Source organism: Triticum urartu, chromosome 1A (genome assembly GCF_056163025.1).
Source record: "Triticum urartu cultivar PI428250 chromosome 1A, HENAU_Tu73, whole genome shotgun sequence".
In the NCBI taxonomy this organism is placed as follows: Eukaryota; Viridiplantae; Streptophyta; class Magnoliopsida; order Poales; family Poaceae; genus Triticum; species Triticum urartu.
This window is the reverse complement of record NC_141873.1, coordinates 468,281,487-468,353,575: the sequence shown is the minus strand read 5'-3', so window position 1 is coordinate 468,353,575 and position 72,089 is coordinate 468,281,487. Positions and strand designations below refer to the sequence as shown.

Sequence of the window (72,089 nt, the reverse complement as noted above, 5' to 3'; positions counted from 1 at the left end):
CCTCGTTGGTGTGAGACTTTCTCCTTTTTGTATTCTCCACATAACCCCCATCATCATATTCTATTCCACCCATAGTGCTATATCCATGGCTCACGCTCATGTATTGCGTGAAGGTTTATAAGTTTGAGATTACTAATGTATGAAACAATTGCTTGGCTTGTCATCGAGGTTGTGCATGACGAGAGCATTCTTGTGTGACGAAAATGGAGCATGACTAAACTATATGATTTTGTAGGGATGAACTTTCTTTGGCCATGTTATTTTGAGAAGACATAATTGCTTAGTTAGTATGCTTGAAGTATTATTATTTTTATGTCAATATGAACTTTTATCTCGAATCTTATGGATCTGAATATTCATATCACAAGTAAGAAGAATTACATTGAAATTATGCCAACTAGCATTCCACATCAAAAATTATCTTTTTTATCATTTACCTACTCGAGGACGAGCAGGAATTAAGCTTGGGGATGCTTGATATGTCTCCAACGTATCTATAATTTTTGATTGCTCCATGCTATATTATCTACTATTTTGGGCAATATTGGGCTTTATTATCCACTTTTATATTAGGAAAAAGTGCAAAATAAACCTTGAACTCGTAGGCACTAGCTAAATCGAACCCCCAACTCACAATCCCCGAAATTGGCACTCCGAACTCATTAATCCTGGTCTAAATCGAACCCTGAGAGCGTTTTAGTGGGAAAAACGCTGATGTGGCATTAGTCAACCAGGATTGACCTGACTTGTGGGCCAGCCAGTGGTTTACCCTTGACTTAAGTGGTGAGCTCGATTGGGGAATTTGGGGAGGGAGAAGCTAGGGTTAGCGGCGGCAGGGGCGACGGGGCGCAGAGCACGACGGTGGCAGGGGCGCAGAGCAGTGGCGCCGCGATGTCGTGGACTTCCGGGGCTTCTTCTGCCCCCAGCTTCCGTTGCGCCAGTGGAAGGAGGGACACGGATTCGAGGTCTCCGGTCGCTTACAGGGAGAATCCAATGGCGTACGAGCCGCCGAAGTTGTGCCACTGCAGACAGCCGCGGAAGGCGCCGAGATGGATCTCATGGAGCCGTCAAAATCCTAGCAGGAGGTACTATGTGTGCATAGATGCAATGGTGAGCCAAGATTTGAGTGCTCATATCCTTTTTTCTGCTCATTTGTTGGTTTGTCTGAAATTGATTGATTTCTTGTTCTTGCCTCATTTTTGTTGAATAGCAAGGTGGATGTGGCTATGTGGAATGGCATGATGATCCTGTGCCCCGGTATTTTAGTGACTTGATTGGAGATTTGAGAGATGAGGTGTGGAGGTTCAAGGGTCAAAGATGTGTGGTTCAGACTGAAGATGAGTGCCCAAATGTGCCTATGCCTGGACATGAAGCATCAAGGGTTATGGCTCTTGAGCTTGAGTTAAAGGAGAGGAATGTAGAACTGGAAGCAATGAAGGGGAAATATATGAATGTGGTGATGGTTTTCATTGTCTTTGTGGTAGGTGTAGTTGTTGGGAAAATGCTAGTGTACTGAATGTCAGTTTGGCAAGTGAAGTTAGTATGTACTATAGTCATTTTGAAGTTAGTATGCAATGGATTGTAATGGAATTTGTGATCTGGGTTGTTATGTATGAACATGTGTTCTGGCAGTCAATGAAAATCAAGCCATATAATTCTGTCAATTTGACTGGTATATTTTCTGCCATTTGGAATGTATGCAATTTCTGTCAATTGGAACTGAAATTTTGCTGGCATTGTAAATAGATAACTAAATGAAATAGATAGCATCATAGGTACATAGCAGCTGACATCAAGAATTAAAGCAAATATCTCTGGCTTCATAAGTAGATAGCATGTGCAACATCAAATCCATGTTTGCAAAGGTTACAAAAGTTGGTGCACTTTCAGGTTTGCAACAGTACACTGGATTATAACAAAAGATTCCAGTTGCAACACAGCCTTAATGTTTGCAACACTAGAAAGTAGGCAAGATTACACATTGCCACTAGCAGTAAAGTACTTAAAGCTTGGTATTGAAGATGCAGGGGCTCTCTTCCTCTTCTTTGTGGAACCACCATGTGTCCCAGTAGATGGCCCAGCTTGTGAACTTGTAGATGACTTTCTTGGAGGCTTAAATGTGGATGTTCTTGCTGGGCCAGTAGCTACTGCACTTGATCTTGCTTGGGCACCAGCTGCACTACCTCTTGCTGTTGCAAATGATGTAGCTTCGGGGGCAGGAGGTGCACTTGATCTTGCTTGGGCACCAGCTGCACTTGCACTTGCTGTTGCACTTGCTCCAGGATGCTACAAGTCAGTAGAAATCATCTTAAATTGCAAGAACTAAATTAAAATCAATATAAATCATCTTAAATTGCAAGAACTGAATTAAAATCAATAGAAATCATATTAAATTGCAAGAACTGAATTAAAATCAATAGAAATCATCTTAAATTGCAAGAACTGAATTTATGTCAGTACAAGTCATCTTAAATTGCAATAACTGAATTTATGTCAGTACAACTCATCTTAAATTGCAATAACTGAATTTATATCAGTACAAATCATGCTAAGTTGCATGAACTAAATTAAAATCCCTAGAAATCATGTTGAATTACCTATGATGCCTTGCTTTTTTGGTAGTCCTTACAAGATGTGCATTCCTCTTCTTGCCTCTCTCTGGGTTTTTCTTGCAACCTCCCTTGTTGTGGCCAGGAGTATTGTAGAGTGAGCAAGTAATTACAGTGCCATGCTTGCTCATTTTGTTGGTAGGCTTAGGTTTCTCAGTCTCTTCCCTACTCCTGTCATTCTTCTTTGGCCTGCCTGGCATTCTTACATTGACATAGTCTGGAGCTTCAGGCCTAGGCTTCTCAGAAATTGGCCACATTTCTTCACCTTCTACTGGCTCTAAACAATGCTCATATATTTTGTTGAAGGTATCAAAAAAGTAACAAGGAGCAATATAATCTTCCACTTTCTTTCCACACTTGTAGATAGCAGTGATTGCATGAGAGCATGGGAGACCAGATAACTGAAAATAACCACATGAGAAAGTCCTATTGTCAAGGCTGACTGTGTACTGCCTTTTTCTTCCAGTTAATAATTTCACTTCAAAGCCATCTTTGCCATTCCAGAGCACCTCCATGAACTGTGTCCTTGCTATGCTGCTCTTCAACTTCTTAAATATGCTTGGACATATTTTCCCATGAAACCTTGCTCCTTTCTCCCTTTGTCCTGAATTCTAGCTAGAATTTTATTTCTGATCTTCTATTGCATTGAGATTAAGGGATAGAACCTTGCTTCAATGATGGCATGATTGAAAGATTCACACAAGTTGTTGTCAACTGACTCACAGAAAGAACCAACTACAAAAAATGCTCTTGCCCGGTGTCCTGGCTCTGTGTTCATGATATCCTTTGCACCCTCTGGTGTTTCTTGTGCTAGCTTTGCTTTGTAGTAGTTGAAATCTTGTCTGTTAGATGCTTTGGCCACTGCCCAGAATTTTTTCTGCCATTCATGTGCCCTATGCTTCTTCCTCCAATTGGCATAGATATGTCTAGAACACTGCCTGTGCTCTGCATTTGGCAGATAATCCCTCATGGCATTAATCAAACCCTTTTGCTGTTCAGAAATGAAGACCCAGCCAGCTCCATTATTGTTAATGTCTAGATCCTTGATAAGCAAGACAACAAACCACTTCCAGCTCTCTTTTGTTTCCCGCTCAACAACTGCCCAAGCCACTGGATACATTTGGTTATTGGCATCTCTGGCAATGGCACACAACAGCTCTCCCTTCACTGCTCCTTTGAAAAAACAACCATCTAAACCTATTACTTTCCTGCAGCCAGCCTTGAATCCCAATTTCAAAGCATTGAAGCACACATAAAAGCTTTGAAAAACATTTTGCACTTTGTTGGTAGGATCCAAACACATTGCAACTGTGCTGCCAGGATTACTTCTAAGTAACTCCAGCTAGTAATCAAATACCCTTGTGTACTCATTTTTCATGCCTGCCTTTAACTTGTCCATCACAATCTTCTTTGCATGCTTGCACTTAGAAGTGGACACATCTGCAAACATGTCCTGAAGCACTGTTGCCTTCATGCTCTCAATCTTCCACATTGGATTTGCTACAATAAAATGCTCATACCTCTGGGCAATTACTTTTGCAGTCACTAATTTGTTTGTTCTATTCTGTGCACAATGGTGCTCATCATTGAAGGTAATGATCTGGAACCCGCTGGTTCTTGAGGTTTTGGCAGCATAAAGCAGCCAAGGGCAACCAGGCCATCCACACTTGGCCCTAACTCTATCTGACTCAGACTTGAAAAATTGAATGCTTCTTTTGGTTACAATGCCATATCTCTTTAGTGCTTTCACCAACTGGTTCTTGCTTCTGAACACCATTGTCAAGCTGAAGTGTGGAATCTCTGTGTCATTATTGTATCTAGGAAACTGACTCTTCCTCCTCACCACTTGTCCATCAGAATCTTCATCATATGAGTAATCCTCATCAGATGAGTCATAGCCCCAACCTTTCTCTTCTACTTCTAGTTGTTCCTCCATATTTCCAATGAGGTCAACTGGAACCGGGGCCGTGGAATCTCTCTGAATCCAACTCTTGGTGTCTCTCATCTTCTTCTTAAATTTTCTAGCATGCCTTCTTAGCTCAACAACTTCTAAATTTTCCCCACTGTCCTCACTATGTGGCTGATATTCAGGGTCTGAATCAGACTCACTAACTGAATCTGCAGCAGCTGGTGCTTCACTTGAACCATTTCCTATTGCAGCAGTTGTTGCTTGACTTGGATTAAACACCTGGGAAACTGGAAGCTGGGAGGCTGCTACCACTTCCTCTACTAACATTTGCTCTGCTTCCACTTGCTCTACTTCCACTTGCTCTGCTTCCATTTGCCTTCTTCTTCCATGAACTTGCTTAACTGGACTGAGTGATCACACCAGTATCATCAGGAACCATAACATGATGCACAAGTTCCACCTCATCATCTGAACCTTCACTTGGCTCTGCAGTGATGACAATGTCAGGTTCATCATCATCATCAATTACATCCATTATCTCATCATTTTCAAAATCACTCCCACTGCTGCTATGCTCACTGTCCTCCTCTCCATGGTACTCAACATATATGTCAGCTACTCCTCCCACATCAGTGTACTCTCCCATCTGGACACATTTACTGTCATCATTCAGAAACATCAAGCCCTCTGCCATTGATTTCCCAGGAATCTGAAAATAAAATTTCATTGATTCTTTCAACTGCATATGATCTTTCAGAAACCCTTTCACCTCCTGCAGTGACAACTTATCCCTCTCAATCTCTGACATCTCATCATCCCCTCCAACATATTGCAAATTCGGGCCAATACTGATGAACTCGCCACCAAAATGGAATCTCATGTTCAGTATCTTCGTCGGATCCATGATGAAACTGAAATAGACAGAACATATGTCACTTGCCCGCACTACTACGAACCCCAACTCACAATTCAAATGCAAAAAACATAACCTACTCACATAAAAATCCTTACTTTCCCTCCACAAAATTCTGCAAATCCCGCACCTAAAACCCTAACCCTAATGTTGTGCGCAAAGGTAAAAAAACGGTGCCCAGAGGAGGAGAACGTCGCGCACATACCTTAGCCCATCGCTCGCCAGCTAGATCGTCGCCGCCGCCGTCGATCACCCGCCTGCCGCCATTGCCATCGCGGAAGCAGAGAAGAATACAGGGGGACACCTCCTCGACTGCTTCGTTGGATGGGCTCTCGAAGTGGGCCGGGCCACCTTTGTACGCACCGAACCGGCCATCTCTCTCAGTTTCCGCCAAAAAAATAGCAATCCCGGCTGCGAGTAGCCACGTCAGCAATCCCTGTTTGGGAAGGGCTCTCAGGGTTCGATTTAGACCAGGATTAATGAGTTCAGAGTGCCAATTTCGGGGATTGTGAGTTGGGGGTTCGATTTAGCTAGCGCCTACGAGTTCAGGGTTTATTTTGGACTTTTTCCTTTATATTATTTTTGGGACTAACCTATTAACCGGAGGCCCAGCCCAGATTTGCTGTTTTTTTTTGCCTATTTCAGTGTTTCGAAGAAAAGGAATATCAAATGAAGTCGAAACGGAACGAAATCAACTAGAGAAGTTATTTTTGGAAGAAAACCTACCGGATGGACTTGGACCCCACGTCAGGAGCAAAGGGAGGTGCTCACGAGGGTGGGGGCGCGCCCACCCCCTAGGGCGCGCCCCCCTGCTTCATGGGGCCCCCGAAGCTCCACCGACGTACTTCCTGCACCCATATATACCCACGTACCCTAAAACTTCCAGAATAGAGAATAGATCGGGAGTTCCGCCACCGCAAGCCTCTGTAGCCACCAAAAACCAATCGGGACCCTGTTCCGGCACCCTGCCGGAGGGGGGAACCCTCACTGGTGGCCATCTTCATCATCCCGGCTCTCTCCGTGACGAGGAGGGAGTAGTTCACCCTCGGGGCTGAGGGTATGTACCAGTAGCTATGTGTTTGATCTCTCTCTCTCTCTCTCGTGTTCTTGATTTGACACAATCTTGATGTATCGCGAGCTTTGCTATTATAGTTGGATCTTATGTTTCTTCTCCCCCTCTTCTCTGTAATGGATTGAGTTTTCCCTTTGAATTAATCTTATCGGATTGAGTCTTTAAAGATTTGAGAACACTTGATGTATGTCTTGCCATGCGTATATATGGTGACAATGGGATATCACGTGATTCACTTGATGTATGTTTTGGTGATCAACTTGCGGGTTCCGCCCATGAACCTATGCATAGGGGTTGGCACACGTTTTCGTCGTGATTCTCCGTAGAAACTTTGGGTGCTCTTTGAGGTTCTATGTGTTGGTTTGAGTAGATGAATTGAGATTGTGCGATGCATATCGTATAATCATACCCACGGATACTTGAGGTGACATTGGAGTATCTAGGTGACATTAGGGTTTTGGTTGATTTGTGTCTTAAGGTGTTATTCTAGTACGAACTCTAGGGCTGTTTGTGACACTTATAGGAATAGCCCAACGGATTGATTGGAAAGAATAACTTTGAGGTGGTTTCATACCCTACCATAATCTCTTCGTTTGTTCTCCGTTATTAGTGACTTTGGAGTGACTCTTTGTTGCATGGTGAGGGATAGTTATATGATCCAATTATGTTATTATTGTTGAGAGAAGTTGCACTAGTGAAAGTATGAACCCTAGGCCTTGTTTCCTAGCATTGCAATACTGTTTACATTCACTTTTACCGCTTGTTACCTTGCTGTTTTTATATTTTCAGATTACAGAAACCTATATCTACCATCCATATTGCACTTGTATCACCATCTCTTCGCCGAACTACTGCACCTATACAATTACCATTGTATTGGGTGTGTTGGGGAGACAAGAGACTCTTTGTTATTTGGTTGCCGAGTTGTTTGAGAGAGACCATCTTCAACCTACGCCTCCCACGGATTGATAAAACTTAGGTCAACCACTTGAAGGAAATTTGCTACTGTCCTACAAACCTCTGCACTTGGAGGCCCAACAACGTCTACAAGAAGAAGGTTGCGTAGTAGACATCAAGGGGCCTGATGCTTCGTGGATCGTCGTCTTCGGACCCGCGGTTGGAGGCCAGTACTCGGCGGCATCATCGATGGCACACATCTCGATCGTCGTCGCGCACGATGCGCTCTGCCCGAAGCTCTGTCCTCCCCTAAGGCGAGCGCGGGGTCAGACCTGCTTATGCTCATGGTGTGCATAAGGACAAGAGAGATCCTGGCGTTGGTGGCCGAAGCTGTTGAAGAACGACGAAGGAGACGAGAGGCGCACTAGAGGTGAAGGCGGACGATGACGGGAACGTGACGGGGCTACTTCTCCGACTGAAGTTGGAATCACCAGTGCGCAACGGAGGCAGAGACGAGCGGGAGGCAGAGCACGCTCCGAACTTGAGACGGAGGCTGTGTGCGCTAGACGACGACCTTTGACGCGCTCCAGCCCGGGGCAGGTACCGCGTCAGAATCATCCAAGGCAGACGCGACTCCTTGAGCGGGTGCCCCTCCTAGCATGGCCCTCCATGGCGCACGGACGGAGGCCTCCGGCCAACAACGATCTCAGGATCAACCGTCGGCGCCAGGGGCGCTCAGCGCTAACCGACTTTCCACAACGAGTGGCAAAGGAGACGATGAAGCGCGCGAGCATGCCAGTACAACGTCGTCCCTAAGCAGCGCAACAGCAGTCACTCAACCCAGGAACTGCACGATGCATACAAATCAAGACAATTGTTTAAGCTTGTTGGGTTAGTGTACATGCATGATTTGCCTATTATTTTATTTGTACCATCACACCTCCTGTAAATCCTTATTGTTGTTGTATGTATGTCAGTTGCACCTTCATCATCTCCGTACTGGTGATAGAGTAGGGTTTTTTTATTGGTGATGTTGCTGGTGTTGGTAAAGGCCAATTAATCTGAGAAAACTGGCAATATAACCGTATAAGGCAATGTAAGACTTTTGGCAAAATTCCCATCAAGTCTCTGCTCCGCTGAATTTTTAAGAATTCTGCCATCATGTCTTCTTCTTCACTATTTACCTTTAACTAATTTGCAATTGCAATTTCCAGGTGGGTATCGGTTGATTCTGACCGAAAGTATCATGCTCGAAGAGATATAGATGGTGTTGGTGCAAAAGCGTACAAGGTATGAAATCTATTAAAATTGAATGATATTTTAACCTCAAGCCAATGCCATCTGTATTACACCAACTGTATGAGACCCTGCGGCTCCACATGATAGCGTCTTTAACTGTATGCATGTGGATTTTACAACACAACATTTATCTAGAAAGAGTGCTAACACTCAAACATATAAATGATTTTAATTACTGCCAATGTCGATATGGTCGCATTATTTATTGCAATGAAATTGGATCTGCTATTGTAGATTCGACTTGAGTCTCGACATATGTAGTCATGTAATTGATTTGCCTCTCCGTAGGTTTTTTAGGTCTTTGAGTTTCTCCTCCGTTGCCACAAAATACATAATTTTTCAGCAAATCAATGTATAGCAACCGTGTATGCTTCAATCCCATTTTTTCTTTGAATTTTTAGAGTATGTTACTTATGTTTTTATCGTTTGGGTAAATCACAACACCAACAATAACCTATTTTTTTACGACGGGGAGGAGGGCAAGCGGCAACACAGGTGAGGTAACATGTTGAATGGACGACATGTGCCTATGTGTGTGCGCCCGGGGCGGGTAGATGGAGTGTTCGAGTCGTGTGATGTTTTCTTTTTGGGAGAGAGTCTTGCGTCATACTTACGCGGTTAGGAGTGTGTGATGTTTTTTATTGTTGCAACACACATGCATGTTTCATATAGTTATTATGTTCTTGTCAATGGCTTGATTTGAAGACCACAGTTTTGTTACCCGTTGCAACGGACGGGCCCTTTTGCTAGTATTGTATCAAGAACAAAAGGAACTATATTCGTAGACTGTTGGATGACAATGGTGAATGGAAAGAGGACAATGAGTCGATGAAGAATCTGATTGGTAGCTATTTTCAACACTTGTTCACTTTAGAAGTTGCAGATCCGAATTGGAATGTTATTAACAGGGTGAAACCGAAAGTTACTCCCTACATGAATGAGGCTTTAATGGCCCCATATACCGAAGAGGAGGTAAAGAGAGCCTTATTCGGTACTCCCTCCGTTTCGAATTAGTCTACATCCTAACTACGTACATAATTTGTTCCAAATTAGTCTACATTCTACCAAGTGTTGTGCTTCCATCAGCGGCCATCAGTGCTACCTCCCGGAGTCAGCATGCTACCGGCAGTGCTACTTGCCGGTGCTACTGGCGATGTTGCCGGCATTGGTCGGCGAGGTCCCGTCGCACCTTTGTAGGTTGGGACGATGGTGCAGTGGGCGGCGATGCAGGCAGCACGGACGGTGATGCTCGGAGTTGGCTCGTTGCCGGCCATGCAAGAGGAAGGTCGGGGAGGCCCTCTTATAAGTCACAACCTCCTAAGCCTTGACCCTAGAAGGACCACAAGTGGTATACACGAATTGAATTTCTTCTATAAACCACAAGGCCATAGTCGGCATATGGGCATAGGTGTGTCCCGAAACCAACCTCGTTCGTTCGATTAAGTAAACAGTAAAATCTTTCCTCTCACTTTTCACCACAGCCGTCAGATATGGTAATTTTTTCCCCACTTCCTACTTGGTTGAATAGGTCCATGTCATGCCCCGGGAGGGATCAGGGCGGATTCGAACGGGAGGATCTCAGATCTCACGAGGAAGAAAGGGGAAAGTAGGAACCAAACTAGGGTTTTGTATTGATATAAGATATATGTTTGAGTAATGAAATGGTTCTCAGAATAAGCAATGGATTACAAGACGAGGGGTGCAAGCTTTATAGCTCAGCTGGCATGCGGTGACGACAATAGTGTCGTAAATGAAACGCTACAGGGAACGGCTGAAATGGTACAGTGAGACGGCGAGCAACGTGAGCCGTTCGATCATCAGTTCGGTGGCAAATCCTGGCCGGTCGTTAACTGAAGAAGGGAGACACTAGTTAACTGAAGATGCAGGCCTGACAATGCCCCCGTGCGAAATCGAGCTTGTCCTCAAGGAGTTGATCTGTTGAACCAGCGATCAATGGTTGCTTTGAAGAATGTAGGGAAGGTCTTCTTCATGAATGCCGCGTCTTCCCACGATGCTTCATCAGGTGGCAAGTTTGCCCATTGTACGAGCCATTGAACCACCAACAGGTTATTGCGCGGTACCTGGCGAGTCTCCAGTACCAGAACAGGCTCAATTAGAACCCATCTGCTCGAACCAGAGGGAGGTCAGCACAAGGAACAGCTGAGTGCCCGACGTGTTTTTTCAACTGGCTGACGTGGAACACTGGGTGGATGTTGGTGCTGTCAGGTAAGAGGAGCTTGTAAGCAACGTGCCCAACTTTGGGTATGACACGGAAAGGCCCATAGTACTTGCTTTGTAGCTTGATGTGAGAGCGTGCACCGAAAGCATTCAGGCGGTAGGATTGCATCTTGAGATATACCATATCCACCACTTCTTGTACTCTCTCAGTGCATTTACGATCCACATACTTCTTCATGAGGGCTTGAGCAGCTGTTAAGTTGGTTTTCAGGTGCTGGAGTAGTGTATCTCTGTCAGTGTAAAACTGCTAAGCCTCTGTTGACAGGTTATCAGGCAGAATGTTCTCGCAGATGTTGGGAGGTGGGATTCCATAAGCTGCTTCGAACGGTATTTTCTGTAGAGAGGAATGGTATGATGTGTTATAACAGTACTCTGCCATGGATAGATGTTGTGCCCACTTCTTGGGCTGAGTTGATGTCAGGCAACGAAGGTAGTTTTCAATACATTGGTTCACACGCTCCGTTTGGCCATCGGACTGCTGGTGGTATGCAGAACTGTAGCGCAGTTTGGTGCCCATTCCTTTGAAGATGTCTTGGTAGAGTTGACTAATGAAAATGCAATCTTTGTCAGAGACGATGGCTATTGGAGGGTCATGTAATTTCAGCACATTGTCTATGAATGCAGTGGCAACTGTATGGACAATATATGGATGAGAGAGAGGGATAAAGTGAGCAAACTTGGATAATGTGTCAACCGCTACAAAGATTACATCATTTCCCTTAGATTTAGGCAGGCCCTCGATAAAATCCATACTGATGTGTGTCCAGACCATATCAGGCAGTTGAAGGGGATCTAAATACCCCGGATAAAGGCAATTTTCTCCCTTATTTTTCTGACAAACAGGACATCCAGTCACAAAATTTTCCACCTCTTGCTTGAGACCTAGCCAGTAGAAGATCTGCTTAATTTTGTGATAGGTAGCTTTCCTGCCTGAGTGGCCTCCCAAAGCAGAAGCATGTAGTGCAGACAATAGTTTCTTTCTCAAAGATAAATCCTTGCTCACATATACTCTTCCTTTGTGTCTGATAATTCCAGAGTGCAAGGTCTTTTGGTTCACTGAATGGTCAGGGGACAGCAGGAGCTTTTCCAGGAGAGATTGGCATGTGCTGTCATTAGCATAGGACTCCTCTACTGCAGAAATCCACTGAGGAGTGACCCGTGAAATAGCCATGAGTGAGTTTTTTCTTGATAGGGCATCAGCTACAATGTTTTCCTTGCCCTTTTTGTACTGCAGGGTAAAGTTAAACTCTAGTAGCTTCAACATCAGCTTGTGTTGTATGCTGGTGTTGACCTTTTGGTCTGTCATGAACCGTAGACTCTAGTGGTCTGTTTTTATGATGAGATCATTTCCCAAGAAGTAATGCCTCCATTTTTTCAATGCAGCTAGAATTGCTAGTGCTTCCTTCTCATAGGTGGAAAGGGCAACATTCTTTGGACAGAGGGTGGAGCTGTAGTATGTTATGGGTCTCCCCTGCTGCATCATGACTGTTCCTACCCCAGTCCCAGAAGCATCTGTCTCTAGGACAAAGGGCTCAGTAAAGTTTGGTAGGGCCAGCACTGGGGCATTTGTCATAGCTTGTTTCAGTTGTTGGAAAGCACTGGTTTGTCTATCTGTCTAGGAGAAATTGTCTTTCTTGAGCAGATCATGCAAACGTCTTGCTATAGTGCCAAAAATTCCGACAAATCTTCTATAGTAGCCACAGAGGCCCAAGAATCCTCTGAGTTGTTTGGGTGTTTTGGGAGTTGGCCATTCAGCTACTGCTGCCACTTTAGAGGGGTCAGTAGAAACTCCTTCAACAGTAATAACATGGCCCAAGTAATCTACTTATGTAACTGCAAATACACACTTGGAGAGTTTGGCATATAACTGATGTTCCTTTAGTAACTGTAACACTATCTGCAGGTGTTCCAAGTGTTCCGACAAGGATTTACTGAATATGAGGATATCATCAAAGAAAACCAGCACAAGCTTCCTCAAGTATGAGCCAAAGATGATGTTCATGAGAGCTTGGAATGTTCCAGGTGCATTTGCGAGCCCAAAAGGCATAACTAGGAACTCATAGTGCCCAAAGTAAGTTCTAAATGCAGTTTTGGGTCTATCATTTTCATCCATTCTCACTTGATGATATCCAGACCTGAGATCCAACTTAGTGAAGTAAGTTGCTCCATGTAATTCATCCAGTAGATCTTCAATTACTGGGATTGGAAACTTGTTTTTTATTGTTGCTTCATTCAGCTTCCTGTAGTCAATGCACATCCTCCAAGTACCATCCTTTTTCACTACTAGGATTGCTGGAGAGGAATAGGGACTTTCACTAGCCCTGATGATTTTATCTCTGAGCATTGCATCAATTTGCCTTTCCAATTCATTCTTCTGCATGTGAGGTACTCTATAGGGCCTGGAGTTAGGGGGAGTTGCTTTTTCTTTTGGGGGTATTTTGTGATCATGTGATCTTTTAGGGGGCAGACCCTTTGGTTCTTGAAACACTTCAGGAAATTACTGCAGAACTTCTTCCACAGGTTGTGGTACTGAGTGTTTCTCTGGTTTTGTCATAGTAGTATCTCCGATAAGTTGTAACACATAACGAGGAGCTCCTGGCGAAAGTAATTTGTCCACTTCTGCAGCTTCAATTGGAGTAGCTTCAGACAGAGTGTCACAAGCTCTAATTGTGACATGAGTGTTCTTGTTCTCCATCACTGTGATCTATCTGGGGTTGTAGTGAAAAGCAACAGGGCTGTGCTTTGCCATCCAGTCACTGCCCAGCACCATGTCATGTCCAGGGAGATCTAGCACTCAGAATTGCTGTTCGAATTTGGTATGGCCAGCAGTGAATGTGGTTGAGGGTATATATGAACCAGACCACAATGTTCCTCCCCCAGCAACAGTAACAGCCCTGGTAGTGTCTTTGAGGATAGTGCAAGAAGTGGTCAGAGCAAATTTGAGGCTGATAAATGTGGAATTACTTCATGAGTCTACTAGAGCAATGCCCTATTTGCCCCCAATTTGCACTAATATGGATATGGTGTTGACATTATCTGATTGCATTGCTTGTGCAGACATTGTCATGCAATGTTCTTCTGTCTGTGGTTGTTCCTCTAATTCCTCTTGCTCTCTTTATTGTTCAGTGGGCTCCTCACCAGTCAGTACATTAAGTGCAGGGGCAAGTTTGCACTTATGGCCATGAAACCAAGCATCACCACACCTCCAGCACTTGCCAGGTTCTCGGGCTCTTTGGTTCACTACAGTTGGCTTGGGATCTGCAACTTTCTCTGTTACTGGGGTATAAGTTTTGTGAAAACCAGTATAGCTTTTGCTGGTGCTAGTGTGGGATTGAAGTGCTTTCTTTTCCGCTGTGCCCTTTTCCATGTCTACTGCCAACCAGTAAGCTTCTGTGAGAGATGTAGGTCTCAGTGATCTAAGGTGGAACTTGATCTATGAACGAAGTCCACTAACATAGCATTTGACAAACCACTGTTCATCCATGATTGGGTTGTCAGTCTGAATTTCTGCCATAAGCTCTTCAAATTGGTCAGTGTAGTCAGATACTGACGAAGTGCTCTACTTCAGATTGTTGAACTTTTCAGTTAGTTCATACGAGCTAGCAGATGAGAAGCAGCGCATGATTTCCTCAGTAAACTGTGCCCATGTGAGTTGCTTCTTGAGGATGCCCGAACGGCGTAGCCACACATCAGCTTTTCCACAATATATAATTGTGCCAAGTTGACTCTGTATTCAGTAGGGGCACCAACCATTTGGAAGTACTTTTCACACTACCATATCCAGCTGGCTGGGTTATCTCCGTCGAAGCGAGGGAAATCCATACGTGGTCCCTTGGTGATCCTTTCGAGGAACTGGGTGCGCATCTCCTGCTCGTACTGCTTCTGAAAATCGTCCCGACTCTGACCAACACCAGGTGGCTAAAAACCGTGAAATCCAGGTGTACGGGCAGTTTTATATGCTGCTGTGGGTGTTCCGTTGCCCGAGTGAATCTCCAGGACTGGGTTGGTTCCAAACCCTGGGGGAGCGGAGTGTCTGGGCACTTGAATGGGTGCCAAGTGGGGAGGGATTTGGGACGCTACCTGTCGGGTTTTCTCTTGTTCCAAGGCGAGTCTTTTTCTTAGTTCTTCTGTTAGTTGCCTGTCCTCTGGTGCATCGGTTTCCTTGTTCGCTTGCTGCTGTTCAAGAGCTGGTTGGCCCGAGTGTGACGATGTCGAGGCACCAGTAACCGTCAAGGATTTGAGCACATCTGCCATGGCTGCGAGCTGAGTATTCAAAGATGATACTACTTTTTGGACCCCATCCATTACTGAAACCATGGTATCTTGTTTGAGGCCGATGTCATGTACATCCTTGCACAGGTCATCAACTTCACCTCGAAGTTCTGCTGTCTCTTCACGATGTTGCAGAAATTCACCTTTCATGGCCAGAAGTTCAGCTACCTCAGCTTCCTCGAGGCTGGCCTTCACGCGCCCCATCTTGGTGAAGTCGTTCAGAGGGGAATTTTACCGCCAGGACTAGCCGAGAACCAGATCTGAACGCTTACCCTGCCGCCGCCGAACGAGATCGCCACCGGAACAACACCGCCCGTCGCATGATCTGGGATTTTACTGAGTGAGCGGTGTGCTCAAACAACCAATCAGGCTTGACGAGCTGCCGTCGAATAGGTCTACCGCCGCCTGCGCCGCCTACTCCGCCGCCAACGCCACCAACACTGCTGCCGCCGACGAGAAAAGGAAGGGAAGGGTGGGAATTCACCGTCGCAACTCCGATCTGTCGCGCTGCCGAGGAAAACCTACGCTCATGATACCAATTGTCACACCCCGGGAGGGGTTAGGGCGGATTCGAACGGGAGGATCTCAGATCTCACGAGGAAGAAAGGGGAAAGTAGGAACCAAACTAGGGTTTTGTATTGATATAAGATATATGTTTGAGTAATGAAATGGTTCTCAAAATAAGCAATGCATTACAAGACGAGCAAGTTTTATAGCTTAGCTGGCACGCGGTGACAGCAACAGTGCCGTAAACGAAACGCTACAGGAAACGGCTAAAACGGTACAGTGAGACGGCGAGCAACTTGAGCCGTCCGATCATCGGTTCGGTGGCAAATCCTGGCCGGTCGTTAACTGAAGAAGGGAGACACTAGTTAAGAAGATGCAGGCCTGAGAGCATCTCCAACAGGTGCTGAACGCGTCGCGTGCAAAAAACATCTTTGTCGCACGTCCATCGCCTGGTTTGGCACGGCGCGCAGTGCTGGCTCCAGCAGCGGTGCTAAAATGCAGCGCACGCGCCGCTCCGGCAGCGCACAAAAATGCAGCGCGCGCGACTCTCGCACAAACAACATATGCATTCCAAAACAGAAGCAAAAAGATCAAACACAAACAAAAATAAATCAAAATAAATAGTTCAATTTCGTTATTACAACTCAAACAAACAGTTTATCGTTCAATACAACAAATAGTGCAATAAACATAACAAATAGTTCAACAATACAATATCGAACGCACAAATCATGATGCTCTTTGTCGTCCATTCCATGCCCACCACTCCTCAATGAGATCCTTCTGAAGATCATTATGCGTTGCGGGACGTCGAATGGCATGATAGGAGGCAACAAAACGGGCCACCCTTTCAGCCCTCCGTCGCACTCGAACGGGATGTCCCAAGAGCTCATACTAAGAGTAGTCTACATACACTTGCACAATTCCGATTGCGAAGCGCTTGACACACATGATGGCTTGGCTCTCACCCATAGCCAAGTGATCATCAACTAGATCAGCCGGTATACCGTATGCCAACATACGCAAAGAGGCCGTCTCCTTCTGAAAAGTGCTATGCCTGAGCTCTCCGGCGGCATTCCTCCTTTGCTGAAAAAAGCGGTCATGGCTCGCTAGTTTCTCTGCAATGCGCCTGAATAACTCGGTGCTCATCCTAAACCGGCGAAGAAAATACGACTCGGGGTATGTGGGATTCTCCGCAAAATAATGCCTGATCAATCTGTTGTGGGCATCGATCCTATCCCTCCAAATTTTCTGCCGACCCATAACCGAACCACCGTGCTTTGGTTTTTTTATTGATATGCATAGCTAGGATCATTGCAAGATCCTCCTCCTCTTCCATATCAAATTCTTCTTCGGAAGAATCATACGACGAACTCATATACAATGTTCAATACTATGCTATAAAAACTATAAGCAACATGCACAAAATTCATGGCTTTTGAGCAATACATACCTTCTAGGCGTTTTTTCGAACACCTTGTGGGTGCTGTTCATCGGAGGACGGACGCGCGCGAGGGGCGGCGGGACTAGAGGGGGGGCGGAGAAGCCGCCGCGGGGCGGGGATAGGCCCGGGAAGCGCCGGAACGGTCGCCGGGTGGCGCGGTCGGCGGCGGCGGCGCGGCTGGAGGGGGGTGGGAGTTGCGAGCGAGCGCGCGAGAGTCCAGCGCGCGGGAGCGGGCACAGCAAATAAGCAGCGCGCAATTGAGTTTCGGCCCACACGCTGAACTATATATGCCGCGCGCGCTGTTTTTGCGCGCTCGCTGGAGCAACTATACCGGTTGCACGCGCGCTAAAATGGGCAATTTTGCGGTGCGGCGCTAGTTTGGCGCGGCTGTTGGAGATGCTCTGACAGTCCATGACATATGGGTCTAAGAAAGTACAGTGCCCAAATTTCAGCATGGAAACCTTCTCGTCAAGGTCGCCTTTCCATATGTGGGCACGAGGAGCGGTGAAAACCCTAGCCAATCCTCTCTCGTCCCCGCGCCTCCATTCTCCGCCCTCCACGCTATCCTCCCGCGCCTCCCTCATAGCCCCCCCGCCGCCTCCACCACCTCCTCCTCTCTCTGCTTGCCTCCTCTCTCGCTCAAGAAGGCGGACCGAGCGGCGGTGGCATATTGTCCGTAGATGGAGAAGGCGGACACGAGCGGCGGCACCATGTCACACCCCAACGGTGGATCTGATAGCGAGAGGAAGGGGATCGGGGGTGAGAGGGGAGAATGAGAGTAGGTGAGGAAAACGTGAGGGGAGGAGTCGACGGCAAGGAATGATTCAATTGGTTTTTCGATACCCTCATTGTCCAAACACAGGCATACAAGTAAGCAGCGCTAGCTGGCCACACACACATGCCTACTCCTGACTCTTGGGCCCGGCTCGGTCCGCTGACCAGGTCATGCCATTGCGGGTTGAGACTCTAAACCTGCACTCTTTCATCCGCTGTTGATCGATCAGCAGGCGTGACATTTGCCCCCGCTCGAGCAGCGGCATCTTCTTCCTCCCAGAGCTGCGCGTTGGGGTAGCATTGTCGTAGGACGGCGTAGTCTTCCCAAGTTGCTGCAGAGGGCGACATGGAGCTCCATTGTACTTGCACCTGCACCATGGGAGCGTTCCCCTTCTTCATCATGCGGCGGTCCAGGATGGCCACCGGATCACGGTCGTCAGAGGTGAGGTCTGGAACCTTGGGCAGCTCGAAGAAGACCGGAGTGTAGTCGGGGACGAACGGTTTGAGCTAGGAGACGTGGAAGACCGGATGGATGCGGCTGTCCGGGGGAAATTCCAGGCGAACAGCCAGGTTTCCCACGCGCTCCAAAACGGTGAACGGCCCGAAGAACTTGAACGCCAGTTTCTTGCAGGGGCGATTGGCGATGGAGGATTGCGCGTATGGCTGTAGCTTGAGGAGAACTTGCTCGCCCACATCAAAGGCACGCTCTGCGCGATGATGATCGGCCTGCTTCTTGAAACGAGCTTGGGCACGCTCCAGCTGGGCACGAAGCCGGCGCATCGGCGGGCATGGTGAAGCTCGCCTCCGGAAGGCCTCCCAGATTTGGTTCCCGCCCGTATAGAGCCTTGAAGGTGGAACCATTGAGCGAGGCGTGGTGGGAGGAATTGTACCAGAATTCCGTCGAGGAGAGCCACCGGCGCCATTGCTTGGGCGTGTCGTGGACGGCGCATCGAAGGTACATTTCGAGGCACTGATTCACGCGCTCCGTCTGGCCGTCGGTTTGGGGGTGGTACGCCGTGGAGTACAGCAGCTTGGTGCCCGCTGCGGTGAGAATCTCGCGCCACATTGCGCTGGTGAACACCTTGTCGCGGTCGGAGATGATGGTGTGCGGCACACCATGGAGCTTGATGATATTGTCCCAAAAGGCGCGCGCGACTTGGACCGCAGTGAAGGGGTGTCGGAGAGGGACGAAGTGCGCATGCTTGGTGAGACGATCAAAGACCACCATGATCGTGTCGTAGCCGTCAGACTTGGGCAGCCCTTCGACAAAATCCATGGTGATGTCGTGCCATGGTTGTTGCGGAATTGGAAGTGGGTGCAGCTTGCCCGCTGGATGGGTTTGCTCGTGCTTGGCATGCTGGCATATGCCGCATTGTTTGACGAAGTCCTCGACCACGCGCTTCAACCCCGTCCAGGCGAAGAGCTTGCGGACGCCCTGGTAAGTGGCGGTGGCTCCCGAGTGCCCTCCCACAGCACTGTGGTGGAGCGCGGCGATCAGCTTGGTTTGAAGCGCGGTGTTGGCGCTGATCCAGAGCCGCCCGCGCTGGCGGATCACCCCTTGCTGCAGAGTGCGGCCTTGTTTGTCGGTGTCGCAGAGAGCCAACTTGGCGAGCAGTTCTTGGGCGTCCACATCCGTCTCGTACGAGTTGGCCACTTCCTAGAGCCACTGGGGCTGGCACACGGAGAGCGCGTCGAGGGCCAGTAAGTGCCCCACTCGAGAGAGCGCGTTGGTCGCGCCGTTGTCCGTGCCCTTCTTGTAGCGGAACATGAACTGCAGTCCCACCATCTTGGACATCACCTTGCGCTGCAGATCCGTGACGAGCTGTTGATCGCCCAAGGAACACAGGCTCTTGTGATCGGTGACGATCTCGAACGGTGCACGCTGGAGGTATGGGCGCCACTTATCGATGGCCATCATCACCGCGAGAAATTCCTTCTCGTACGCCGAGAGCTTCTGATTCCGCACGCCCAGCGCCTTGCTCAGGTACGCGACGGGGTGGCCGTCCTACATCAGTACGGCGCCCACGCCGGTGTCGCACGCGTCGGTCTCGATGGCAAACGGACGCTTGAAGTCAGGAAGCGCCAGCACGGGCGTGCTCACCATCGCCTTCTTCAGCAGCTCGAACGCGGTTTGCGCCTTGTCGTCCCAGAGAAATCCTTTCTTGGTGAGGAGGCGTGTCAGCGGCTTCGCAATAATGCCATAGTGTGGCACGAACTTGCGGTAGTAGCCTGTGAGGCCGAGGAAGCCGCGGAGCTCGGTGGGCGTCATGGGCACCGGCCACGCACTCATGGCGCTGGTCTTGCTGGCATCAGTGGCGACACCGTTCTTGGAGATGACGTGCCCGAGATACTCGATCTCCTACTGCGCGAACGAACACTTGGAGGCCTTGGCGTAGAGCTGGTGCGTCCGAAGCAGGTCGAGGACCGTGCACAAGTGTTCTTCGTGTTCCTGCAAATCGATACTGAAGACCAGAATGTCATCGAGGAAGATAATGATGAACTTGCGGACATGGCGACCGAAAATTGAGTTCATGAGGCACTGGAAGGTTGCCGGCGCGTTGCAAAGGCCGAACGGCATCACTCTGAAGTGGTAGTGGCCGTGGTGCGTTTTGAAAGCCGTCTTTTCTTCATCCTCTTCCCTCATGCGTATCTGATGGTAGCCCGCTCGCAAGTCGATCTTGGAGAAGTAAGCTGCTCCACCCAGTTCATCGAGTAACTCGTCCACTACTGGCAATGGGAACTTGTTCTTGACAGTGGTTGTGTTCAATCGCCTGAAATCCACACAGAAGCGCCACGAGCCGTCCTTCTTCTTGACTAACAACACTGGTGCTGCATATGGACTCAGGCTATGGGCAATGACACCCGATTGCAGCATCTCCTAAACCTGCTTTTCGATCTCATCTTTCTGTGCTGGCGAGTAGCGGTAGGGCCTGGTGTTGATAGGTGTTGTTCCCGGCTCCAGATTGATTGCGTGATCATACTGTCGTTTGGGAGGCAGTACCTTAGGTTCAGCAAACACGTCTACATATTCAGACAGAAGTTTCTGAATTTGGGGAGGTGGAGGTGCAAGTTCAGGTTTGTCAGTCCATTCGACTATGACCAGTGCTACGGTCCAAATGTCGTTAGCTATCTCCATGCGATGCAGTTCATAAGCATCAAGTTCGGCGATGGGGGGTAAATCTGAAGTTCTTACGCCTTGTAGATGCACTTGTTTGCCCTCTGTTTCAAATGCGATTGTTTTCTCCTGCCAGTGACAGTTCATGGGGCTGTGAGCTGCCAGCCAGTCGATGCCCAGAACACCATCGTAGGTGCTGAGGGGCAACACGCGGAGATCGGTGTGGAAGGTGTGGCCAGGCACTTGCCATTCCAAACCTCTCTATTGGAAATATGCCCTAGAGGCAATAATAAAAGTATTATTATTATATTTCTTTGATCATGATAATTGTCTTTATTCATGCTATAACTGTATTATCCGGAAATCGTAATACACGTGTGAATACATAGACCATAATATGTCCCTAGTAAGCCTCTAGTTCACTAGCTCGTTGATCAACAGATAGTCATGGTTTCCGGGCTATGGACATTGGATGTCATTGATAACGGGATCACATCATTATGAGAATGATGTGATGGACAAGACCTAATCCTAAGCATAGCACAAGATCGTGTAGTTCGTTTGCTAGAGCTTTTTCCAATGTCAAGTATCTTTTCCTTTGACCATGAGATTGTGTAACTCCCGGATACCGTAAGAGTGCTTTGGGTGTATCAAACGTCACAACGTAACTGGGTGACTATAAAGGTGCACTACAGGTATTTCCCAAGGTGTCTGTTGGGTTGACACGGATCGAGACTGGGATTTGTCACTCCATATAACGGAGACGTATCACTGGGCCCACTCGGTAATGCATCATCATTATGAGCTCAAGGTGACCAAGTGGTTGATCACGGGATCATGCATTACGGTACGAGTAAAGTGACTTGCCAGTAACGAGACTGAACAAGGTATTGGGATACCAACGATCGAGTCTCGGGCAAGTAACATACCGATTGACAAAGGGAATTGTATACGGGGTTGATTAAATCCTCGACATCGTGGTTCATCCGATGAGATCATCGTGGAGCATGTGGGAGCCAACATGGGTATCCAGATCCCGCTGTTGGTTATTGACCGGAGAGTCGTCCCGGTCATGTCTGCATGTCTCCCGAACCCGTAGGGTCTACACACTTAAGGTTCGGTGACGCTAGGGTTATGAAGATATGTATATGCAGTAACCCGAATGTTGTTCGGAATCCCGGATGAGATCCCGGACGTCACGAGGAGTTCCGGAATGGTCCGGAGGTAAAGAATTATATATAGGAAGTGCAGTATCGGCCATCGGGACAAGTTTCGGGGTTATCGGTATTGTACCGGGACCACCGGAAGGGTCCCGGGGGTCCACCGGGTGGGGCCACCTGTCCCGGGGGGCCACATGGGCTGTAGGGGGTGCGCCTTGGCCTGCATGGGCCAAGGGCACCAGCCCCAAAAGCCCATGCGCCTAGGTTTCCACAAAAGGGAAGAGTCCCAATGGTGGAAGGCACCTCTAGATGCCTTGGGGGGAGGGAAACCTCCCCTTGGCCGCCGCACCTAGGAGATTGGATCTCCTAGGATGGCGCACCCCCCCCCTTGGCCCTCCTATATATAGTTGAGGAGAGGGAGGACTTCATACCTCAGCCTTTGGTGCTTCCCTCTCCCCTGTTACATCTCTCCCTCGTAGTACACGGCGAAGCCCTGCTACTGTGACGCCCTGCATCCACCACCACGCCGTCGTGCTGCTGGATCTTCATCAACCTCTCCCCCCCCTTGCTGGATCAATAAAGGAGGAGACGTCATCCGTTCCGTACGTGTGTTGAACGCGGAGGCACCGTCCGTTCGGTGCTAGGATCTCCGGTGATTTGATTCACGTCGTGTTCGACTACATCATCCCCGTTCTTTGAACGCTTCCGCTCGCGATCTACAAAGGTATGTAGATGCATCCGATCACTCATTGCTAGATGAACTCCTAGATGGATCTTGGTGAAACGAGTAGGAAATTTTTTGTTTTCTGCAACGTTCCCCAACAGTGGCATCATGAGCTAGGTCTATGCGTAGTTCTCTTGCACGAGTAGAACACAATTTGTTGTGGGCGTTGATGTTGTCAACTTTCTTGCCGCTACTAGTCTTATCTTGCTTCAACGGAATTGTGGGATGAAGCGGCCCGGACCAACCTTACACGTATGCTTACGTGAGACCGGTTCCACCGACAAACATGCACAAGTTGCATAAGGTGGCTGGCGGGTGTCTGTCTCTCCTACTTTAGTTGGAGCAGATTCGATGAACAGGGTCCTTATGAAGGGTAAATAGAAGTTGACAAATCACGTTGTGGCTTTCACGTAGGTAAGAAAACGTTCTTGTTAGAACCCTACTTCAGCCACGTAAAACCTGCAACAACAATTAGAGGACGTCTAACTTGTTTTTGCAGCAAGTGCTTTGTGATATGATATGGCCAAAGTTGTGATGAATGATGAATGATCGATATGTGATGTATGAGATGTTCATGCTATTATACAAGGAATCACAACTTACATGTCGATGAGTATGACGGTGACAGGATGATCATGGAGCCCCAAGATGGAGATCAAAGGAGCTATGTGATATTGGCCATATCATGTCACTATTATTATTTGATTGCATGTGATGTTTATCATGTTTTGCATCTTGTTTACTTAGAACGACGGTAGTAAATAAGATGATCCCTTACAACAATTTCAAGAAGTTTTCTCCCCTAACTGTGCACCGTTGCTACAGTTCGTCGTTTCGAAGCACCACGTGTTAATTGGGTGTGATAGATCCTTACGTTCACATACAACGGGTGTAAGACAGTTTTACACATGCAAAAACACTTAGGGTTAACTTGACGAGCCTAGCATGTACAGACATGGCCTCGGAACACAGAGACCGAAAGGTCGAACACGAGTCGTATGGAAGATACGATCAACATGAAGATGTTCACCGACGATGACTAGTCCGTCTCACGTGTTAATCGGACACGGCCTAGTCGACTCGGATCGTGTAACACTTAGATGACTAGAGGGATGTCTAATCTGAGTGGGAGTTCATTAATAATTTGATTAGATGAACTTAATTATCATGAACTTAGTCTAAAATCTTTACAATATGTCTTGTAGATCAAATGGCCAACGTTGTATTCAATTTCAACGCGTTCCTAGAGAAAACCAAGCTGAAAGACGATGGCAGCAACTATACGGACTGGGTCCGGAACCTGAGGATCATCCTCATAGCTGCCAAGAAAGATTATGTCCTACAAGCACCGCTAGGTGATCCACCCGTCCCACAGAACCAAGACGCTATGAACGCTTGGCAGACACGTACTGATGACTACTCCCTCGTTCAGTGCGGCATGCTTTACAGCTTAGAGCCGGGGCTCCAAAAGCGTTTTGAGAGACATGGAGCATATGAGATGTTCGAAGAGCTAAAAATGGTTTTTCAAGCTCATGCCCGGATCGAGAGATATGAAGTCTCCGATAAGTTCTTCAGCTGTAATATGGAGGAAAATAGTTCTGTCAGTGAGCACATACTCACTATGTCTGGGTTACATAACCGCTTGACTCAGCTGGGAGTTAATCTCCCGGATGACGTGGTCATTGACAGAATCCTCCAGTCGCTTCCACCAAGCTACAAGAGCTTTGTGATGAACTTCAATATGCAGGGGATGGTAAAGACCATTCCTGAAGTATTTGCTATGCTGAAATCAGCAGAGGTAGAAGTCAAGAAGGAACATCAAGTGTTGATGATGAATAAAACCACTAAGTTCAAGAAGGGCAAGGGTAAAAAGAACTTCAAGAAGGACGGCAAGGAAGTTGCTGCGCCCGGCAAGCAAGATGTCGGGAAGAAGTCAAAGAATGGACCCAAGCCTGAGACAGAGTGCTTTTATTGCAAAGGGAAGGGTCACTGGAAGCGGAACTGCCCCAAATACTTAGCGGACAAGAAGGCCGGCAACACCAAAGGTATATTTGATATACATGTAATTGATGTGTACCTTACCAGTACTCGTAGTAACTCCTGGGTATTTGATACCGGTGCCGTTGCTCATATTTGCAACTCACAGCAGGAGCTGCGGAATAAACAGAAACTGGCGAAGGACGAGGTGACGATGCGCGTCGGGAATGGTTCCAAGGTCGATGTGATCGCCGTCAGCACGCTGCCTCTACATTTACCTACGGGATTAGTTATAAACCTCAATAATTGTTATTTAGTGCCATGTTTGAGCATGAACATTGTATCAGGATCTCGTTTAATACGAGATGGCTACTCATTTAAATCCGAGAATAATGGTTGTTCTATTTATATGAGAGATATGTTTTATGGTCATGCTCCGATAGTCAATGGTTTATTCTTAATGAATCTCGAGCGTATTACTACACATGTTCATAGTGTGAGTACCAAAAGATGTAAGGTTGATAATGATAGTCCCACATACTTGTGGCACTACCGCCTTGGTCACATAGGTGTCAAACGCATGAAGAAGCTCCATGCAGATGGACTTTTAGAGTCTCTTGATTATGAATCATTTGACACGTGCGAACCATGCCTCATGGGAAAAATGACCAAGACTCCGTTCTCAGGAACAATGGAGCGAGCAACCAACTTATTGGAAATCATACATACTGATGTGTGCGGTCCAATGAGTGTTGAGGCTCGCGGTGGCTATCGTTATGTTCTCACCCTCACTGATGACTTGAGTAGATATGGGTATGTCTACTTAATGAAACACAAGTCTGAAACCTTTGAAAAGTTCAAGGAATTTCAGAGTGAGGTTGAAAATCAACGTGACAGGAAAATCAAGTTTCTACGATCAGATCGTGGAGGAGAATACTTGAGTCACGAATTTGGCACACACTTAAGAAAATGTGGAATAGTTTCACAACTCACGCCGCCTGGAACACCTTAGCGTAACGGTGTGTCCGAACGTCGTAATCGCACTCTATTAGATATGGTGCGATCTATGATGTCTCTTACCGATTTACCGCTATCTTTTTGGGGCTATGCTTTAGAGACTGCCGCATTCACTTTAAATAGGGCTCCGTCGAAATCCGTTGAGACGACACCGTATGAATTATGGTTTGGGAAGAAACCTAAGCTGTCGTTTCTAAAAGTTTGGGGATGCGATGCTTATGTCAAGAAACTTCAACCTGAAAAGCTCGAACCCAAGTCGGAAAAATGCGTCTTCATAGGATACCCTAAAGAAACTGCTGGGTATACCTTCTACCTCAGATCCGAAGGCAAGATCTTTGTTGCCAGGAATGGATACTTTCTAGAGAAAGAGTTTCTCTCGAAAGAAGTAAGTGGGAGGAAAGTAGAACTTGATGAAGTATTGCCTCTTGAACCGGTAAATGGCGCAACTCAAGAAAATGTTCCTGAGGTGCCTGCACCGACTAGAGAGGAAGTTATTCATGATGATCAAGATACTTCTGATCAAGCTCCTACTGAAATTCGAAGGTCCACAAGGACACGTTCCGCACCAGAGTGGTACGGCAACCCTGTCTTGGAAATCATGTTGTTAGACAACGGTGAACCTTCGAACTATGAAGAAGCGATGGCGGGCCCGGATTCCAACAAATGGCTAGAAGCCATGAAATCCAAGATAGGATCCATGTATTAAAACGAAGTATGGACTTTGACTGACTTGCCCGTTGAACGGCGAGCCATAGAAAATAAATGGATCTTTAAGAAGAAGACAGACGCGGATGGTAATGTGACCATCTATAAAGCTAGGCTTGTCGCTAAGGGTTATCGACAAGTTCAAGGGGTTGACTACGATGAGACTTTCTCACCGGTGGCGAAGCTGAAGTCCGTCCGAATCATGTTAGCAATTGCCGCATTCTACGACTATGAAATATGGCAAATGGACGTCAAAACGGCATTCCTTAATGGTTTCCTTAAGGAAGAATTGTATATGATGCAGCCGGAAGGTTTTGTCGATCCTAAGAATGCTAACAAGGTGTGCAAGCTCCAACGCTCGATTTATGGGCTGGTGCAAGCATCTCGGAGTTGGAACATTCGCTTTGATGAGATGATCAAAGCGTTTGGGTTTACGCAGACTTATGGAGAAGCCTGCATTTACAAGAAAGTGAGTGGGAGGTCTGTAGCATTTCTCATACTATATGTAGATGACATACTTTTGATGGGAAATGATGTAGAACTCTTGGACAGCATCAAGGCCTACTTGAATAAGAGTTTTTCAATGAAGGACCTTGGAGAAGCTGCTTATATACTAGGCATCAAGATCTATAGAGATAGATCAAGACGCCTCATAGGTCTTTCACAAAGCACATACCTTGATAAGATTTTGAAGAAGTTCAAAATGGATCAGTCCAAGAAAGGGTTTTTGCCTGTTTTGCAAGGTGTGAGATTGAGCTCGGCTCAATGCCCGACCACGGCAGAAGATATAGAAGAGATGAGTGTCATCCCCTATGCCTCAGCCATAGGTTCTATTATGTATGCCATGCTGTGTACCAGACCTGATGTAAACCTTGCCGTAAGTTCGGTAGGAAGGTACCAAAGTAATCCCGGCAAGGAACACTGGACAGCGGTCAAGAATATCCTGAAGTACCTGAAAAGGACTAAGGAAATGTTTCTCGTTTATGGAGGTGACGAAGAGCTCGTCGTAAAGGGTTACGTCGACGCTAGCTTCGACACAGATCTGGATGACTCTAAGTCACAAACCGGATACGTGTATATGTTGAATGGTGGAGCAGTGAGCTGGTGTAGCTGCAAACAGAGCGTCGTGGCGGGATCTACATGTGAAGCGGAGTACATGGCAGCCTCGGAGGCAGCACATGAAGCAATATGGGTGAAGGAGTTCATCACCGACCTAGGAGTCATACCCAATGCGTCGGGGCCAATCAAACTCTTTTGTGACAACACTGGAGCTATTGCACTTGCCAAGGAGCCCAGGTTTCACAAGAAGACAAGGCACATCAAGCGTCGCTTCAACTCCATTCGTGAAAATGTTCAAGATGGAGACATAGAGATTTGTAAAGTACATACGGACCTGAATATAGCAGATCCGTTGACTAAACCTCTCCCTAGGGCAAAACATGATCAACACCAGAATTCCATGGGTGTTCGATTCATCACAATGTAACTAGATTATTGACTCTAGTGCAAGTGGGAGACTGTTGGAAATATGCCCTAGAGGCAATAATAAAAGTATTATTATTATATTTCTTTGATCATGATAATTGTCTTTATTCATGCTATAACTGTATTATCCGGAAATCGTAATACACGTGTGAATACATAGACCATAATATGTCCCTAGTAAGCCTCTAGTTGACTAGCTCGTTGATCAACATATAGTCATGGTTTCCGGGCTATGGACATTGGATGTCATTGATAACGGGATCACATCATTAGGAGAATGATGTGATGGACAAGACCTAATCCTAAGCATAGCACAAGATCGTGTAGTTCGTTTGCTAGAGCTTTTTCCAATGTCAAGTATCTTTTCCTTTAACCATGAGATCGTGTAACTCCCGGATACCGTAAGAGTGCTTTGGGTGTATCAAACGTCACAACGTAACTGGGTGACTATAAAGGTGCACTACAGGTATTTCCGAAAGTGTCTGTTGGGTTGACACGGATCGAGACTGGGATTTGTCACTCCATATAACGGAGAGGTATCACTGGGCCCACTCGGTAATGCATCATCATTATGAGCTCAAGGTGACCAAGTGGTTGATCACGGGATCATGCATTACGGTACGAGTAAAGTGACTTGCCAGTAACGAGACTGAACAAGGTATTGGGATACCAACAATCGAGTCTCGGGCAAGTAACATACCGATTGACAAAGGGAATTGTATACGGGGTTGATTAAATTCTCGACATCGTGGTTCATCCGATGAGATCATCGTGGAGCATGTGGGAGCCAACATGGGTATCCAGATCCCGCTGTTGGTTATTGACCGGAGAGTCGTCCCGGTCATGTCTGCATGTCTCCCAAACCCGTAGGGTCTACACACTTAAGGTTCGGTGACGCTAGGGTTATGAAGATATGTATATGCAGTAACCCGAATGTTGTTCGGAGTCCTGGATGAGATCCCGGACGTCACGAGGAGTTCCGGAATGGTCCGGAGGTAAAGAATTATATATAGGAAGTGCAGTATCGGCCATCGGGACAAGTTTCGGGGTTATCGGTATTGTACCAGGACCACCGGAAGGGTCCCGGGGGTCCACCGGGTGGGGCCACCTGTCCCGGGGGGCCACATGGGCTGTAGGGGGTGCGCCTTGGCCTGCATGGGCCAAGGGCACCAGCCCCAAAAGCCCATGCGCCTAGGTTTCCACAAAAGGGAAGAGTCCCAATGGTGGAAGGCACCTCTAGGTGCCTTGGGGGGGAGGGAAACCTCCCCTTGGCCGCCGCACCTAGGAGATTGGATCTCCTAGGCTGGCGCACCCCCCCCCCCCTTGGCCCTCCTATATATAGTTGAGGAGAGGGAGGACTTCATACCTCAGCCTTTGGTGCTTCCCTCTCCCCTGTTACATCTCTCCCTCGTAGTACACGGCGAAGCCCTGCTACTGTGACGCCCTGCATCCACCACCACGCCGTCGTGCTGCTGGATCTTCATCCACCTCCCCCCCCTTGCTGGATCAAGAAAGGAGGAGACGTCATCCGTTCCGTACGTGTGTTGAACGCGGAGGCACCGTCCGTTCGGTGCTAGGATCTCCGGTGATTTGATTCACGCCGTGTTCGACTACATCATCCCCGTTCTTTGAACGCTTCCGCTCGCGATCTACAAAGGTATGTAGATGCATCCGATCACTCGTTGCTAGATGAACTCCTAGATGGACCTTGGTGAAACGAGTAGGAAATTTTTTGTTTTCTGCAACGTTCCCCAACACTCTCACTATTTGATTGCATTGCAGTCTCTGCCCGTTGGCGACGCGAACTGAAACTGGTGATAGTTTCTCTGTCTGAATGTCCAGTCGCGCGAGAAATGTTTCACTGATGAAACTGTGTGTACTTTCTGAATCCACCAACAGCAGCATGATCTGATCGCCCACCTGTGCTCGCAAACGAATCGTGGAGGGTGTTTCCTCGCTTGACAGCGCTTGTTGTGAGAGTGAGCAGCACTCTGGCTCTTGATCTGCAGGAGCATCCAGTAATTGCAGAGCATGGACGGTGTCGTCAGACAAGATTTCTCCGAAGTCGCCAAGCTCGATCATCAGAATCTGGCCTGTACGTTTGCACTGATGCTCCCTCGAGTATTTGTCCCCGCAGCGAAAACAGAGACCGTTCGCTCTGCGGAACTCTCTTAGTTGTCGTTCCCGTGCATATTCGTCGGCCCCTTGCCGTGGTACGGCTGCAGCGCGAGCTGGAGCAATAACTGCTGGCGGTGCAAGTGGTGGTGGTGGGCGTCCTACTGGTGTGACACGCGAGCGCGAGGTGCGCTGTTTCTCTAGTTCTTCCTCCTGAATGCGAGCGAACACCGCAGCGTGAGTGATGCTGGTTGGTGCTTGCAAGCGCACTCCTAGGCGCAGCTCGTCCTTGAGACCGATCAGGAACTGAGATATGAAGAATTTGGAGCTCAGAGTTGGGTCCAGGGCCAGCAAATGGTACATCGCTGTCTCAAATTGCTGGCGATATTCCTGAACACTGCCGGTCTGACGTAACTGAACAAAGTGGTGCATCTGAACCTCGAACTCTTCTGGACCGAATTCTTCTTGCACCGCAGCTCTGAAGGCTTGCCACAAAACCCCTGGGTGTGTCTGTCGATAGGTTTGGAGCCACATCGCGGCCAGGCCGTCCATGTACAACGCCGTGGTGGTGACCCAGCTATGTTGTGGCATCCGGTACAACTCGAAGTAGGTGGTGCAGCGGTCCAGCCAGATGCGCGGGGCGTCGCCGTCGAACCGCGGAAAATCGTGCTTGGGCGGCTTGATGTAGTGGTCGCCGTGGCGATCTGGCTCCGAGGGCGACGGTGACCGCGCGGGTAGTAGTGGTGGTCCGTGGTTGACGAGGCGGGCGAACGGAAGCTGGGCCGCGCCATCCGTGTAGAGGGGTAGCAGCGGAGGACGCGTTGGTGGTGGCGGGGGTGGTGGACGGAGCGCAGAGGAGTCCCCCGTGTTCGTGACGCCCGATGGGGATGCCCCTCCGAAGACGGTCACCGCCGGGTTGACTGTGGGCGCCGCCTTGCGCGCCTTATCCACATCGGCTTGCGTGAGGTCGATTTGCTTGGATAGGTGCTTGATCTCGGCGGAGACCTGGTCGTTGTAGGCGACCTGCGCCTGGTGGCGCTCGTCGGCGGTCTTCTGGCTTGCGTCGAGGCGGCGAATGACGGACTCGAGCAAGCTCTGCAACTTGTCCGTGGTCTCCGACCTGGCGTCGAGCACGCAGCGGATCTGGGCCGAGGGCTTGGATGGCGTTGCCGTGATTCCGTGCTAGATCCGATCGAACCCCGGGCAGGATTTTGTGCGAGTTCGCCGGAGCGACGCGCACCTAACCCTGTGGATGTTACCGATCGATCTCGAGCAAACAGTGGTGGGGAAGAAAAATTTTGGGCTCTGAATACCAGATTGTCACACCCCAGCGGTGGATCTGATAGCGAGAGGAAGGGGATCAGGGGTGAGATGGGAGAACGAGAGTAGGTGAGGAAAGCATGAGGGGAGGAGTCGACAACAAGGAATGATTCAATTGGTTTTTCGATACCCTCATCGTCCAAACACAGACATACAAGTAAGCAGCGCCAGCTGGCCACACACACGCCTACTCCTGACTCTTGGGCCCGGCTCGCTCCGTTGACCAGGTCATCCGTTGCGGGTTCAGACTCTGAACCTGCACTCTTCAGTCCGCTGCTGATCTATGAGCAGGCGTGACACGCCATCTTGTCCGCGGATGGCAGACGTGTTTCTTGCCGCCGCTGCTGCTCCTCTTCCTCGCCTCCTCTGCGACGCTTCCTCCTCTTCTCTTCTCCCGCTCTAGTCATGGCGGTGGCGGCCGGGCCAGGCGGCGGCGGCGGCCGGAAACGGAGAAGCGGGCGGGCTGGGAGAGCGTCCTCGTCGCCTTCAACCTCCCCACGCGAGGTCCTGATTTTTTTTATTTAATCCCCACAGATACTCATTTCTGTTTGTTCAGATGCTATTTTATATTTTGCCTACAAGGTGTTTGACAATACTCCAACGTGGCTGCAGGATGACATTAGTCTGCAATTGTACTCAATGAACGATAGCAGTTTTGTTTGCAAATAGGTTCAGAAATTTGGTTTCCTGCACACATCATATCAGTAAGGCAATAGCTAGGCAAAGTGTTCTATTCAGATTTAGTCATGACGGGTCTGTTCTCCACTGTAGAGAGGAAAAAGTAGGGACGGTGAAGCCTTGGGTTACATGACAAATGCAAAAAACTTTTCAAACAGGTATACTTTTCTTCGTGCTTTTTGTATATGTATCTATGAGAATTATGCAGTATCATATGGCAATTTGATTATATTCTCAGGTGTGCCTGCAATGGAACATTGGATTTCAGCAATATTATTGGTTCTGCATACAAGGATACTACCAAATGGAGTTGAAATTGCAGCTGCGTTAAGTTTGGTGACATTTGCAAAGGATTGGTTGAAAGAACAGAGTCACAATACAGGAAAACGTAAGCTGTTACCGTTAGCTTGAATAAATGTACACTGCTTAGTTCATATTTGATTCCAGTGCTTTAGCTTTCTTGGATAGTAGAGTTATTATAGAATAAATTTGTGTCAGTATAGACACAGAAACATACATATAGTTGTACAAGGATAGTATAGAGTTATTATAGAATAAATTTCTGTCAGCATTTACCTTGACTTGGTTTATGTTTGATATGTAATCTGATTAATGGTTTACGGACTAACAACTATAAAATCTACTTTGATTTGCAAGGTACCCCCAATTTCCATACTTACAGTGTTTTTATTCTCCATTTAGTGCAGCTCCTTCCTAGATAATATTTCTTGGTTTGTTGTCGAGTCCTATATTTGCTTAAGTGACGAATAGACCAAGTTCATCTACTATAGATATATTTTTTTCCCAAAATGAAAAAGATTGACTTTGAGCATGGAATTAATAATCTATCTGCTAGAATTTATCAAGAATTATGTTTGTGTTGGATGTGCAGAATAGTAAAACACGCAACAAAACATATATCTGGAAAAGTTTACGCCGTACTGATGGGTTAGTTATTCTGCTCTTATTCCATGTTAGTTAAGAAGCAGATGTTTCGTGTCGGTTCCGGTTATATGCCTAAATGTTTTTCGCCGCAGAGATAGGTCTTATATTTAATGCGACCTACTTTTTTCTCAAATAATGATATCTGCATCCCTTGATGTTGTAGGCCATGGCTTGACTGATTATGGCCAATTAGAGCATGTATATCTATATATCTTGCTTTTTTTTCTTTCTTCGGTTATGGCGACCCAGGATATTTGTTGGTGGTGTTGCAATGGTCATCTTGCTTATTCTTGTGTCTGCTACTACTTGTTTCTCGGTTCCTTACTACCACTTCTGACCACATTACTTTGCCTTACATGTGTAGGGTTATGCTGTTGTGGGCTGGTCAAGCAGTGACCGGGCCCTGGTGGACTGCAACTTGCCCAAACCATACCCTGATCCGCAACTCTACTTTTCTCTTCAATTTTTGCTCCTGGTGTGCTTTGGAATGTGGTCGCCTAGCGCAGCTTGCCCCCTTAGAGCCTAGCATAATTTGTATTGGAGCAGACTTTAATTAATTAGATGTGTGATGTGTCTGTTTACAAAATATTTGTTGTTTCTTTGCAAGTTTATCATGTTCCAGGGGCTACACATGCCTTGATAATAGCACCACAAATGTCCAGGTTCATATGCAGTTTTATTTTAGGCATAATAGCAACCTTATTTTATAGGTGAAGGTAAAAGAGCTTCCTGCTCAGGCCTGACTAGCCATTTTGTGATCTCTGTAATATGATATGATTGTTGTTTTGAAGTTGGTTACGTTAGTCCCCTATTTATTTTGAAGGATCCTTCGTCCGTCTGATCATTTTTGCGTCTTCACAGGTTGTTCTCCTGTTTTTGACTGCATCCTTGCACCGTCGTTACAAGCGATTTCCCTTCACTACAGCCCCTTTCATGTCGTCGTTACAAGAGATTTCACAGTTTCCCCTTGTTACCATGTTCTTCAGTTAAAATGCAGTTGTAGTGCTCCAAAGGTGAGACAATTTCAAATTCTACGTCATCACTCTTTTCTTTCTGTTTTTCCTGTGCAGTTTTGAACTGTGTAAAGCCCATACGGTCAGACAAGAGCTTGTACATGTTTCTAGATATCTATTCGATGTGGTAATCAAGTGTTAACCTAATTTTACAATCTCATAATATTAATTGTTGTGGTGTTAGATTTCTGTTTTACAAATAGTGGTTCCATATTTTGTTCCTATTATCTTTGCATAATTGTGTTGTCGAACCAATTTTCAGTTATTTTCTTTACTGTGGTTCGGATAAGTACCTATTCAACGATGTTGGACATTGCGGTTGGTGGCTACATATTACAAAGATCATCTGGGTTCATATCAGTCATCTTTATCTTGAATTAGTGATATGCAATTTTTTTGCAAGTACTATAAATTAGAGTGGTCCATTGTTTTCTTGATGGGCATTTGATTATTCAGATTAGTGTTTTTTGCTATGCCCTGGTTTGGTCCTCTAGAGAGGGCCAAACCTACTGATCTGCTAACATAATAAGCCTTGGGGTATGAAAGCCTTGTGGTATGAAATAGTTCCATCCCATTTAAAGCATTGCTTTTTCAGTGTCTGCTTGAAACTGAAACTGTTTTTAAATCTTGCTGTGAAGGGCAGAATGTCCATTGCAACACCATGGTTAAATCAGCCTTAATAGTTAAAAAGCATGGTTGTATTGCTCACTTATAAGGCGTTCTATTTTGTTGAAGTGCATTTAATCTATTTTCTCTTAATTTTTCAATCGGTGTGCATAAAGTTGTCTTATCTGATACATAATTGATTAAGAGTTTACAACTAATCTCAGAAGTATCGTCTATAATAATTTCAAATGGTGTTCATATATCCTGATGTGATATTGTGTGTTTTGGTGTCCACACCTTGGGGTACTTTATTCTGATTTTAGTCTACTTTCACTACTTCTTCAAATAAGTTTCTTGTATTATGATTTTGGATGCACAACCTATTGATCAATTTTTTTAAATAAGAAAGAATCAACATTCATGATGTTCTGCGGCTGTGAAGTATTTGTTATTACCCTGACCCTATTGCAATTGTTGCAGGCTAAACCTTGAAATCAAATGTAATTTTGAAGCCATTCTTGATTATTTTGCCAGCTGCGGTACATGATCAGAACTAAGGCGACAATGGCCAGACTATGTAAGTTATTCATTCAATGTTTTTCTACATCCTGATTAATGGGCAGTTCGGAGAGCGTTGTGTAATCTCTACTTTAATGAACTATATTATATCGGTTATTTTATTCTTCCTTTTTTTATTCATTGGCTTTACTACTTTATAGACACCTACCAGAGGCTATAAGGAAAGTGAGCTTGAATTATGGTGCAGGATGTCAGTAAAACATGTGAATGAATCAAGAATTGTGTATGTAGATATTGATGCAAGTTGGTTGCATTTTAGAGATTGAACAACACCTGCTTCGTGTTTGTGTAGAAAGAGGATGGCATACTTTGCATAAACTTGTGTAATATATCATTGTTTTATTTCTGGGTCAGCATTGATTTTTTTCTCCATTCAAAGAAATTGTTTGCTAAAAGGGGCAAATAACCATCTTATATTTCTAGATAATATTCAGATTCATTAAAATAGTGGTTTCAAGTGTCGCATTCAATACTAGAGTAATAAGGATTAAGGTACAGAACTTTGTATGTTGTGTAAGAATAAAACCATTTGTTTATCTTGCCAAGTTTCAGTATTATTACTTACGATATCATTCTATCAATTGATGATAAGACAATTGCCTAGAAAGAGCAGCGATAAGACAATTTACAAAGACACAATATAGTTATATTTTGCATTTCTAGGAAATTGCTGCTCATTGATATTTGTTTGAGCTTCTAATTTCTGTTTCCCCTAGAGTATTGTTAATGCTTTACCTTTTATATTATATAGTTCAAGCACTCAGAAGAACTTCTCTTGTCGTAGGTCTGGTGCATAGATTTAATTGATACATTGCCAGTTTGGACAACACCTTCAAACATTATCTCGGAAAGAGTTCATCTGGTAATGACAACGTCAAACATACAATTGATGATAAAACGATTATGCAGCCATTCTTGCACGCCATTAAAGAACTTTTATAGGACCTAAATGTTTTCTTTTCTAATTCGAAAAAACTGCCTTATTACCTGATTTCTGAAGTTTGGGTCGTATCAATATTTTTTTGCTTTTATATTGATGGACAGTGGAGCAACTCCGTGCTTACCTGTTCCTATAATAACCTTTATGATATGCCAATACATTCATATAATATCCTTTTTACATAATCATATTGTCTCTTTTCTTGGCAGCACAACAAGACTTGGATGGAAAGGCCTTTCTGCCCCAGCACAACATAACTCCTGGGGTCATATTCGGCCTCCCAAGGTCCTACTAGGGTTGTTCTTTCTAAGGGTGAAGCATTGCCAGTTGTGCCAATGGTAGGATGATACCTATTCTCAAATTTATATTCTAACAAGGAATGGGTTATTTACAAATCGTATGTTTCATTTGTTTCAGCCGGGCAAAAGGAATAGCTCTCTTGAAGGACAAAATGCTGTAACTCTCTTCATATACAAGATAGAACTTATGACTTCAATTCCGGTATAATTTCGCCACTTGCGCCTGTGGCGCAATGGGTCATATATTCTCTGAGGTTCCCTAATGTTTCTGAAAGCTGCCCTCATGTTTGCTAATGTTTGATTTGTGCTGTCGCAAGTAGCTTTTGTTTGCACTACTGGACGAACTATGTTGAGCTTTACTTCTAGGAGGCAAATTACTCTTTAGCTTAAACAGATACTAAGATTTTACAGGACATTTTACACGGCTCTTTGATCACATCTCCTGGTATTTTGGGTCTTTCAGGTGATAGAAATAGCCAGATGGATCACGAAAACATTGTGAAGATGGTGAGATATTGCAAGGAGTTTGATCCGTTCTGAGGAATGCTTGTCTTTGAGTACCAGCCAAATGGGACCCTCTACGGTAAGCCGATATGGTCTTGGCACTGCAACCTTGTGCATATGATGCCATTTGACTGAAAACATGGCGGGCGAAGATTTTGCTCAGCATCGCGCGCATTCTAATACACTTCACACTGAGCCGATGGCTCTGCTCGCGCTCCCCGTGTTGACGGCCAGTTCAGTCTATTAGTTATAACATGGCTTCTTCACTGCAGTTGACAACGAAGACTGCAGGGTGAAAACCCCACATCAAATTTATTGATTAGTAAAGTCATATACAAAAGATTTGCAAAGGTTAGAGAGTCAGCTAGCTATAACAGAGAGTCAATCCATATTGCAAACTGTTGTGAGTACTTGGCTTTCACCCTATGCAAGTGCAGGGTGACCTCATGCCTAAATTTGCTTCTCTAGGATCTAAAAGATGGCAACACATTCTGAAAAATAGCTTCATTTCTCTGTTTCCAAATGTGCCAGGCAGCCAGAATAACAACCTCAGTGAAGAATGGGTGACCAAACTGCTGCTTTGTCAACATAAAACTCTGCTCAATGGAGTTACCCTGCTGCCAGTGAATCTGTAGATAGTTCCATATCCTGATGCTAAAGTTGCAGCCAAAAAAGAGATGCATCCAATCCTCAGTGCACCTTGTGGGACACAACACACAGTGAAAGACATTCTCCAAAGAAAAAACACGCACATTGAAAGACATCAGTGACATTCCAGTGTCTTCTGCGAAGCATGTCTCTGGTATTTAGTCTATCACTGAAAAGCAGCCAAGCATGGTATTTTCAATTTAAATCATGAAGTGTGTTTTGTCACGGATGTGATACTCCGTGCTGCAATCATTCTTGCCACGAAGGAATTCGTAGAGATTACCACCTTTGAGAAGGTTACAGATACAATATGTTCTCCTCGAGTAAAATTAGTTTTGCGCATTCTGAAATAGAAGTTATGTCTTGCAACTTCTGGTCACTGCTCTTTGCTATAAGAATCATTGGTTGTTCAGGTAAAAAAAAAAGAATCATTGGTTGTAACGAGAATTCATAGGGCATATTGTGGTGTTTAAAATCTGAATAGTCAGTTGCTCTTTTATTTCTTTATTGCAGCTACCATCCCATATTAAATACCTTTGCATGTACGTATTGACTATTTGTTCTGGATTCTGGTCAAAACAAAAACATTAATGCGGAAGAACACGTGGGCAAACACAGTAAGATACTCCCTCCGTTCGGAATTACTTGTCGCAGAAATGGATGTATCTAGACGTATTTTAGTTCTAGATACATCCATTTCCGAGACAAGTAATTCTGAACGGAGGGAGTATAAAGATACACGAGAGGGGAAATCGAGGGAAATGCGGAAGAACACGTGGGCAAACACAAAGATACAAAGGGGTAAACGATGAAACCTATCTAGCCCTTGTTGAAACCGCTTCCTCTCACTGGCCGGTCCACCGATCCAATAGAACCTCGCAAGGAAGATTGACTAGATCTACTTGAATCTCACAAGAGAAAGAGTAGCTTCTATGAAAGATTCATCTCCAAAGGAGGTCAAGGTAGGTTCCACACATGGGGGAAAGTTTGGCGAGCAAAGCTCAATTCTCAATTCTAGTCTAACCTTAGATCTGAACCCTAAGGGGTATTTATAATATTAGGGACGAAGGGGTAAGTGGAAGTGGAGATACATGGGCCAAAGGCCGCTAGTAGAAAAATGCCCATTTGTCCCGGTTCCAGAGGGCCTTTAGTCCCGGTTCTGGAACCGGGACTAAAGGGTCGGTACTAAAGACCCCCCTTTGACCGATTCTTATACGAACCGGGACTAAAGGCCCTCCACGTGGTCGATGTATGGAGCTTCATTTTTTAAATTCTTCACGCATAGGGGGGTGGTCGTTTATGCGTCTCCGTCAGGGACTACTACTGCTACATGCTGCAAACACGTCTTGCGATATTCAACCCCATACTATATGGAGGACGTCTGTTCCAGCAGTGGGGGGTCGACATGTACATAAAGATCGAGGGATGCAGGTTAAAATGGATTAGGAACCACTAGGCTGAGCTACGTGCCGACTTATACCAAGGCGTTGTCGATAGCATCACGGCAGGGGAGACACGAGCGAGCTCTATTGGCACTAGGACTGTTCTCCCATGGTCATTCCAGGGGGCTTCCATGACATGAAGCGGAGGCATATGGACGCCATGGCATTGGTGCAGACGTACGGCAAGCCTGACATCTTCCTGATGATGACCTGTAACCCAAATTGGCAGGAGATACATGATGAGTTATTTCCATGCCAAACACCGCAGGACCAACCAGATCTTGTGGCCCGAGTGTTCAAGTCCAAGCTGGAGACAATGAAAGATATGTTGACGAAGAAAAATTACACTAGGCGTTGTGAAGGCGTACATATATGTGGTAGAGTTCCAGAAGAGGGGCCTCCCGCATGCCCATTTCCTGTTGATTATGGATTCGAGATATAAGCTTCTTGTGCCAGAGCAGTACGATCGTCTCATAACTGCCGAGCTCCCAGACAAGCATAAGTACCCAAAGCTCTATGCCATGGTCGTGAAGCATATGATGCACGACCCATGCGGGTCCTGAACCCCAACAACGTGTGCATGCAAGAGGGGTTGTGCAAATGCAGGTACCCACGGGATTTCAACGAGACCACCGTATAGGGCAAGGACTCCTACCCTGTTTACCGAAGAAGGAAAGACGGTCGCAAAGCGAAGGTCCGCCGTCAAATGCTAGACAACAAATGGGTTGTTCCTTACAAACCCTTACCTCCTACGGATGTTCAACTGCCACATATAAGTACATATACAAGGGTCACGATCAAACTTCGTTCAATATCGACCAACCTGACGCCCAAGGCAACATAGATGAGATCAAGAGATTTATCGACGCAAGGTGGGTAACTCCACCAGAGGCGATGTGGAGGATATTGGGCCTCACCCTTTGTGAGAACCAACCGACGGTCCTGCTGTTGCCGCTACATCTCCCAAACATGCACAAGGTCACATTCAAAGCGGGAGAGAACCTGAATGACATCCTGGCCAATGATAACTCATCAAAGTCTATGTTGATGGAGTATTTCATGGCTAACCAAGAGCACGTGTGGGCTCGAGATATTCTGTACAAGGACTTCCCACGAAGTTTCACTTGGCAAAGAACAAAGAATTGGCAGGAAAGGGCACAAGGTTACCAAGTAGGCCGAATCATGTCAGGCAATCCCGTCGAGGGGGAGCGGTACTTTCTGAGGGTGCTTCTAAACCATGTACCAGGCTCAGTGTCCTTCGAAGACCTAAAAACTGTGGATGGTGTGTTGTGTGATACCTTCCATGAGGCCGCTGAGAGGAGGGGTCTCATCGAGTCCGACAACACGCTCGACGAGTGTCTGACGGAGTCCGAGTAGTGGGCCATGCCGATTTCTCTCAGGAGGCTCTTTGCAACAATCTTGGTATTTTGCAAGCCTGGCGACATTCGCGGTCTTTGGGATAGGCACCTTGAGGCGATGTTTGACGACTACATGCGACATCACACATGCCCAATCATGGTGGAGCAGATGGTGTTGCTTGATATCAGGGGAATGCTGCAGTCCATGGGAAAGGACATAAAGTTGTTCCCTCTTCCGGACATCGATGATACTTATGACAACACAGAAGGCGAGGCTCGGGAGGTCATCGAGGAAACCACTATCAAGGTTGCCGAGGACGAAAAATCCCTGGAGTCCTCACTAAACCCTGAGCAGAGGAAAGCCTATGATGAGATAGTAGCATCAATTGACGACGGCGAAGGGGGCGTCTTCTTCGTCAATGGCCCGGGAGGCACTGGGAAGACCTTCCTGTACAGGGTGTTGCTTGCTAGGGTTCGAGGTGCGAAAAAGGTCGCTGTGGCCACTGCGACGTCGGGTGTCGCCGCTTCTATCATGCCTGGAGGCAGGACAACCCACTCGAGGTTCAAGATCCCACTCACCATTGAAGAAGGGGCATCGTGCAACTTCACCAAGCAGAGTGGGACAGCCAAGCTGCTGACGAAGGAAATATGCCCTAGAGGCAATAATAAAGTTGTTATTTATATTTCCTTATATCATGATAAATGTTTATTATTCATGCTAGAATTGTATTAACCGGAAACTTAGTACATGTGTGAATATATAGACAAAACATAGTGTCCCTAGTATGCCTCTACTTGACTAGCTCGTTAATCAAAGATGGTTAAGTTTTCTAGCCATAGACATGTGTTCTCATTTGATGAATGGGATCACATCATTAGAGAATGGTGTGATGAACAAGACCCATCTGTTAGCTTAGCACTATGATCGTTTAGTTTATTGCTATTGCTTTCTTCATGACTTATACATGTTCCTATGACTATGAGATTATGCAACTCCCGAATACCGGAGGAATACTTAGTGTGGTATCAAACGTCACAACGTAACTGGGTGATTATAAAGATGCTCTACAGGTGTCTCCGATGGTGTTTGTTGAGTTGGCATACATCAAGATTAGGATTTGTCACTCCGATTGTCGGAGAGGTATCTCTGGGCCCTCTCGGTAATGCACATCACTATAAGCCTTGCAAGCAATGTGACTAATGAGTTAGTTACGAGATGATGCATTACAGAACGAGTAAAGAGACTTGCCGGTAACGAGATTGAACTAGGTATGGTGATATCGACGATCTAATCTCGGGCAAGTAACATACCGATGACAAAGGGAACAACATATGTTGTTATGCGGTTTGACCGATAAAGATCTTCGTAGAATATGTAGGAGACAATATGAGAATCCAGGTTCCGCTATTGGTTATTGATCGGACATGTGTCTCGGTCATGTCTACATAGTTCTCGAACCCATAGGGTCCGCACGCTTAACGTTCGATGACGATTTGTATTATGAGTTATCTGATTTGATGTACCGATGGTTGTTCGGAGTCTCGGATGAGATCACGGACATGACGAGGAGTCTCGAAATGGTCGAGAGGTAAAGATCGATATATTGGAAGGCTATATTCGGACATCGGAAAGGTTCCGAGTGATTCAGGTATTTTTTGGAGTACCGGAGAGTTACGGGAATTCGCCGGGGGAAGTAGTGGGCCTTAATCGACCATACGGGAAAGGAGAGAAGGGCCTCAAGGGGTGGCTGCGCGCCCCCCATGGCAAGTCCGAATTGGACTAGGGAGGGGGCGGCGCCCCCCTCTCTTTCCTTCTCCCTCTCCTACTCCTTCCCTCTCTCCCCTGTTGGAAAAGGAAGGGGACTCCAACTAGGATTGAGAATCCTAGTTGGATTCCCCCTATAGGCGCGCCCCTCCTAGGCTGGCCTCCTCCTCCTCCCTCCTTTATATACGTAGCCAAGGGGGCACCCAAAGACACAACAGACAATCTCTTAGCCGTGTGCGGTGCCCCCCTCCATACTTCTACACCTTGGTCATATTGTCGTAGTGCTTAGGCGAAGCCCTGCGCCGGTAACTTCATCATCACCGTCACCACGCCGTCGTGCTGACGGAACTCTCCCTCAGCCTCAGCTGGGTCTAGAGTTCAAGGGACATCACCGAGCTGAACGTGTGCAGATCGCGGAGGTGCCGTGCGTTCAGTACTTGGTCGGTTGGATCGCGAAGATGTTCGACTACATCAACCGCGTTACTAAACGCTTCCGCTTTCGGTCTACGAGGGTACGTGGACACACTCTCCCTGCTTGTTGATATGCTTCTCCTAGATAGATCTTGCGTGATCGTAGGCAATTTTTTTTGAAATACTACGTTCCCCAACAGTGGCATCCGAGCCAGGTCTATGCGTTGATGTTATATGCACGAGTAGAACACAAAGAATTGTGGGCGATAATAGTCATACTGCTTACCAACTTGTCATAGTTCAATTCGGCGGTATTGTTGGATGAAGCGGCCCAGACCGACATTACATGACCATGTTCATGAGACTGGTTCTACCGCCGTGCTTTGCACACAGGTGGCTAGTGGGCGTCTGTTTCTCCAACTTTAGTTGAATCGAGTGTGACTACGCCCGGTCCTTGTTGAAGGTTAAAACATCACACTTGACAAAAAATCATTGTGGTTTTGATGCGTAGGTAAGAACGGTTCTTGCTAGAAGCTCGTAGCAGCCACGTAAAACTTGCAACAACAAAGTAGAGGACGTCTAACTTGTTTTTGCAGGGCATGTTGTGATGTGTGGTCAAGACGTGATGAGATATAAATTGTTATATGAGATGATCATGTTCTGTAAATTTATCGGCAACTGGAAGGAGCCTTATGGTTGTCTTTTTATGGCATAATATGCAAGCACCATGTAATTGCTTTACTTTATCACTATGCGATAGCAATAGTTGCAAAAATCAATAGTTGGCGAGACGACCATGTAACGACACGTTGATAGAGATCAAGATGATGGAGATCATGGTGTCATGCCGGTGATAATGGAGATCATGACGGTACTTTGGAGATGGAGATCAAAGGCACAAAATGATGATGGCCATACCATGTCACATATTTTGATTGCATATGATGTTTATCTTTTATGCATCTTATTTTGCTCAATACGATGGTAGCTTTATAAGATGATCCCTTACTAAAATTTCAAGGTATAAGTGTTCTCCCTGAGTATGCACCGTTGTGACAGTTCTTCGTGCTGTGATACCACATGATGATCGGGTGTGATAAGCTTGACGAGCCTAGCATATGCAGATATGGCCTCGGAACACTGAGACCGAAAGGTCGAGCGTGAATCATATAGTAGATATGATCAACATAGTGATGTTTACCATTGAAAACTTCTCCATCTCACGTGATGATCGGACATGTTTTAGTTGATATGGATCACGTGATTATTTAGATGACTAGATGGATGTCTATCTAAGTGGGAGTTCTTAAGTAATATGATTAATTAAACTTTAATTTTTCATGAACTTAGTAATGATAGTATTTACATAACTATGTTGTAGATGAATAGCTCGCGATGTAGCTTCCCGTTTATTTTTGATATGTTCATAGAGAAAAACTATGTTGAAAGATGATAGTAGCAATGATGCGGACTAGGTCTGTGATCTGAGGATTATCCTCATTGCCGCATAGAAGAATTATGTCCTTGATGCACCGCTAGTTGATAGACCTATTGCAGGAGCAGATGCACACATTATGAACGTTTGAAAAAGCTCGGTATGATGACTACTTAATAGTTTAGTGCACCATGCTTTACGACTTAGAACCAGGACTTCAAAAACATTCTGAACGCCACGGAGCATATAAGATGTTCTAAGAGTTGAAATTGGTATTTCATACTCATGCCCGTGTCGAGAGGTATGAGACCTCTGACAGTACTTTGCCTACAAGATGGAGGAGAATAGCATAACCAGTAAGCATGTGCTCAGATTGTCTGGGTACTACAATTGCTTGAATCAAGTGGGAGTTAAACTTCCAGATAAGATAGTAATTGACAAAGTTCTCTAGTCACTATCATCAAGTTACTAGAACTTAGTGATGAACTATAATATGCAAGGGATGACGAAAGTAATTCCCAAGCTCTTCGCAATGCTGAAATCGACGAAGGTAGAAATCAAGAAATAGCATCAAGTGTTGATGGTTAACAAGACCACTAGTTTCAAGAAAAGGGCAAATGGAAAGAAAGGGGAACTTCGAAGAAGAATAGCAAGCAAGTTGCTGCTCCCATGAAGAAGCCCAAAGCTAGACCCAAGCCTGAAACTGACTGCTTCTACTGCAAAGGAAATGGTCACTGGAAGTGGAACTGCGCTAGATACTTGGCGGATAAGAAGGATGGCAAAGTGAACAAAGGTATATTTTGATATACATGTTATTGATGTGTACTTTACTAGTGTTTATAGCAACCCCTTGGTATTTGATACTGGTTCAGTTGCTAAGAGTAGTAACTCGAACGGGAGTTGCAAAATAAATAGAGACTAGTTAAGGGCGAGGTGATGATGTGTGTTGGAAATGATTCCAAGGTTAATAAGATCACCATCGCACACTCCCTCTACCTTCGAGATTAGTGTTGGACCAAAATAAATGTTATTTGGTGTTTGCGTTGAGCATGAATATGATTGGATCATGTTTATTGCAATACGGTTATTCATTTAAGTCAAAGAATAATTGTTGTTCTGTTTACATGAATAAAACCTTCTATGATCATACACTTAATGTAAATGGTTTATTGAATCTCGATCATAATGATACACATATTCATAATATTGATGCCAAAAGATGCAAAGTTGATAATGATAGTGCAACATATTTGTGGCACTGCCATTTAGGTCATATTGGTGTAAAGCGCATGAAGAAACTGAAGGAAATATGCCCTAGAGGCAATAATAAAGTTATTATTTATTTCCTTATATCATGATAAAAGTTTATTATTCATGCTAGAATTGTATTAACCGGAAACACAATACATGTGTGAATACATAGACAAACTAAGTGTCACTAGTATGCCTCTACTTGACTAGCTCGTTAATCAAAGATGGTTATGTTTCCTAACCATGGACAAAGAGTTGTCATTTGATTAAACGGGATCACATCATTAGTTGAATGATCTGATTGACATGACCCATTCCATTAGCTTAGCACCCGATCGTTTAGTATGTTGCTATTGCTTTCTTCATGACTTATACATGTTCCTATGACTATGAGATTATGTAACTCCCGTGTGCCGGAGGAACACTTTGTGTGCTACCAAAGGTCACAACGTAACTGGGTGATTATAAAGGTGCTCTACAAGTGTCTCCAAAGGAACATGTTGGGTTGACGTATTTCGAGATTAGGATTTGTCACTCCGATCGTCGGAGAGGTATCTCTGGGCCCTCTCGGTAATGCACATCACTTAAGCCTTGCAAGCAATGCAACTAATGAGTTAGTTGCGAGATGATGTATTACGGAACGAGTAAAGAGACTTGCCGGTAACGAGATTGAACTAGGTATTGGATACCGACGATCGAACCTCGGGCAAGTAACATACCGATGACAAAGGGAACAACGTATGTTGTTATGCGGTCTGACCGACAAAGATCTTCGTAGAATATGTAGGAGCCAATATGGGCATCCAGGTCCCGTTATTGGTTATTGACCGGAGACATGTCTCGGTCATGTCTACATTATTCTCGAACCCGTAGGGTCCGCACGCTTAAGGTTTCGATGATAGTTATATTATGAGTTTATACGTTTTGATGTACCGAAGGTTGTTCGGAGTCCCGGATGTGATCACGGACATGACGAGGAGTCTCGAAATGGTCGAGACATAAAGATTGATATATTGGAAGCCTATGTTTGGATATCGGAAGTTTTCCGGGTGAAATCGGGATTTTACCGGAGTACCGGGAGGTTACCAGAACCCCCCGGGAGCTATATGGGCCTTAGTGGGCCTTAGTGGAAAAGAGAAGAGGCAGCCTAAGATGGGCCACGCGCCCCTCCCCTCCCTTGGTCCGAATAGGACAAGGAGAGGGGGCTGGCCCCCTTTCTCTTTTCCCCCCTTCGCGAATCCTATTCCAACTAGGATTGGGGGGGGGGGGAATCCTACTCCCAGAGGGAGTAGGACTCCTCCTGGCGCGCCTCTCCTAGGCCGGCCACACCCCCCCTTGAGCCTTTATATACGGAGGTAGGGGCACCCCAGAGGGACACAAGTTGATCCACGTGATTATATTCTTAGCCGTGTGCGGCACCCCCTGCCACCATAGTCCTCGATAATATTGTAGCGGTGCTTAGGCGAAGCCCTACGACAGTAGTACATCAAGATCGTCACCACGCCGTCGTGCTGACGGAACTCTTCCCCGACACTTTGCTGGATCGGAGTCCGGGGATCGTCGTCGAGCTGAACATGTGCTAGAACTCGGAGGTGCCGTAGTTTCGGTGCTTGATCGGTCGGGCCGTAGAGACGTACGACTACATCAACCAAACTCTTCCGTTGTCGATCTACAAGGGTACGTAGATCACACTCTCACCTCTCGTTGCTATGCATCACCATGATCTTGCGTGTGCGTAGGAATTTTTTTGAAATTACTATGTTACCCAACAGTGGCATCCGAGCCTAGGTTTTATGTGTTGATGTTATATGCACGAGTAGAACACAAGTGAGTTGTGGGCAATGTAAGTCATACTGCTTACCAGCATGTCATACTTTGGTTCAGCGGTATTGTTGGATGAAGCGGCCCGGACCGACATTACGCGTATGCTTACGCGAGACCGGTTCTCCCGACGTGCTTTGCACATAGGTGGCTTGCGGGTGACAGTTTCTCCAACTTTAGTTGAACCGAGTGTGGCTACGCCCGGTCCTTGCGAATGTTAAAACAGCACCAACTTGACAAACTATCGTTGTGGTTTTGATGCATAGGTAAGATTGGTTCTTGCTTAAGCTCGTAGCAGCCACGTAAAACTTGCAACAACAAAGTAGAGGACGTCTAACTTGTTTTTGCAGGGCATGTTGTAATGTGATATGGTCAAGACATGATGCTAAATTTTATTGTATGAGATGATCATGTTTTGTAACCGAGTTATCGGCAACTGGCAGGAGCCATATGGTTGTCGCTTTATTGTATGCAATGCAATCGCGCTGTAATGCTTTACTTTATCACTAAGCGGTAGCGATAGTCGTGGAAGCATAAGATTGGCGAGACGACAATGATGCTACGATGGAGATCAAGGTGTCGCGCCGGTGACGATGGTGATCATGACGGTGCTTCTAAGATGGAGATCACAAGCACAAGATGATGATGGCCATATCATATCACTTATATTGATTGCATGTGATGTTTATCTTTATGCATCTTATCTTGCTTTGATTGACGATAGCATTATAAGATGATCTCTCACTAAATTATCAAGAAAGAAGTGTTCTCCCTGAGTATGCACCGTTGCCAAAGTTCGTCGTGCCCAGACACCACGTGATGATCGGGTGTGATAAGCTCTACGTCCATCTACAACGGGTGCAAGCCAGTTTTGCACACGCAGAATACTCAGGTTAAACTTGACGAGCCTAGCATATGCAGATATGGCCTTGGAACACTGAGATCGAAAGATCGAGCGTGAGTCATATAGTAGATATGATCAACATAGTGATGTTCACCATTGAAAACTACTCCATTTCACGTGATGATCGGTTATGGTTTAGTTGATTTGGATCACGTGATCACTTAGAAGATTAGAGGGATGTCTATCTAAGTGGGAGTTCTTAAGTAATATGATTAATTGAACTTAAATTTATCATGAACTTAGTACCTGATAGTATCTTTCTTATGTATGTTTGATTGTAGATAGATGGCCCGTGCTGTTGTTTTGTTGAATTTTAATGCGTTCCTTGAGAAAACAAAGTTGAAAGATGATGGTAGCAATTACACGGACTGGGTCCGTAACTTGAGGATTATCCTCATTGCTGCACAGAAGAATTACGTCCTGGAAGCACCGCTGGGTGCCAGGCCTTCTGCTGGAGCAACACCAGATGTTATGAACGTCTGGCAGAGCAAAGCTGATGACTACTCGATAGTTCAGTGTGCCATGCTTTACGGCTTAGAATCGGGACTTCAACGACGTTTTGAACGTCATGGAGCATATGAGATGTTCCAGGAGTTGAAGTTAATATTTCAAGAAAATGCCCGGATTGAGAGATATGAAGTCTCCAATAAGTTCTATAGCTGCAAGATGGAGGAGAACAGTTCTGTCAGTGAGCATATACTCAAAATGTCTGGGTATAATAATCACTTGATTCAGATGGGATTTAATCTTCCAGATGATTGCGTCATTGACAGAATTCTCCAATCACTGCCACCAAGCTACAAGAGCTTCGTGATGAACTATAATATGCAAGGGATGAATAAGACTATTCCTGAGCTCTTCACAATGCTGAAAGCTGCGGAGGTAGAAATCAAAAAGGAGCATCAAGTGTTGATGGTCAACAAGACCACTAGTTTCAAGAAAAAGGGCAAAGGGAAGAAGAAGGGGAACTTCAAGAAGAACAGCAAGCAAGTTGCTGCTCAAGAGAAGAAACCCAAATCTGGACCTAAGCCTGAAACTGAGTGCTTCTACTGCAAGCAGACTGGTCACTGGAAGCGGAACTGCCCCAAGTATTTGGCGGATAAGAAGGATGGCAAGGTGAACAAAGGTATATGTGATATACATGTTATTGATGTGTACCTTACTAGAGCTCGCAGTAGCACCTGGGTATTTGATACTGGTTCTGTTGCTAATATTTGCAACTCGAAACAGGGACTACGGATTAAGCGAACACTGGGAAAGGACGAGGTGATGATGCGCGTGGGAAACGGTTCCAAAGTCGATGTGATCGCGGTCGGCACGCTACCTCTACATCTACCTTCGGGATTAATATTAGACCTAAATAATTGTTATTTGGTGCCAGCGTTGAGCATGAACATTATATCTGGATCTTGTTTAATGCGAGACGGTTATTCATTTAAATCAGAGAATAATGGTTGTTCTATTTATATGAGTAATATCTTTTATGGTCATGCACCTTTAAAGAGTGGTCTATTTTTGATGAATCTCGATAGTAGTAACACACATATTCATAATGTTGAAGCCAAAAGATGCAGAGTTGATAATGATAGTGCAACTTATTTGTGGCACTGCCGTTTAGGTCATATCGGTATAAAGCGCATGAAGAAACTCCATACTGATGGACTTTTGAAACCACTTGATTATGAATCACTTGGTACTTGCGAACCGTGCCTCATGGGCAAGATGACTAAAACACTGTTCTCCGGCACTATGGAGAGAGCAACAGATTTGTTGGAAATCATACATACAGATGTATGTGGTCCGATGAATATTGAGGCTCGTGAAGGGTATCGTTATTTTTTCACCTTCACAGATGACTTAAGCAGATATGGGTATATCTACTTAATGAAACACAAGTCTGAAACATTTGAAAAAGTTCAAAGAATTTCAGAGTGAAGTTGAAAATCATCGTAACAAGAAAATAAAGTTTCTACGATCTGATCATGGAGGAGAATATTTGAGTTACGAGTTTGGTGTACATTTGAAGCAATGCGGAATAGTTTCGCAACTCACACCACCCGGAACACCACAGCGTAATGGTGTGTCCGAACGTCGTAATCGTACTTTACTAGATATGGTGCGATCCATGATGTCTCTTACTGATTTGCCGCTATCGTTTTGGGGTTATGCTTTAGAGACGGCCGCATTCACGTTAAATAGGGCACCATCAAAATCCATTGAGACGACGCCTTATGAACTATGGTTTGGCAAGAAACCAAAGTTGACGTTTCTTAAAGTTTGGGGCTGCGATGCTTATGTGAAAAAGCTTCAACCTGATAAGCTCGAACCCAAATCGGAGAAATGTGTCTTCATAGGATACCCAAAGGAGACTGTTGGGTACACCTTCTATCAAATATCCGAAGGCAAGATATTCGTTGCTAAGAATGGATCCTTTCTAGAGAAGGAGTTTCTCTCGAAAGAAGTGATTGGGAGGAAAGTAGAACTTGACGAGGTAACTGTACCTGCTCCCTTATTGGAAAGTAGTACATCACAGAAACCTGTTTCTGCGACACCTACACCAATTAGTGAGGAAGCTAATGATAATGATCATGAAACTTCAGAACAAGATACTACTGAACCTCGTAGATCAACCAAAGTAAGATCCGCGCCAGAGTGGTATGGTAATCCTGTTCTGGAAATCATGCTACTAGATCATGATGAACCTACGAACTATGAAGAAGCGATGGTGAGCCCAGATTCCGCAAAATGGCTTGAAGCCATGAAATCTGAGATGGGATCCATGTAGGAGAACAAAGTATGGACTTTGGTTGACTTGCCGGATGATCGGCAAGCAATTGAGAATAAATGGATCTTCAAGAAGAAGACTGACGCTGACGGTAATATTACTGTCTACAAAGCTTGACTTGTCGCAAAAGGTTTTCGACAAGTTCAAGGGGTTGACTACGATGAGACCTTCTCACCCGTAGCGATGCTTAAGTTTGTCCGAATAATGTTAGCAATTGCCGCATTTTATGATTATGAAATTTGGCAGATGGATGTCAAAACTGCATTCCTGAATGGATTTCTGGAAGAAGAGTTGTATATGATGCAACCGGAAGGTTTTGTCGATCCAAAGGGAGCTAACAAAGTGTGCAAGCTCCAGCGATCCATTTATGGACTGGTGCAAGCCTCTCGGAGTTGGAATAAATGCTTTGATAGTGTGATCAAAGCATTTGGTTTTATACAAACTTTCGGAGAAGCCTGTATTTACAAGAAAGTGAGTGGGAGCTCTGTAGCATTTCTGATATTATATGTGGATGACATATTACTGATTGGAAATGATATAGAATTTCTGGATAGCATAAAGGGATACTTGAATAAGAGTTTTTCAATGAAAGACCTCGGTGAAGCTGCTTACATATTAGGCATAAAGATCTATAGAGATAGATCAAGACGCTTAATTGGACTTTCACAAAGCACATACCTTGACAAGATTTTGAAGAAGTTCAAAATGGATCAAGCAAAGAAAGGGTTCTTGCCTGTGTTACAAGGTGTGAAGTTGAGTCAGACTCAATGCCCGACCACTGCAGAAGATAGAGAGAAAATGAAAGATGTTCCCTATGCTTCAGCCATAGGCTCTATCATGTCTGCAATGCTGTGTACCAGACCTGATGTGTGCCTTGCTATAAGTTTAGCAGGGAGGTACCAAAGTAATCCAGGAGTGGATCACTGGACAGCGGTCAAGAGCATCCTGAAATACCTGAAAAGGACTAAGGATATGTTTCTCGTATATGGAGGTGACAAAGAGCTCATCGTAAACGGTTACGTTGATGCAAGCTTTGACACTGATCCGGACGATTCTAAATCGCAAACCGGATACGTGTTTACATTAAACGGTGGAGCTGTCAGTTGGTGCAGTTCTAAACAAAGCATCGTGGCGGGATCTACATGTGAAGCGGAGTACATAGCTGCTTCGGAAGCAGCAAACGAAGGAGTCTGGATGAAGGAGTTCATATCTGATCTAGGTGTCATACCTAGTGCATCGGGTCTAATGAAAATCTTTTGTGACAATACTGGTGCAATTGCCTTGGCAAAGGAATCCAGATTTCACAAAAGGACCAAACACATCAAGAGACGCTTCAATTCAATCCGGGATCTAGTCCAGGTGGGAGACATAGAGATTTGCAAGATACATACGGAGCTGAATGTAGGAGATCCGTTGACTAAGCCTCTTCCATGAGCAAAACATGATCAGCACCAAAGCTCCATGGGTGTTGGAATCATTACTGTGTAATCTAGATTATTGACTCTAGTGCAAGTGGGAGACTGAAGAAAATATGCCCTAGAGGCAATAATAAAGTTATTATTTATTTCCTTATATCATGATAAAAGTTTATTATTCATGCTAGAATTGTATTAACCAGAAACATAATACATGTGTGAATACATAGACAAACTAAGTGTCACTAGTATGCCTCTACTTGACTAGCTCGTTAATCAAAGATGGTTATGTTTCCTAACCATGGACAAAGAGTTGTCATTTGATTAAACGGGATCACATCATTAGTTGAATGATCTGATTGACATGACCCATTCCATTAGCTTAGCACCCGATCGTTTAGTATGTTGCTATTGCTTTCTTCATGACTTATACATGTTCCTATGACTATGAGATTATGTAACTCCCGTGTGCCGGAGGAACACTTTGCGTGCTACCAAACGTCACAACGTAACTGGGTGATTATAAAGGTGCTCTACAGGTGTCTCCAAAGGAACATGTTGGGTTGACGTATTTCGAGATTAGGATTTGTCACTCCGATCGTCGGAGAGGTATCTCTGGGCCCTCTCGGTAATGCACATCACTTAAGCCTTGCAAGCAATGCAACTAATGAGTTAGTTGCAAGATGATGTATTACGGAACGAGTAGAGAGACTTGCTGGTAACGAGATTGAACTAGGTATTGGATACCGACGATCGAATCTCGGGCAAGTAACATACCGATGACAAAGGGAACAACGTATGTTGTTATGCGGTCTGACCGATAAAGATCTTCGTAGAATATGTAGGAGCCAATATGGGCATCCAGGTCCCGCTATTGGTTATTGACCGGAGACATGTCTCGGTCATGTCTACATTGTTCTCGAACCCGTAGGGTCCGCACGCTTAAGGTTTCGATGACAGTTATATTATGAGTTTATACGTTTTGATGTACCGAAGGTTGTTTGGAGTCCCGGATGTGATCACGGACATGACGAGGAGTCTCAAAATGGTCGAGACATAAAGATTGATATATTGGAAGCCTATGTTTGGATATCGGAAGTGTTCCGGGTGAAATCGGGATTTTACCGGAGTACCGGGAGGTTACCGGAACCCCCCGGGAGCTATATGGGCCTTAGTGGGCCTTAGTGGAAAAGAGAAGAGGCAGCCTAAGATGGGCCACGCGCCCCTCCCCTCCCTTGGTCCGAATAGGACAAGGAGAGGGGGCCGGCCCCCTTTCTCTTTTCCCCCCTTTGCGAATCCTATTCCAACTAGGACTGGGGGGGGGGGGAATCCTACTCCCAGAGGGAGTAGGACTCCTCCTGGCGCGCCTCTCCTAGGCCGGCCGCACCCCCCCTTGAGCCTTTATATACGAAGGTAGGGGCACCCCAGAGGGACACAAGTTGATCCACGTGATTATATTCTTAGCCGTGTGCGGCGCCCCCTGCCACCATAGTCCTCGATAATATTGTAGCGGAGCTGAGGTGGAGCCCTACGACAGTAGTACATCAAGATCGTCACCACGCCGTCGTGCTGACGGAACTCTTCCCCGACACTTTGCTGGATCGGAGTTCGGGGATCGTCATCGAGCTGAACGTGTGCTAGAACTCGGAGGTGCCATAGTTTCGGTGCTTGATCGGTCGGGCCGTTGAGACGTACGACTACATCAACCTAACGCTTCCGTTGTCGATCTACAAGGGTACATAGATCACACTCTCACCTCTCGTTGCTATGCATCACCATGATCTTGCGTGTGCGTAGGAATTTTTTTGAAATTACTACGTTGCCCAACAGAAACTCCATGCTGATGGACTTTTGGAATCACTTGATGCTTGCGAACCATGCCTTATGGGCAAGATGACTAAGACTCCGTTCTCCGGAACAATGGAGCGAGCAACCGACTTATTGGAAATAATACATACTGATGTATGCGATCCGATAAGTGTTGAGGCTCGCGGCGGGTATCATTATTTTCTGACCTTCACAGATGATTTGAGCATATATGGGTATATATACTTGATAAAACGTAAGTCTAAAACATTTGAAAAGTTTAAAGAATTTCAGAGTGAAGTGGAAAATCATCTAAAAAGAAAATAAAGTTTCTATGATCTGATCGCGAAGACGAATATTTGGGTTACGAATTTGGTCTTCATTTGAAACGATGTGGAATAGTTTCGCAAATCACGCCACCTGGAACACAAAAACGTAATGGTGTGTCCGAACGTCATAACCGTTATTAGATATGGTGTGATCTATGATGTCTCTTACCGATTTATCACTATCATTTTGGGGTTATGCATTAGAGACAGCTGCATTCACGTTAAATAGGGCACCATCTAAATCCATTGAGACGACACCATATGAACTATGGGTTGGCAAGAAACCTAAGTTGTCGTTTCTTAAAGTTTAGGGCTGCGATGCTTATGTGAAAAAATTTCAACCTGATAAGCTCGAATCCAAATCGGAGAAATGCGTCTTCATAGGATACCCAAAGGAGATTGTTGGGTACACCTTCTATCACAGATCCGAAGGCAAGATCTTTGTTGCTAAGAATGGATCCTTTCTAGAGAAGGAGTTTCTCTCGAAAGAAGTGAGTGGGAGGAAAGTAGAACTTGATGAGGTAATTGTACTTTCTCTCGAATTGGAAAGTAGCTCATCACTGAAATCAGTTCCAGTGATGCCTACACCAATTAGTGAGGAAATCAATGATGATGATCATGAAACTTCAGATCAAGTTACTACCGAACCTCATAGGTCAACCGGAGTACGATCCGCACCAGAGTGGTACGGTAATCCTGTTCTGGAAGTCATGTTACTAGACCATGATGAACCTACGAACTATGAGGAAGCGATGATGAGCTCAGATTCCGACAGATGGCTTGAGGCCATGAAATCTGAGATAGAATCCATGTATGAGAACAAAGTGTGGACTTTGGTGGACTTGCCCGATGATCGGCAACCCATTGAAAAGGATCTTCAAGAGGAAGACGGACGCTGATAGTAGTGTTACTATCTACAAAGCTCGACTTGTCGAAAAGGGTTTTTGACAAGTTCAAGATGTTGACTACGATGAAATTTTCTTACTCGTATCGATGCTTAAAGTCTGTCCAAATCATGTTAGCAATTGCCACATTTCATGAAATTTGGCAAATGGATGTCAAAACTACATTCCTTAATGGATTTCTTAAAGAAGAGTTGTATATGATGCAACAAGAAGGTTTTGTCAATCCTAAAGGTGCTAACAAAGTGTGCAAGCTCCAGCGATCCATCTATGGACTGGTGCAAGCATCTCGGAGTTGGAATATACACATCGATAAGGTGATCAAAGCATATGGTTTTATACAGACTTACGGCGAAGCCTGTATTTACAAGAAAGTGAGTGGGAGTACTACATCATTTCTGATAAGTATATGTGAATGACATATTGTTGATCGTAAATAATGTAGAATTTTTCTGGAAAGCACAAAGGAGTGTTTGAAAGGAGTTTTTCAAAGAAACACCTTGGTGAAGCTGCTTACATATTGAGCATCAAGATCTATAGAGATAGAACAAGACGCTTGATAAGTTTTTCTTTTCAATGAGTACATACCTTGACAAGATTTTGAAGTAGTTCAAAATGGAACAGTCAAAGGAGTTCTTGCCTGTGTTGCAAGGTGTGAAGTTGAGTAAAGACTCAAAACCCGACCACGGCAGAAAAATAGAAAGAGAATGAAAATTCATTCCCTATGCCTCAGTCATAGGTTCTATGAAGTATGTTATGATGTGTACAAGACCTATTTTGAACCTCACCATGAGTTTGGCAAGAGGGTACAATAGTGATCCAGAAGTGGATCACTTGGCAGCGGTCAAAATTATCATTAGAAGACTAAGGAGATATTTCTCGGTTATGGAGGTGATAAAGAGTTCGTCGTAAAGAGTTACGCTGATGCAAGCTTTTACACTGATCCGGATGACTCTGAGTCTCAATCTGGATACATATTTAAAGTGGTAGCAATTAGCTAGAGTAGTTCCATGCAGAGCATTGTAGACATAGAAAATTTGCAAAATACATACGACTCTGAATGTGACAGACCCATTGACTAAGCTTCTCTCACAAGCAATTCATGATCACACCTTAGTACTCTTTGGGTGTTAATTGCATAGCGATGTGAACTAGATTATTGACTCTAGTAAAACCCTTTGGGTATTAGTCACATGGCGATGTGAACTAATCACATGGTAGTGTGAACTATTGGTGTTAAATCACATGGCGATGTGAACTAGATTTTTATCTCTAGTGCAAGTGGGAGACTGAAGGAAATATGCCCTAGAGGCAATAATAAAGTTGTTATTTATATTTCCTTATATCATGATAAATTTTTATTATTCATGCTAGAATTGTATTAACCGGAAACTTAGTACATGCGTGAATACATAGACAAAACAAAGTGTCCCTACTATGCCTCTACTTGACTAGCTCGTTAATCAAAGTTGGTTAGGTTTCCTAGCCATGGACATGTGTTGTCATTTGATGAACGGGATCACATCATTAGAGAATGATGTGATGGACAAGACCCATCTGTTAGCTTAGCACTATGATCGTTTAGTTTATTGCTATACCTTTCTTCATGACTTATACACGTTCCTATTGTTGGGGATAGTTGCAGAAATTAAAAAATTTCTACGCATCACCAAGATCAATCTATGGAGAAACTATCAACCGGAGAGAGGGGAGTGCATCTTCATACCCTTGAAGATCGCGATGCGGAAGCGTTGCAAGAACGCGGTTGGAGGAGTCATACACGCAACGATTCAGATCGCGGTCGATTCCGATCTAAGCACCGAACAGCGGCGCCTCCGTGTTCAACACACGTGCAGCCCGGTGACGTCTCCCATGCCTTAATCCAGCAAGGAGAGAGGGAGAGGTTGGGGAAGACAACTCCAGTAGCAGCACGACAGCGTGGTGGTGTTGGAGCAGTGTGGTACTCCGGCAGGGCTTCGCCAAGCACTGCGGAAGGAGGAGGAGGTGTTGGAGAGGGGAAGGGCTACGCCTTGTATGTGGTCTGGCTGCCCTCCCACCTCCCCTCTATTTATAGGGGCAAGGGAGAGGGGGGCCGGCCCCCTCTAGATGGATCTAGAGGGGGGGCAGCCAAGGGGGGAGGCTTGCCCCCCAAGCCAAAGGGGCGCCCCCTTTAGGGTTTCCCCCCAACCCTAGGTGCATGGGCCCTAGGGGGGTTTGGCGCCCAGCCCACCTAGGGGCTGTTTCCCTCCATATTCAGCCCATAGGGACCTCCGGGGCAGGCGGACCCTCCCGGTGGACCCCCGGAACCCCTTTGGTGGTCCCGGTATAATACCGGCACACCCCCAAACACTTCCGGTGACCGTATGATGACTTCCCATATATAAGTCTTCACCTCCGGACCATTCCGTAACTCCTCGTGACGTTCGGGATATCATCCGGGACTCCGAACAACATTCGGTAAGCACGTACAAACTTTCCCTATAACCCTACCGTCATCGAACCTTAAGTGTGTAGACCCTACGGGTTCGGGAGGCATGTAGACATGACCGAGACATGTCTCCGGTCAATAACCAACAGCGGGATTTGGATACCCATGTTGGATCCCACATGCTCCACGATGATCACATCGGATGAACCACGATGTCGGGGATTCAATCAATCCCGTATCCAATTCCCTTTGTCTACCAGTATGATACTTGCCCGAGATTCGATCGTCGGTATCCCTATACCTTGTTCAATCTCGTTACCGGCAAGTCTCCTTTACTCGTTTCATGACACATCATCCCGTTATCAACTCTTTGGTCACATTGAGCTCATTATGATGATGTCCTACCGAGTGGGCCCAGAGATACCTCTCCATCACACGGAGTGACAAATCCCAGTCTCGATTCATGCCAACCCAACAGATACTTTCTGAGATACCCGTAGTGCACCTCTATAGCCACCCAGTTACATTGTGATGTTTGGCACACCCAAAGCATTCCTACGGTATCCGGGAGTTGCACAATCTCATGATCTAAGGAAATGATACTTGACATTAGAAAAGCATTAGCATACGAACTACACGATCTTGTGCTATGCTTAGGATTGGGTCTTGTCCATCACATCATTCTCCTAATGATGTGATCCCGTTATCAATGACATCCAATGTCCATGGTCAAGAAACCATAACCATCTATTGATCAACGAGCTAGTCAACTAGAGGCTTACTAGGGACATGTTGTGGTCTATGTATTCACACATGTATTACGATTTCCGGATAACACAATTATAGCATGAACAATAGACAATTATCATGAACATGGAAATATAATAATAACCACTTTATTATTGCCTCTAGGGCATATTTCCAATAGTCTCCCACTTGCACTAGAGTCAATAATCTAGTTACATTGTGATGAATCGAACACCCATAGAGTTCTGGTGTTGATCATGTTTTGCTCGTGGAAGAGGTTTAGTCAACGGATCTGCGACATTCAGATCCGTATGCACTTTACAAATATCTATGTCTCCATCTTGAACATGTTCACGAATGGAGTTGAAGCGACGCTTGATATGCCTGGTCTTCCTGTGAAACCTAGGCTCCTTAGCAAGAGCAATAGCTCCAGTGTTGTCACAGAAGAGAGTCATTGGGCCTGACGCATTGGGAATAACTCCTAGGTCGGTGATGAACTCCTTCATCCAAACTGCTTCCTGTGCTGCCTCCGAGGCTGCCATGTACTCCGCTTCACATGTAGATCCCGCCACGACGCTTTGCTTGCAATTGCACCAGCTGACTGCCCCACCATTCAAAATATACACGTATCCGGTTTGTGACTTGGATTCATCCAGATCTGTGTGGAAGCTAGCATCGACGTAAGCCTTTACGACGAGTTCTTCGTCACCTCCATAAACGAGAAACATATCCTTAGTCCTTTTCAGGTACTTCAGGTGTTCTTGACTGTTGTCCAGTGTTCCATGCCGGGATTACTTTGGTACCTCCCTACCAAACTTATGCGAGGTTCACATCAGGTCTGGTGCACAGCATGGCATACATAATAGACCCTATGGCCGAGGCATAGGGGATGACACTCATCTTTTCTCTATCTTCTGCCGTGGTCGGGCATTGAGCCTTACTCAATCTCACACCTTGCAATACAGGCAAGAACCCCTTGTTGGACTGATCCATATTGAACTTCTTCAATATCTTATCAAGGTATGTGCTTTGTGAAAGACCAATGAGGCGTCTCGATCTATCTCTATAGATCTTGATGCCTAATATGTAAGTAGCTTCTCCAAGGTCCTTCATTGAAAAACACTTATTCAAGTAGGCCTTTATGCTTTCCAAGAATTCTATATCATTTCCCGTCAATAGTATGTCATCCACATATAATATGAGAAATGCTACAGAGATCCCACTCACTTTCTTCTAAACACATGCTTCTCCATAAGTTTGCGTAAACCCAAACACCTTGATCATCTCATCAAAGCGAATGTTCCAACTCCAAGATGCTTGCACCAGCACATAGATTGAGCGCTGGAGCTTGCATACTTTGTCAGCATTCTTAGATCGACAAAACCTTCTGGCTGCATGATATACAATTCTTCCTTAAGGAAACCATTAAGGAATGCCATTTTGACGTCCATTTGCCATATCTCATAATCGTAGAATGCAGCAATTGCTAACATGATTCGGACAGACTTCAGCTTCGCTATGGGTGAGAAGGTGTCATCGTAGTCAACCCCTTGAACTTGTCGATAACCCTTAGCGACAAGCCGAGCCTTATAGATGGTCACATTACCATCCGTGTCTGTCTTCTTTAATGATCCATTTATTTTCTATGGCTCGCCGATCATCGGGCAAGTCAGTCAAAGTCCATACTTCGTTTTCATACATGGATCCTATCTCGGATTTCATGGCTTCAAGCCATTTGTCGGAATCCGGGCCCGCCATCGCTTCTTCATAGTTCGAAGGTTCACCATTGTCTAACAACATGATTTCCAAGACAGGGTTGCCGTACCACTCTGGTGCGAAACGTGTCCTTGTGGACCTACGAAGTTCAGTAGCAACTTGATCCGAAGTTTCATGATCATCATCATTAACTTCCTCTCTAGTCGGTGCAGGCACCACAGAAACATTTTCCTGCACTGCGCTACTCTCCGGTTCGAGAGGGGACATCTCATCAAGTTCCACTTTCCTCCCACTTACTTCTTTCGAGAGAAACTCTTTCTCCAGAAAGGATCCATTCTTGGCAACATAGACCTTGCCTTCAGATCTATGGTAGAAGGTATACCCTATAGTTTCCTTAGGGTATCCTATGAAGACGCATTTCTCCGATTTGGGTTCGAGCTTTTCAGGTTGAAGTTTCTTGACATAAGCATCGCATCCCTAAACTTTTAGAAACGACAGCTTAGGTTTCTTTCCGAACCATAATTCATACGGTGTCGTCTCAACGGGTTTCGACGGAGCCCTATTTAAAGTGAATGCGGCAGTCTCTAAAGCGTATCCCCAAAATGATAGCGGTAGATCGGTAAGAGACATCATAGATCTCACCATATCCAATAGAGTGTGATTACGACATTCAGGCACACCATTTCGCTGAGGTGTTCTAGGCGGCGTGAGTTGTGAAACAATTCCACATTTCCTCAAGTGCGTGCCAAATTCGTGACTCAAATATTCCCCTCCACGATCTGATCGTAAGAACTTTATTTTCCTGTCACGTTGATTCTCAACCTCACTCTGAAATTCCTTGGACTTTTCAAAGGTCATAGACTTGTGTTTCATTAAGTAGACATACCCATATCTACTTAAGTCATCAGTGAGAGTGAGAACATAACGGTAGCCACTGCGAGCCTCAACACTCATTGGACCACACACATCAGTATGTATGATTTCCAATAAGTTGGTTTCTCGCTCCATTGTTCTGGAGAACGGAGTCTTGGTCATTTTGCCCATGAGGCATGGTTCACATGTGTCAAATGATTCATAATCAAGAGACTCGAAAAGTCCATCTGCATGGAGTTTCTTCATGCGTTTGACACCAATCTGACCAAGGCGGCAGTGCCACAAATATGTGGGACTATCATTATCAACCTTACACCTTTTGGCATTCACACTATGAATACGTGTAACATCACGTTCGAGATTAAATAAAAATAAACCATTGACCAGCGGGGCATGACCATAAAACATATCTCTCATATAAATGGAACAACCATTATTCTCGGATTTAAATGAGTAGCCATCTCGCATTAAACGAGATCCTGATACAATGGTCATGCTCAAAGCTGGTACTAAATAACAATTATTGAGGTTCAAAACTAATACTCAAAGTAGATGTAGAGGTAGCGTGCTGACGGCGATCACATCGACCTTGGAACCATTCCCAACGCGCATCGTCACCTCATCCTTCGCCAGTCTCCGCTTATTCTGCAGCTCCTGTTTTGAGTTACAAATATGAGCAACCGCACCGGTATCAAATACCCAGGAGATACTACGAGCGCTGGTAAGGTACACAACAATAACACGTATATCATATATACCTTTGGTATTGCCGGCCTTCTTATCCGCTAAATACTTGGGGCAGTTCCGCTTCCAGTGACTGTTTCCCTTGCAATAAAAGCACTGAGTCTTGGGCTTGGGTCCATTCTTTGGCTTCTTCCCGGCAACTGGCTTACCGGGCGCGACAACAACCATGCCATCCTTCTTGTAGTTCTTCTTACCCTTGCCTTTCTTGAAACTAGTGGTTTTATTGACCATCAACACTTGATGTTCCTTTTTGATCTCCACCTCCGCTGATTTCAGCATTGAATATACCTCAGGAATGGTTTTCTCCATCCCCTGCATATTGAAGTTCATCACAAAGCTCTTGTAGCTAGGTGGGAGCGACTGAAGGATTCTATCAACGACCGCGTCATCCGGGAGATTAACTCCCAGATGAGACAAGCAGTTGTGCAACCCAGACATTTTGAGTATGAGCTCGCTGACAGAACTATTCTCCTCCATTTTACAACTGTAGAACTTTTCGGAGACTTCATATCTCTCGACCCGGGCATGAGCTTGGAAAACCATTTTCAGCTCTTGGAACATCTCATATGCTCCGTGTTGCTCAAAATGCTTTTGGAGCCCCGGTTCTAAGCTGTAAAGCATGCCGCACTGAACCAGGGAGTAATCATCACTACGCGACTGCCAGGCGTTCATAACATCTTGAGTTGCTGGGAAAAAAGGTGCGTCACCTAGCGGTGCTTCAAGGACATATGCTTTCTTGGCAGCTATGAGGATGATCCTCAAGTTACGGACCCAGTCTGTATAGTTGCTACCATCGTCTTTCAGCTTGGTTTTCTCTAGGAACGCGTTGAAGTTGAGGGCAACATTAGCATGGGCCATTTGATCTACAAGACATATTGTAAAGATTTTAGACTAAGTTCATGATAATTAAATTCATCTAATCAAATTATTTAATGAACTCCCACTCAGATAGACATCCCTCTAGTCATCTAAGTGATACATGATCCGAATTGACTAGGCCGTGTCCGATCATCACGTGAGACGGACTAGTCATCAACGATGAACATCTCCATGTTGATCGTATCTTCTATACGACTCATGTTCGACCTTTCGGTCTTCCGTGTTCCGAGGCCATGTCTGTACATGCTAGGCTCATCAAGTCAACCTAAGTGTATTGCATGTGTAAATCTGGCTAACACCCGTTGTATGCGAACGTTAGAACCTATCACACCCGATCATCACGTGGTGCTTCGGAACAACGGACCTTAGCAACGGTGCACAGTTAGGGGGAGCACTTTCTTGAAATTTTAGTGAGGGGTCATCTTATTTATGCTACCGTCGTTCTAAGCAAATAAGATGTAAAAACATGATAAACATCACATGCAATCAAATAGTGGCATGATATGGCCAATATCATTTTGCTCCTTTTGATCTCCATCTTCGGGGCGCCATGATCATCATCGTCACCGGCATGACACCATGATCTCCATCATCGTGTCTTCATGAAGTTGTCTCACCAACTATTACTTCTACTACTATGGCTAACAGTTAGCAATAAAGTAAAGTAATTACATGGCGTTTTCATTGACACACAGGTCATACAATAAATTAAGACAACTCCTATGGCTCCTGCCGGTTGTCATACTCATCGACATGCAAGTCGTGATTCCTATTACAAGAACATGATCAATCTCATACATCACATATATCATTCATCACATCCTCTTGGCCATATCACATCACACGGCATATGTTGCAAGAACAAGTTAGAAGTCCTCTAATTATTGTTGCAAATTTTTACGTGGCTGCTATAGGTTTCTAGCAAGAACGTTTCTTACGTACGCGAAAACCACAACGTGATATGCCAATTTCTATTTACCCTTCATAAGGACCCTTTTCATCAAATCCGATCTGACTAAAGTGGGAGAGACAAGCAGCCGCTAGCCACCTTATGCAACTAGGGCATGTCAGTCGGTGGAACCTGTCTCACGTAAGCGTACGTGTAAGGTCGGTCCGGGACGCTTCATCCCACGATGCCGCCGAATCAAGATAAGACTAGTAACGGCTAGTAAATTGACAAAATAGACGCCCACAACAACTTGTGTTCTACTCGGGCATAGAAACTACGCATAGACCTAGCTCATGATGCCACTGTTGGGGATCGTTGCAGAAATTAAAAAATTTCTACGCATCACCAAGATCAATCCATGGAGAAACTAGGAACGAGAGAGAGGGGAGTGCATCTTCATACCCTTGAAGATCGCGATGCGGAGTCGTACATGAAGCGATTCAGATCGCAGTCGATTCCGATCTAAGCGCCGAACAACGGCGCCTCCGCGTTCAACACACGTGCAGCCCGGTGACGTCTCCCACGCCTTGATCCAGCAAGGAGAGAGGGAGAGGTTGTGGAGGACAACTCCAGCAGCAGCACGACGGCGTGGTGGTGTTGGAGCAGTGTGGTACTTCGGCAGGGCTTCGCCAAGCACTGCGGAAGGAGGAGGAGGTGTTGGAGAGGGGAAGGGCTGCGCCTTGGATGTGGTCCGGCTGCCCTCCCACCTCCCCTCTATTTATAGGGGCAAGGGAGAGGGGGGCCGGCCCCCTCCAGACGGATCTAGAGGGGGGCGGCGGCCAAGGGGGGAGGCTTGCCCCCCAAGCCAAGGGGGCGCCCCCTTTAGGGTTTCCCCCCAACCCTAGGCGCATGGGCCCTAGGAGGGTTTGGCGCCCAGCCCACCTAGGGGCTGGTTCCCCTCCATATTCAGCCCATAGGGCCCTCCGGGGCAGGCAGACCCTCCCGATGGACCCCCGGAACCCCTTCGGTGGTCCCGGTACAATACCGACACACCCCCGAACACTTCCGGTGACCGTATGATGACTTCCCATATATAAGTCTTCACCTCCGGACCATTCCGGAACTCCTCGTGACATCCAGGATCTCATCCGGGACTCCGAACAACATTCTGTAAGCACGTACAAACTTTCCCTATAACCCTAGCGTCATCGAACCGTAAGTGTGTAGACCCTACGAGTTCGGGAGGAATGTAGACATGACCGAGACATCTCTCCGGTCAATAACCAACAGCGGGATCTAGATACCCATGTTGGCTCCCACATGCTCCATGATGATCTCATCGCATGAACCACGATGTCGGGGATTCAATCAATCCCGTATCCAATTCCCTTTGTCTACCGGTATGATACTTGCCCGAGATTCGATCGTCGGTATCCCTATACCTTGTTCAGTCTCATTACCGGCAAGTCTCCTTTACTCGTTCTGTAACACATCATCCAGTGATCAACTCTTTGGTCACATTGAGCTCATTATGATGATGTCCTACCGAGTGGGCCCAGAGATACCTCTCCGTCACACGAAGTGACAAATCCCAGTCTCGATTCGTGCCAACCCAACAGATACTTTTGGAGATACCCGTAGTGCACCTTTATAGCCACCCAGTTACGTTGTGACGTTTGGCACACCCAAAGCATTCCTACGGTATCCGGGAGTTGCACAATCTCATGGTCTAAGGAAATGATAGTTGACATTAGAAAAGCTTTAGCAGATGAACTACACGATCTTGTTCTATGCTTAGGATTGGGTCTTGTCCATCACATCATTCTCCTAATGATGTGATCCCGTTATCAACGACATCCAATGTCCATGGTCGGGAAACCGTAACCATCTATTGATCAACGAGCTAGTCAACTAGAGGCTTACTAGGGACATGTTGTGGTCTATGTATTCACACATGTATTACGATTTTCGGATAACACAATTATAGCATGAACAATAGACAATTATCATGAACAAGGAAATATAATAATAACCACTTTATTATTGCCTCTAGGGCATATTTCCAACACCTATGACCATGAGATTATGCAACTCCCGAATACTGGAGGAACACTTAGTGTGCTATCAAATGTGACAACGTAACTGGGTGATTATAAAGATGCTCTAAAGGTGTCTCCGATGGTGTTTGTTGAGTTAGCATGGATCAAGATTAGGATTTGTCACTCCTATTGTCAGAGAGGTATCTCTGGGCCCTCTCGGTAATGCACATCACTATAAGCCTTGCAAGCAATGTGACTAATGAGTTAGTTGCGGGATGATGTATTACAGAATGAGTAAAGAGACTTGCCGGTAACGAGATCGAACTAGGTATGGTGATACCGACGATCGAATCTCGGGCAAGTAACATACCGATGACAAAGGGAACAACATATGTTGGTATGCGGTTTGACCGATAAAGATCTTCGTAGAATATGTAGGAGCCAATATGAGCATCCAGGTTCCGCTATTGGTTATTGACCGGATATGTGTCTTGGTCATGTCTACATAGTACTCGAACCCGTAGGGTCCGCACGCTTAACGTTCGATGACGATTTGTATTATGAGTTATGTGATTTGATGTATTGAAGGTTGTTCGGAGTCCCGGATGAGATAACGGACATGATGAGGAGTCTCTAAATGGTCGAGAGGTAAAGATCGATATATTGGAAGGCTATATTCGGACATCGGAAAGGTTCCGAGTGATTCGGGTATTTTTTCGAAGTACCGGAGAGTTACGGGAATTCGTCGGGGGAAGTAGTGGGCCTTAATGGACCATACGGGAAAGGAGAGAAGGGCCTCAAGGGGTGCCCCCCCATGGCAAGTCCAAATTAGACTAGGGAGGGGGCGGCGCCCCCCTCTCTTTCCTTCTCCCTCTCCTACTCCTTCCCTCTCTCGCCTGTTGGAAAAGGAAGGGGACTCCAACTAGGATTGGGAATCCTAGTTGGACTCCCCCTATAGGCGCACCCCTCCTAGGCTAGCCTCCTCCTCCTCCCTCCTTTATATATGTAGCCAAGGGGGCACCCAAAGACACAACAGACAATCTCTTAGCCGTGTGTGGTGCCCCCCTCCACAGTTTTACACCTCAGTCATATCGTCGTAGTGCTTAGGCGAAGCCCTGCGCTGGTAACTTCATCATCATCGTCACCATGCCGTCGTGCTGACGGAACTCTCCCTCGGCCTCAGCTGGATCTAGAGTTCGAGGGACGTCACCGAGCTGAACGTGTGCATATCGCGGAGGTGCCGTGTGTTCGGTACTTGATCGGTTGGATCGCAAAGACGTTCGACTACATCAACCGCGTTGCTGAACGCTTCCGCTTTCGGTCTATGAGGGTACGTGGACACACTCTCCCCGCTCATTGATATGCTTCTCCTAGATAGATCTTGCGTTATCGTAGGCAATTTTTTTGAAATACTACGTTCCCCAACAGCTGACAACGACTTTGCTCATCCTATGGGACGAGGCCACCATGACGAAGAGGCAGGAAATTGAGGCACTGGAAAATAGCATGCGCGACATCATGGGACGACGGGACCAACCTTTCGGGGAAAGACTGTCGTGTTTGGTGGGGACTTCAGGCATGTGCTTCCAGTAGTCAGGAAAGGATCACGAGGTCAGATAATCGACGCAACCCTGCATAGCTCATACCTTTGTAATGGCATATGCTAGCTAAGGCTCGTCACCAACATGAGGGCTCAAAACGGCCGATGGTTTGCGGAATACCTATTGAGAGTAGGAAATGGCACCGAGGAAACTGACGAGGAAGGAAACATCCGGTTCCCTGAAGATATATGTGTGCCTTTGACAGGCGAGGCCGCAGACAAAGAGAAGTTGATCGACCATGTGTTTCCTTCCCTAGACCATAATATGGTCAATCCGAGTTACATGACGTCTCAAGCAATCCTATCCACCAAGAATGACAACATCGATGTAATAAACATGCGTATGATAGAGCTTTTCCAGGGCGAGGAGAAGATCTACCACCGTTTTGACAGTGCAGAAGATGATCCGCACGGCTACATTCAACAGTTCTTGTATGACCTGACTCCAGATGGGCTTCCCACGCACGCACTTAAACTGAAGATAAACTGCCCCATTATACTGCCAAGGAACATCGACCCAGCTAATGGGCTGTGTAACGACACGAGGCTTGTGGTCCGTGGGTTCTAGAGGAACACCATCGACACCAAGATCGTGATGGGATAACACGCCGGACGAAGGGTTTTTATTCCTCGCATACCTCTCTGCCCCTCCGACGACGAAATGTTCCCATTCCGATTCAAGAGGAAGCAGTTCCCCATCAGACTCAGCTTTGCCATGACAATCAACAGGGCATAAGGGTAGACCATCCCAATTGTTGGTGTGTACCTACCGGAATTAGTATTCTCCCATGATCAGCTGTACGTGGTGTTGTCCAGAGCTACCACAAAGTCCAACATTAAAATTCTCGCATTCAAGGACAAGAGGAAGGAACAGAGCAAGAATTCTAAGAAGCGGAAAATATCCGAATCCTTAATAATGACTACGCAGAACATACCTAGTATATAAGGACTTTTCTAAAAAAACCTAGTATATAAGGAAGTTCTTAATGCTTGATGTCACTTAGGCCAAATTTGAGCATCTTATATGCTTGCCATTATATGTAGCTTCTTTAAAATGTAATGGTTGGAAAATACCCAAGCCTCTATATCCAGGAGAGTTTTTGCCTTGACGTTTTACCACTTGGTTGAAAGCAACATGAGAACATCTGGGGCGTGGACACGTGTATTAGTTTGGGCTCCTGTGGTGTATAATTTCATGGTGACTGTAGATTTACGTTGTAAATTTTGCTAACGTGACTTGGACATCCGGGTGTGCATCTAGCTATTTTGCATATTGATTTTGGATGTGTGTGGGCCAACCCTATCCCGTTAACCCAATTGTACGAGTCTTCTCGCGTGGCCGTGTGCGTGTGTGGGCTGACATGCGGTGGGCTTCATTGTCGCTGCCGTGAAATCGATTGCGGGACGTCCTAATCGTTTCGTCTACGCCGCGTTATTCGTCCAGTCCAGAAACAACCTCGCTCGATGCTTCACATCTTCCTTTTTTTATGCGGTGACGATGCAACGCAGTGGCTTGCGGCTGGTCCTCCAATTCGACTCCACGAGGCAACGCCATGGGGAGCAGCTCCGCGCGTGCAGCGGCCTTCTCTGGCCACAGCCCTCTGATACGTCTCTGTCGTATCTACTTTTCCAAACACTTTTGCCCTTGTTTTGGACTCTAACTTGTATGATTTGAATGGAACTAACCCGGACTGACGCTGTTTTCAGCAGAATTGCCATGATGTTGTTTTATGTGCAGAAAACAAAAGTTCTCGGAATGACCTGAAACTCCACGGGGTGTCTTATAAAAAATAATAAAAAATCCCCGCCAAAGATGAAGACCAGGGGGCCACACCCTGTCCACGAGGGTGGGGGGCGCCCCCCTATGGCGCGCCCCCTACCTCGTGGGCCCCCTGGACACCTTCCGACGCCAACTCCAACTCTATATATTGGCTTTCGGGGAGAGAAAAATCAGAGAGAAGAAATCATCGCGTTTTACGATACGGAGCCGCCGCCAAGCCCTAAAACCTCTCGGGAGGGCTGATCTGGAGTCCGTTCGGGGCTTCGGAGAGGGGGATTCGTCACCATCATCATCATCAACCATCCTCCATCACCAATTTCATGATGCTCACCGCCGTGCGTGAGTAATTCCATTGTAGGCTTGCTGGGCGGTGATGGGTTGGATGAGATTTATCATGTAAACGAGTTAGTTTTGTTAGGGTTTGATCCCTAGTATCCATTATGTTTTGAGATTGATGTTGCTATGACTTTTCTATGCTTAATGCTTGTCACTAGGGCCCGAGTGCCATGATTTCAGATCTGAACCTATTATGTTTTCATGAATATATGTGAGTTCTTGATCCTATCTTGCAAGTCTATAGTCACCTACTATGTGTTATGATCCGGCAACCCCGAAGTGACAATAATCGGGACCACTCCCGGTGATGACCATAGTTTGAGGAGTTCATGTATTCACTATGTGCTAATGCTTTGTTCCGGTTCTCTATTAAAAGGAGGCCTTAATATCCCTTAGTTTCCATTAGGACCCCGCTCCCACGGGAGGGTAGGACAAAAGATGTCATGCAAGTTCTTTTCCATAAGCACGTATGATTATATTCGGAATACATGCCTACATTACATTGATGAATTGGAGCTAGTTCTATATCACCCTATGTTATGACTGTTACATGCTGAACCGCATCCGGCATAATTATCCATCACTGATCCGGTGCCTACGAGCTTTCCATATACTGGTTTACGCTTATTTACTTTCCCGTTGCTATTGTCACAATCACTACAAAATACCAAAAATATTTACTATTGCTTGCACTACTCTTTTGCTACCGTTACCACCGCTATCATATTACTGTGCTACTAAACTCTTTGCTGCAGATACTAAGTTTCCAGGTGTGGTTGAATTGACAAGTCAGCTGCTAATACTTGAGAATATTCTTTGGCTCCCCTTGTGTCGAATCAATAAATTTGGGTTGAATACTCTACCCTCGAAAACTATTGCGATCCCCTATACTTGTGGGTTATCAAGACCTTTTTCTGGCGCCGTTGCCGGGGAGCATGGCTCTATTCTTTGAGTAAGCTTGCGACACCTAAACCTGCTTCTGCTATTCGTTCCGATATGTCGCATGTTATTGATGATGCCACTTCTGCTATGCATGATACTTATGATGAAACTGCCTCTATGCCTGATACTACTGTGCCCCTTAGTGAATTTCTTGATGAACAAATTGCTAGGGCTAGAGAAAAAGAAATTATTGAATCTGAATATAATGATGAAAGTGATGATGAAAATATGCCTGTTATTCCTGAGGGTTATGTTTTTGATATGGAATCTTCTGCCGCTATTTTAGCTTGCAAAGATAGATATGAGCTCAAGAGGTTATTAGCTAAATGGAACAAAGAATCACTTAGAGATAAAATGAAACCCGACCCTGCTTTTGCTACTTCACCTATCTGTGTTCCTAATAAGGATTATGAATTCTCTGTTGATCCTGATATAATTACTTCGGTTGAATCTGATCCTTTCCATGGTTATGAATCTGAAACTATTGTGGCACATCTTACTAAATTAAATGATATAGCCACCCTGTTCACTAATGATGAGAGATCTCGCTACTTTTATATACTTAAGATATTTCCGTTCTCATTAAAGGGTGATGCTAAAATATGGTTTAATTCTCTTGATCCTGGTTGTGTGCGTAGTCCCTAGGATATGATTTATTACTTCTCTGCTAAATATTTCCCTGCTCATAAGAAACAAACTGCTTTAAAGGAAATATACAACTTCGTGCAAATTAAAGAAGAGAGTCTCCCACAAGCTTGGGGGAGGCTTCTCAAGTTACTTAATGCTTTGCCAGATCGTCCTCTTAAGAAACATGAAATACTTGATATCTTTTATAATGGACTAACCGATGCTTCCAGAGTTTACCTGGATAGTTGTGCTGGTTCTCTTTTCAGGGAAAGAACACCGGATGAAGCTGAAATTCTATTGAATAATATGTTGAAAAATGAAAATAATTGGGCACCTCCTGGGCCAGCTCCTGCTCCAATTACTGAGCCTATTCCTAAACCAACTCCGAAGAAGAGAGGTGTTTTATTTCTCAGTCCCGAAGATATGCAAGAGGCAAAGAAATCTATGAGAGAAAAAGGTATTAAAGCTGAAGATGTTAAGAATTTACCTCCTATTGAAGAAATACATGGTCTTAATTCACCGCCTGTCGAAGAAACATATGATCTCAATTCCTTATTTACCGAAGAACCTCCAGACCTCGATATCCCGACACAGGTAGTAAAGGTAAATTCTCTCTATAGATTTGATGAAGGTGATATCCCTCACTATAAGTCTGCTAGGCAATGCTTTGATGAGTTTGATAATTTTATTTTCAAACAAGAAAATTTCAATGCTTATTTTGGTAGACAATTTAAATATGATTCCGATATGATTAAATACTTCGGTGATTATATGGCTAATATTAAAGGTGAACTTAAACTTGTTAGCAAACATGCTTCTATGGTTACCACTCAAGTAGAACAAGTACTTAAAGCTCAAAAAGAAGTGCTTGATGAAATGAATAGTAAGAAAAATGATTATGTCGTTAGAGTGGCTACTAGAACTGGTAGAATGACTCAGGAACCTTTGTATCCTGAAGGCCGCCCTAAGAGAATCGAGCAAGATTCTCAGAGAAATAATATTGATGTTCCTAGTTCTTCTAAAAAGAAGAAAAAGAAAAATGATAGAACTGTGCAAACCTCCAGTGAACCTATTGCTGAACCACGTGATAATCCAAATGAT

At 45.5% G+C, this 72,089-nt stretch overlaps 2 protein-coding genes, 1 long non-coding RNA gene and 2 pseudogenes across 8 annotated transcripts; 3 read left to right on the top strand and 2 right to left on the bottom strand.

Moving 5' to 3' along the window:
- The first annotated feature begins 891 nt into the window (after positions 1–891).
- Positions 892–1,516, top strand: LOC147991741 (uncharacterized). The gene is made up of 2 exons (XM_087538789.1): positions 892–1,110; positions 1,211–1,516. Exons 1-2 carry the CDS (start codon positions 892–894, stop codon positions 1,514–1,516), a joined length of 525 nt encoding a protein of 174 aa, XP_087394915.1.
- Positions 1,517–1,974: 458 nt separating this feature from the next.
- On the bottom strand, positions 1,975–4,101 carry LOC147991740 (uncharacterized; annotated as a pseudogene).
- Positions 4,102–18,126: 14,025 nt separating this feature from the next.
- On the bottom strand, positions 18,127–31,688 carry LOC147991739 (uncharacterized; annotated as a pseudogene).
- Positions 31,689–31,777: 89 nt separating this feature from the next.
- Positions 31,778–38,263, top strand: LOC125519709 (uncharacterized). 6 transcript variants are annotated; one of them, XR_015604378.1, is made up of 11 exons: positions 31,778–32,056; positions 32,165–32,256; positions 32,297–32,388; positions 32,469–32,618; positions 33,540–34,188; positions 35,275–35,371; positions 36,158–36,235; positions 36,523–36,651; positions 36,731–36,814; positions 37,076–37,195; positions 37,648–38,263. It is a non-coding gene; the product is annotated as an uncharacterized LOC125519709 (long non-coding RNA). The 6 variants fall into 6 exon arrangements; XR_015604376.1 differs by having other exon boundaries at positions 31,779–32,056; positions 32,165–32,221; positions 32,324–32,388; positions 36,731–36,866; XR_015604377.1 differs by having other exon boundaries at positions 31,780–32,056; positions 32,324–32,388.
- Positions 38,264–40,100: 1,837 nt separating this feature from the next.
- LOC147991738 (uncharacterized) lies at positions 40,101–40,583 on the top strand. Its single transcript, XM_087538788.1, has one exon. It carries the CDS (start codon positions 40,101–40,103, stop codon positions 40,581–40,583), a length of 483 nt encoding a protein of 160 aa, XP_087394914.1.
- Positions 40,584–72,089: the final 31,506 nt, after the last annotated feature.

Bases quoted from the DNA above. Each gene is read 5' to 3' on its own strand.
- LOC147991738 (XM_087538788.1), top strand. From the start codon at position 40,101: ATGTGGAGGATATTGGGCCTCACCCTTTGTGAGAACCAACCGACGGTC.
- LOC147991741 (XM_087538789.1), top strand. From the start codon at position 892: ATGTCGTGGACTTCCGGGGCTTCTTCTGCCCCCAGCTTCCGTTGCGCC. The intron at 1,111-1,210 runs GTGAGCCAAGAT...TTTGTTGAATAG, and splicing joins ATGTGTGCATAGATGCAATG to CAAGGTGGATGTGGCTATGT.